The sequence below is a fragment of the Triticum urartu genome, chromosome 7A (assembly GCF_056163025.1).
Source record: "Triticum urartu cultivar PI428250 chromosome 7A, HENAU_Tu73, whole genome shotgun sequence".
In the NCBI taxonomy this organism is placed as follows: Eukaryota; Viridiplantae; Streptophyta; class Magnoliopsida; order Poales; family Poaceae; genus Triticum; species Triticum urartu.
The window spans coordinates 611,891,987-611,964,075 of NC_141879.1; the positions used below are offsets into that span (position 1 = coordinate 611,891,987).

The following is a 72,089-nucleotide window of genomic DNA, read 5'->3' on the forward strand; positions in this document are numbered from 1 at the left end:
CTATACGACTCATGTTCGACCTTTCGGTCTCCCGTGTTCCAAGGCCATGTCTGTACATGCTAGGCTCGTCAAGTTAACCTAAGTGTATTGCGTGTGTAAATCTGGCTTACACCCGTTGTATGCGAACGTTAGAACCTATCACACCCGATCATCCCGTGGTGCTTCGAAACAACGGACCTTAGCAACGGTGCATAGTTAGGGGGAACACTTTCTTGAAATTATTGCGAGGGATCATCTTATTTATGCTACCGTCTTTCTAAGAAAATAAGATGTAAACATGACAAACATCACATGCAAATCATAAAGTGACATGATATGGCCAATATCATCTTGCGCCTTTGATCTCCATCTTCGAGGGGCGGCATGAACACCATCGTCACCGGCATGGCACCATGATCTCCATCATCGTGTCTTCATGAAGTTGCCTCGCCAACTATTACTTCTACTACTATGGCTAACGGTTAGCAATAAAGTAAAGTAATTACATGGCGTTTTCATTGACACGCAGGTCATAAATAAATTAAGACAACTCCTATGGCTCCTGCCGGTTGTCATACTCATCGACATGCAAGTCGTGATTCCTATTACAAGAACATGATCAATCTCATACATCACATATATCATTCATCACATCCTTTTGGCCATATCACATCACATAGCATACCCTGAAAAAACAAGTTAGACGTCCTCTAATTGTTGTTGCATGTTTTACATGGCTGCTATGGGTTTCTAGAAAGAACGTTTCTTACCTACGCAAAACCACAACGGTGATATGCCAATTGCTATTTACCCTTCATAAGGACCCTTTTCATCAAATCTGATCTGACTAAAGTGGGAGAGACAGACACCCGCCAGCCACCTTATGCATCAAGTGCATGTCAGTCGGTGGAACCTGTCTCACCTAAGTGTACGTGTAAGGTCGGTCCGGGCCGCTTCATCCTACAATGCCGCCGAATCAAGATAAGACTAGTAACAGCAAGCAAATTGAACAAATCATCGCCCACAACTACTTTCTGTTCTACTCGTGCATAGAATCTACGCATAGACCTAGCTCATGATGCCACTGTTGGGGATCATAGCAGAAATTTAATATTTTCTACACATCACCAAGATCAATCTATGGAGTAATTTAGCAATGAGGGGAAGGGGAGTGCATCTACGTACCCTTGTAGATCACTAAGAGGAAGCATTACTAGAATGCAGATGAGGTAGTCGTACTCGTAGCGATTCAGATCGCGGTCGATTCCGATCTAAGCGTAGAACAATGGCGCCTCCGCGTTCAACACACGTGCAGCCCGGTGACATCTCCCATGCCATGATCCAGCAAGGAGAGAGGGAGAGGTTGGGGAAGACTCCGTCCAGCAGCAGCACGATGGCGTGGTGGTGGTGGAGGAGCGCGGTACTCCAGCAGGGCTTCGCCAAGCACTACGAGAGACTAGGAGGGAGAGAGGTAGGGCTGTGCCTTGGGAGAGAGAGACTCGTGTCATCTGCAGCCCCAAAACCTCCACTATATATAGGCGCAAGGGCAGGGGGAGGCGCCCTAGGGTTTCCCCTAGGGGGGCGGCGGCCAGGGCAGATGGGATCTCCCCTTTGGGTGACTTGGCCCCCAAGCCAGGAGGTGGGAACCCTAGATGGGGCGCCCCAAACCCCCTGGTCACGTCGGAATAGGTGAGGGGGGTGCACAGCCCCTTAGCGGGCTGGTTTGCCCCCTTCCCTTGGCCCATGAAGCCCCCAACACTTGTTGGGGCTCCCGAAACACCTTTCATTCTTGCTGGTCATCACCCGGTACCTCCGGAACACTTCCGGACTCCAAAACCCTTCGTCCAATATATCAATCTTCACCTCCAGACCATTCCGAAACTCCCCGTGACATCCGGGATCTCATGCGAGACTCCGAACAACATTGGGTAACCGCGTACATACTTTCCCTATAACCCTAGCGTCATCGAACCTTAAGTGTGTAGACCCTACGGGCTCGGGAATAATGCAGACATGACCGAGACATCTCTCTGGTCAATAACCAACAGCGGGATCTGGATACCCATGTTGGCTCCCACATGTTCCAGGATGATCTCATCGGATGAACCACGATGTCAAGGATTCAGTCAATCCCATATACAATTCCCTTTGTCTATCGGTATGTTACTTGCCCGAGATTCGATCGTCGGTATCCCAATACCTCGTTCAATCTCATTCCCAGCAAGTCTCTTTACTCGTTCCGTAATGCATGATCCCGTGGCTAACTAATTAGTCACATTGAGCTCATTATGATGATCCATTACCGAGTGGGCCCAGAGATACCTCTCTGTCACATGGAGTGACGAATCCCATTCTCGATTCATGCCAACCCAACAGACACTTTTGGAGATACCTATAGTGCACCTTTATAGCCACCTAGTTACATTGTGACATTTGGTACACCCAAAGCATTCCTACGGTATCCGGGAGTTGCACAATCTCATGGTCTAAGGAAATGATGCTTCACATTAGAAAAGCTTTAGCAGACGAACTATACGATCTTGTGCTAGGCTTAGGATTGGGTCTTGTCCATCACATCATTCTCCTAATGATGTGATCCCGTTATCAATGACATCCAACGTACATGGTCAGGAAACCATGACCATCTATTGATCAACGAGCTAGTCAACTAGAGGCTTACTAGGGACATGTTGTGGTCTATGTATTCACACAGGTATTACGGTTTCCGGTTAATACAATTATAGCATGAACAATAGACAATTATCATGAACAAGGAAATACAATAATAACCATTTTATTATTGCCTCTAGGGCATATTTCCAACAAGCACCACAAGGCCTGCCGCAGGAGTTACATTTCCCTCTCGGGGCCCATGGGACCAAACTTCAGTCGCTTAGTGCCCGGCCTATGAGTCAATGACATGCGGACCTTAAATGTGGCTGGCCCACATGTCATTCTCATGGTGGTGGCGTGGTTCGTGACTCACTCGTTCGAGATGAACCGGCCGGTGGTGGCGTGGTCGTGGCGAGGGTGCCACAGCTGGGCGTCGGGGCGTTACGAGGCGTAGATGGCCACACCGGCGGGTACTACCTGTAGTACATAAGTACTCCAGCTGAGGATTGATGCCCGGGACGAAACGTGTCATAGCTGCTGGATGAAAATTCGATGGTGCGGGAGTACGGATCGGAGCACAGCAGTGGAGCAGGCAAACCGCGTCCAATCGGGTGTGTCTGTGGTAGAAAGTTGATGGTCGCCGCAGTTCAGCTGGTCCGCATGTCATGCACACAATGGCAGAGGAGCGGTGGGGCCGAGAGGGATGAGGGGCACGTCGGGGGGATGAGGAACCCCTGACGCGAACAATCCTACCATTCGGTCACTGACATGTGGGACCCATAAGCGTGGGTCCTACCTGTCGGCGAAGGAAAGGCAGTGCAAGGCAGTGATAGGATTAGATGGCTAGTCTAACTGAAGTAGTAGATGATTATTTAAACAGGTTTGGAGAATTAGGATTAGATGGCTAGTCTAACAGAAGTAGTAGATGATTATTTAAAGAGGTTAAAACAATCTGAACGCAGTGGGGTTTGGATGCAAATGAAGACGAAGGGGAGGTGAAGAAGCCAAGGAGAATAGGTTCCCGATGGAGAAGTAAATGGGAGAAGTGGCGTGCAGGCAGTTGATTAGACGGCTAGGTAGACTAAACGAAAAGGCTATGCAGGTAGACTGATGAGTCATACCTGTTCGTGTACGTGCCCATCCTTCCGATAGCTGGGACCTATGCAAACAGATAAAATATGTTTCGTAGTTTTTTTTGCGCGTGAGTGGGAGACACAACATTCTCTGGTTAAGGAATACTCCCTCCGTTTAGGTGAGTATAAGTCACCTTATGAAAATCAGGTTTTCCCAAAACCTTTAGGCTGTCAGGACCCCGATTCCAAGTCACATCGATCTAGCCGGTAACACCTCATATCACATTGCGGCCTCACGTACGGTATCCCCACGGGTGTCGCCTTACCATGGCTCGGGACCGTTTGCGCATTTTGGCTCACGTATATGATAGTGTCGCTAGCATCCATATGAAAGAGAACCCGGGCCGACACGGCTAGTCGTGAACCCAAAGCGGCACAGACCTATGGAGACAGGCATACATGAATCACATCGAGCATGTCGGTCATCAACGTGTGAATCCAGGCTGTAGCACTGGGCTAACAAGACTCTGGGGAACCCGGGCTGTAGCAGGCTAGACAGGACTCCGGAAGTCACCGCGTGACATTTCCCCGAAGGGACAGACATAGGAACAAAGTGAAACACATGCTGGCCAGTCAAGTGTCCTGAGCAGTAGTGCTGGGCTAGCAGGACTCCGGTGAACCGGGCTGTAGCGGACTACTATGACTCAAGGAGCACTAGACTACATTTCCCCATAAGAGAGGCTGCCGAGGATAAACAACTAGATTGTCGGATCCCACACATACCAAGCATTTCAATCATACACACAATATGCTCGATATGTGCAAATACAACATGGCATCACAACAAAACTCTACAACGAAAGTACTTTATTTAAAGGCTCCAGAGAGCCATACATAACATGTTCATACAGGTAGGGGTCACATGACCCGACACTCAAGTCATACAACCATACAAGCACATGCGGAAGCAAATAGTCTGAGTACAGACACTAGAAAGCAAGAAGGCTTCTCGAAGCCAGTCTATCTACATAGGGCCCTCCATGGCCAGGATCACCACCTGGCTGGCAAGTCACTCATCGACGTCGAGATCTACATAAAACCCATCGGAGGGGGCGGTGTTGTCGTCTGAAATCAGTAGTTAAGCAAACATGAGTACAAAGGTACTCAGCAAGTCTTACATCAGAAACTACTATTCATGCTCATTCTCAAGAAGGTGGTGGAGTTATTGCAGCAAGCCAGCTTTGGCTCTTGGCTAAGCTATCCTACGAGACTCCACTAGTAAAATAGTTTTCGCACACGAGTCCACTACTCACCAACACAATACTCCACCGGGGATCCTCCCTCGTCATCCTACGAGAGGGCCATCCTCGGTACTCACACTTATCTTGAGTCTTTTAGTAGTATCCATTAACTTGACTATGAACTGTATAGGCAACCAAGTAGTCCTTTACCGCGGACGTGGATATTCGAATAGTTTTATACCCTGCAGGGGTGTACTTCAGACTTGTTTCCACCACTTAGCGTCTGCACACGACATGTGCTCGGCAGACTTCAAGCGAAAGCCGACATAGGTGTAGACCACGACCTAACTAACTACACAAGTCTCTAGTCCAGGTTTATCGCCTATTCAGGTTCCATCCGCAAGGAAATTTGGCCGGGGTGTCCTCAACGGCCCCAAATGATGTGTACAGGGTCCCGAGACGCCAAACGGGTGCCCGGCATACCCGGCCACAGTGTATCTACCGCATCATAGCCCACCCCTAGGGTCAGCGCTACGCACGGCCGCCAACACATAACCTAGAAACACCAGAGACTAGTTGCAACTCCTGGACAGAGGGCGAGAGGGGTCAGTTAGTCGAGCGGGGTCATATTTCAGGGCCCAATGTGTGGTAGTAGCTGAATCTTAAATCACGCATACAGATCTCAGTTCTTATGGACGGCCTCAATGAAACAACCCACCATGTACTCCTACATGGCCTCTCATCGATACCTTTACCAGATCATGTTCAACACATCCCTCACATTACCGACATAATCATTTCACTCTAGCCCATCACCCAGATGAACCAGACCTGACACAACTCTAAGCATAGCAGGAATAGCAAGGTAGGAAACACATACATGGCTCAATCAACACCTACACATGCTAGTGGGTTTCATGTAATTACTGTGGCAATGACAGGTCATGCAGAGGATAAGGGTTCAACTACCGTAGGACACAGCGGTTTGAAACATTGTTGTCTTAATGCAGTAAATGAGAACAGAGGCGGGAACATGGGATTGTATCGGTATGATCAATGGGGCTGCTTGCCTGATGGAGTGGTAGTAGGGTACTGCCCTTCAGTTGGATACTCGGAGATATCCTCGGAGGCAGAACCTACCATGAAGGACACACAGCACATAATCAACACATGACAATATGCAACAATATGATGCATGCTATGACATGGCAAAATGATGTGTCCTGCCTAATGCAATGTGAAACAAGTTGAAATGGGTCCATTTGAATCAAAGATTCAAATGAAGATTAAAGTTCTTATGCATAAAAAGTGTATTAGCTTGTTTCACCTAAACAGCAAGGTTAAATGGTTTGTCATGCATGAAACACATACAGATGGATAGATTCAATTTTTCTAATCATTTTTCATATATAATTTGTTTGATTTGGAGCTATGGTTGATTTTCTATGATTTTTAGAAGTTTTGGCTATTTTCTTGAATTTCCTATATAAAAATAAATCCAGAAAATGAATAATTGCATCAGGACTGCGTCATTGTGAAGTCAGTGATTCAAAGGCGCCAGGTCCAGTCAAACCTGACTGGTGGGCCCTGTCTGTCATTGTCTCAGCTAACTGTAGGCAACTTCTCCTCGTTTGGCAAGAATGCGAAAGGGTCCAATGTAACGAGGAGCCAATTTGCCTTTGATACTGAAACGATGGGTTCCCTTTAGTGGAGTAACCCGAAGGTAAGCCTTCTCGCCGACTTCATAAGTCATGAGCTTATGTTTACGATCATATTGGCTCTTTTGACAAGATTGGGCTGTTTTCAATTTCTCACGAATAACGCGAACCTGCTCTTCTGCTTCCTGAATCATATCCGGGCCAAAGAGTTGTCTTTCCCCGTTTTCTGACCAGTTAAGAGGCGTTCGACATTTTCGTCCATAGAGAACATCGAAAGGAGCTTTGTCCAAGCTAGCTTGATAACTATTGTTATAAGCAAACTCCGTGAATGGAAGGCATTTCTCCCAACCCATTCCGAATGAGATGACAGAAGCTCGGAGCATATCTTCCAAAATTTGATTGACTCGCTCTACTTGACCACTTGATTGCGGATGGAAGGCGGTGCTAAAAGAGAGACGAGTTCCCATAGCATTTTGGAAACTTTCCCAAAATCGAGAGGTGAAGAGACTCCCATGGTCTGAGTTAATTTCCAATGGGACACCATGAAGAGACACTATTCGGGAGATGTATAAGTCAGCTAGCTGGCTAGCGGTGATACTCTCACGAACAGGTAGGAAATGGGCTACTTTGGAAAGACGGTCGATCACGACAAAGATGGCATTATTCCCTCTCTTGGTCCTGGGAAACCAAGTGATGAAATCCATACTAATTTTATCCCATTTCCACTCAGGAATAGCCAATGGTTGAAGGGTGCCAGCAGGCCGTTGGTGCTCTGCTTTAACACGACGACAGATGTCGCAACTAGCAATGTATTGAGCAATTTCTCTCTTCATCCTAGTCCACCAAAACCTCTGGCGTAGGTCTTGATACATTTTAGTACTACCGGGATGAATGGTGAGAGGGGATTCATGAGCTTCCTTAAGAATCAACTGGCGTAGATGTTGTTTCTTTGGAACCACCAAGCGGTTCTCGAAGAATACAACACCTCGCTCATCTATGGAAAAACATTTAGCAACTCCGCTAGCAATGTTTTCCTTAATCCGGGATATGCCCTTATCACGCTTCTGGGCAGCTATGATTTGATCCGTAAGGTTAGGCTTCGCCACCAGGGTGGATAGAAATCCTCGAGGAACAATGTGAAGATTAAGCTTACGAAATTCCTCATGGAGAAGTGGTTGACTTTGTTGTAACATCAGGTTGTTACAATAGGACTTACGACTTAGTGCATCAGCCATGACATTGGCTTTGCCCGGGGTGTAAGTTATTCCTAAGTCGTAATCCGAGATCAACTCGACCCAACGTCTTTGCCTGAGATTCAAATCCAGTTGGGTGAAGATATATTTCAAACTTTGGTGATCGGTGAAGATCTCGCAACGATTACCGAGGAGGTAATGTCGCCAAGTTTTGAGTGCATGGACTACAACTGCAAGCTCTAGATCATGTGTGGGATAGTTTTCCTCATGTGGGTGTAATTGCCGTGAGGCATAGGCAATTACCTGATGATCTTGCATGAGTATGCAACCTAGTCCTTGTCGTGAGGCGTCGCAATAGATAATAAAGTCCTTGGAGAAATCTGGTGGTACCAGTACGGGAGCAGATGTCAGGCATCTTTTCATTTCCTGAAAGCTGAACTCGCACTGTGGGGTCCACTCAAACTTTTTATCTTTCTTGAGGAGTTCAGTTAGAGGTTTAGCAACCTTGGAGAAATTCTCGACGAAGCGGCGGCAGTAGCTCGCTAAGCCAAGGAAGCTCCAAACTTGCTTGACCGTCTTAGGTGGAGTCCAATCAAGGACGGCTTGAGCTCGCTCGGGATTGACAGCAATACCCTTACCAGAGATTACATGGCCTAGATAGGTCACTTCTGGCAACCAAAATTCACACTTGGAGAATTTGGCATAAAGGCGATGCTCTCGAAGTTTCGTCAATACCAGCCTTTAATGTTCGGCATGTTCCTCTTCATTCTTGGAGTAGATGAGTATGTCATCGAGGTATACGACGAATTTATCAAAATACTCCATGAAGACCGAGTTCATTAACCGAGAGAAGGTGGCTGGGGCATTGGTTAAACCAAAGGACATAACGGTGTACTTGTATTGGCCATAACGAGTAACAAAGGCCGTTTTGGGAATGTCCCCGTTTCTGATTTTGATTTGATGGTAGCCCAACCTCAAATCCATCTTGGAAAAGACTGAGGATCCAGCGAGCTGGTCATACAGATCGTTGATCCTGGGAAGCAGATACTTGTTCTTGATGGTGACCAAGTTGACAGGTCGGTAATCTACAACCATCCGATCCATTCCATCCTTCTTCTTGACGAAGAGGATGGGGCAAGCCCAAGGAGAGGAACTAGGACAGATGAAACCCTTTTTCAAGGACTCATCGAGTTGGTTCTTAAGCTCGTCTAGTTCTAAGGGTGCCATCTTATAGGGTCTTCTAGAAATTGGAACGGTTCCTGGAACAAGGTCTATCACAAACTCGACATCCCTGTCAGGTGGAACACCTGGTAGTTCTTTTGGAAAGACATCCGGAAAGTCTCGGACTACCGGAATATCCTCAAGATCTGGAAGGGGGTTGGCATTTAGGGAGTAAAGCTGGCGCTTGGCCACTCGAGTTAAGACATTGACTGTCTTGCCCGATGGGTGAGTAAGTTGAACGGTTCTAGTTGCACAATCAATCTTAGCATAATGAGCTGACATCCAGTCCATACCCAAGATGATGTTTATGTCCGAGGACTTGAGAGCTATTAAGGATGCAAGGAAGACAAGTCTATCGACAAGAATTTCGTTCCCATGGCTTACTCTAGAAGTTTGCCATCTAGAGCCAGGGGTTTGAATTTCCATGGTAGTGGGCATGTCATAGAATGTTGTGTTATGCAATCGAGCATAGCTCTCAAATATGAATGAATGAGATGCTCCAATATCGAAAAGGACAGATGCCGGATGGCAATTAACAAGGAGCGTACCAAGGACGATGTTAGTATCCTCATGAGCCTCCTCGGCTAAGACATAGTTGACATGGCCACGTGCAGTGGTGACCGGCTTGGCGTAGAATGTCTTTCCCGCTGGCTTACCACGGCCAACGGACTTTCCAGACTGACTAGGGTTGTTGTTCTGGGGACACTCTCGACTATAGTGACCCGGCTCTCCACACTTGAAACATGTCACAACATTGGGGCGTGGAGCAGCATTAGCAGCGGGGCCACCATAGGGCTTGGGCGGTGCAAACTGCTGGTTGGGACGAGGCGCCTCAAAGGATGGCCTCGGAATGAACCTAGGTGGCAGTGCCGTGCTTGGAATCCACACCCGGCGCTTCTGAGATCCAGAGCCGGATGAAGAGCCAAAATCACGAGAGTGCTTGCGTGAAGCGTCATAGTCAGACTGGCCTATCTCAGCACTGATTGCTTTATTGACCAACTTCTGAAAGGAGGTGCACTCGTGCAGATGAAGATCGCGGCGAAGCTCAGGGCTAAGTCCCTTGCGGAACCTTGCCTGCTTCTTAGCATCGGTGGATACCTCTTCAGGAGCATATCATGCCAGATTCCCAAATTCACGACTATATGCATCCACAGTCAGTCTTCCTTGGGTGAAATTGCAGAACTCTTCCCTCTTGCGATCTATGAGACCTTCCGGGATGTGATGCCCACGGAAAGCCTCACTGAATTCAGCCCAAGTAGTGATTTGGCCGACCGGGCGCATAGCTTCAAAGTTTTCCCACCAAAGGCTAGCAGGGCCTTCGAGGTGATAGGCAGCATAAGTAACCTTGTCAGCTTCGGCTACGTTGGCAGAACGTAGCTTGTGGGTGATGCTGCGAAGCCAGTCATCCGCGTCGAGGGGCTCGACAGAATGGTTAAACTTTGGTGGCTACAGCTTGATAAAGTCATTGATTGACACCAAGTCATTTCGCTGATGGTGTGCAGTGTTCTGCTCAATCCGCTCCAGCAAGCGGTTAGTCTCACACTTGTTTCTTTCCGCCTCCAGCATCACTTCGGCCAGAGAAGGCGGGTGAGGCAGATTTTCACCCCTAGCTGCACTGGCTTCCCCCTGCTCTGGGGCAGCAGGGTTGCTGCGGGTGTTGACCATCCTAGGAGAAAACAAGATAATGGTTTAGATAAGGATGGCACAAACTTAGCAAGGAAGTGCAGAATGTAATGGATAACATGGAATGCTAAGATGTTCATTGCACAACATGGTAATATAGAAACTGCCATATATATACCATTGGTCATACACACCGTACATAGTTTAGTACAAGCCCAGGTTAGAGTACAACTACGATGGAAGACATTACACCTCATCGAAGGCATTCCAAGCTCCTATACATTATTTTTCTACACCTCCGGAGCATGATACACACCAAGTTGTATCCCACGGTTCACGCAGGACTGTGAAGAATACAACTATTACAATACTAGTGAAACTACTACTGGCTCAAATGGCTCCGTAGTAATCCTCATAGAAGTTGCCACCAAAGCCTGGAAGTGGAACATGATCATCTGGGAACAGACGGTCCTGCGGGGCCTGCAGACCATAGGGACTCGAATGTGGCCTTGGTCCCACAGGTGGTGGCAGACGGGGACCACGAGGAGGGGTGATGCCTCCTACATCGCGCCACTCCATACAATCTGGCAATCCAGACCGTACAGGGTACAGATCCCTCAGATCCATGTATCCTGCCTGTACCGCAGGTGCAAACCGAGTCAAAGTGGCCCAGTGATCAGCACGAGAGTTGAAAAGCTCCATACGCAAGGCTCGATTTTCGCGGTCCTTATCCTCGAGCATCTCGGCAGTGGTGCGGAGTAGTGACTCCTCATGTGTAGAGTCATAGTACAAGGCCTGATAGTACCCCTGTGCTCCGGGAAGTGAGGCTGGCATGAAACGGAAGTCGGTGTTTTGTAGCAAGGCAGTCCTGGCTCGAATGATAGTCATCATTGAATAGGCTGCATCCTGCACAGACATCTCAATAGTGACCCCAAGTCCATAGGAACAGTGAAGGGGCTCAGTGGCTCCAGGATAAGAGGGATATATCCTGACGGTACAGAGGTACTGGCTCTGGTTGAAGTCTCTGAACTACTCCTCGACGGTATATTCCGGATACCACCGATAGCCTGACTCAACCATCACTCGAACCAACATGGCCGTGTGGCCGGGCACATCAAGGCACCGGGTCAGACGAACCACTTGGTTCTGCGAATGGGTGGCCATCTGGAAGCACAGAATAATGCAAAGGCATTAGAATTTTCTAGGGGAAAACGGACAGCATAATGGTTGTAAATGCTCAGAAAAAGATTTGAGACATCCACAACAGTTTGCAATACCACTCAACAACATCATATCAAGGTTCTGATTCAACTAGCAACATACTAAAAGTAGTAGAAACTGTACTAAGGCTTGTAACAAAAATCCTATAAGCTACTACGAATTAGTAACACGTGGACCTGATAGAAGAAGAGAGCCTAGTCCTTAACCCACGTTGAATGAGAAGAGAATAACTCAGATTAGAGGGCATAAGGTAAAGGAGTAAAAGAGCCTTACGTTCCCGCCCATAATCAATTCCCCTACATATAACTAAAGCATTTCTAGACTCGACATCGACTAGTTTGTCTCAACGAACCTACAGGCAGTCCGGCTCTGATGCCAACGCTGTCAGGACCCCGATTCCAAGTCACATCGATCTAGCCGGTAACACCTCATATCACATTGCGGCCTCACGCATGGTATCCCCACGGGTGTCGCCTTACCATGGCCCGGGACCGTTTGTGCCTTTTGGCTCACGTATATGATAGTGTCGCTAGCATCCATATGACAGCGAACCCGGGCCGACATGGCTAGTCATGAACCCAAAGCGGCACAGACCTATGGAGACAGGCATACATGAATCACATCGAGCATGTCGGTCATCAGCGTGTGAATCCGGGCTGTAGCACTGGGCTAATAGGACTCCGGGGAACCCGGGCTGTAGCAGGCTAGACAGGACTCCGGAAGTCACCGCGTGACATTTCCCCGAAGGGACAGACATAGGAACAAAGTGAAACACATGCCGGCCAGTCAAGTGTCCTGAGCAGTAGTGCTGGGCTAGCAGGACTCCGGTGAACCGGGCTGTAGCGGACTACTATGACTCAAGGAGCACTAGACTACATTTCCCCATAAGAGAGGCTGCCGAGGATAAACAACTAGATTGTCGGATCCCACACATACCAAGCATTTCAATCATACACACAATATGCTCGATATGTGCAAATACAACATGGCATCACAACAAAACTCTACAACTAAAGTACATTATTTAAAGGCTCCAGAGAGCCATACATAACTTTTTCATACAGGTAGGGGTCACATGACCCGACACTCAAGTCATACAAGCATACAAGCACATGCGAAAGCAAATAGTCTGAGTACAAACACTAGAAAGCAAGAAGGCTTCTCGAAGCCTGTCTATCTACATAGGGCCTCCATGGCCAGGATCACCACCTGGGTGGCAAGTCACTCATCGACGTCGAGATCTACATAAAACCCATCGGAGGGGGCGGTGTTGTCGTCTGAAATGAGTAATTAAGCAAACATGAGTACAAAGGTACTCAGCAAGTCTTACATCAGAACCTACTACACATGCTCATTCTCAAGAAGGTGGTGGAGTTATTGTAGCAAGCCAGCTTTGACTCTTGGCTAAGCTATCCTACGAGACTCCACTAGTAAAATAGTTTTCGCACACGAGTCCACTACTCACAAACACAATACTCCACCGGGGATCCTCCCTCATCATCCTACGAGAGGGCCATCCTCGGTACTCACACTTATCTTAAGTCTTTTAGTAGTATCCATTAACTTGTCTATGAACTGTATAAGCAACCAAGTAGTCCTTTACCGCGGACGCGACTATTTGAATAGTTTTATACCCTGCAGGGGTGTACTTCGTCACACATGTTTCCACCACTTAGCGTCTGCACACGACATGTGCTCGGCAGACTTCAAGCGAAAGCCGACGTGGGTGTAGACCATGACCTGACTAACCGCACAAGTCTCTAGTCTAGGTTTATCGCCTATTCAGGTTCCATCCGCAAGGAAATCCGGCTGGGTGTGTCCTCAACGACCCCAAACAATGTGTATAGGGTCCCGCGACGCCAAACGGGCGCCCGGCATACCCGACCACAGTGTATCTACCGCATCATAGCCCACCCCTAGGGTCAGCGCTACGCACGGCCGCCAACACATAACCTACAAACACCAGAGACTAGTTGCAACTCCTGGAGAGAGGGCGAGAGGGGTCAGTAAGTCGAGCGGGGTCATATTTCAGGGCCCAATGTGTGGTAGCAGCTGAATCTTAAATCACGCATACAGATCTCAGTTCTTATGGACGGCCTTAATGAAACAACCCACCATGTAATCCTACATGGCCTCTCATTGATACCTTTACCAGATCATGTTCAACACATCCCTCACATTACCGACATACTCATTTCACTCGAGCCCATCACCCAGATGAACCAGACCTGACACAACTCTAAGCATAGCAGGCATAGAAAGGTAGGAAACACATACATGGCTCGATCAACTCCTACACATGCTAGTGGGTTTTATCTAATTACTGTGGCAATGACAGGTCATCTAGAGGATAAGGGTTCAACTACCGTAGCACACAGCAGTTTGAAACGTTGTTGTCTTAATGCAGTAAATGAGAGCAGAGGCGGGAACATGGGATTGTATCGGTATGATCAATGGGGCTGCTTGCCTGATGGAGTGGTAGTAGGGTACTGCCCTTCAGTTGGATACTCGGAGATATCCTCGGAGGCAGAACCTACCACGAAGGACACACAGCACATAATCAACACATGACAATATGCAACAATATGATGCATGCTATGACATGGAAAAATGATGTGTCCTGCCTAATGCAATGTGAAACAAGTTTAAATGGGTCCATTTGAATCAAAGATTCAAATGAAGATTAAAGTTCTTATGCATAAAAAGTGTATTAGCTTGTTTCACCTAAACAGCAAGGTTAAAGTGGGTGTCATTCATGAAACCATTACAGATGGATAGATTGAATTTTTCTGATCATTTTTCATATATAATTTGTTTGATTTGGAGCTATGGTTGATTTTCTATGATTTTTAGAAGTGTTGGCTATTTTCTGGAATTTCCTATATAAAAATAAATCCAGAAAATGAATAATTGCGTCAGCACTACGTCACTGTGACGTCAGCAAGTCAAAGGCGCCAGGGCCAGTCAAACCTGACTGGTGGGCCCTGTCTGTCAGTGTCTCAGCTAACTAACATGATTAAGTTAATACTAACTAACTGTCACTGGGGCCTGGGCCCACATGTCAGTGACCTAAACTAACTATAATTAGTTAGAACTAATCCTAAACTAATTAGCAGGCCGGCCCCACCTTTCATAGGCTCAGGGGGAGGTCAACCTGAGCCCACACGGGTCAGAATGTGGTCAACTCGCCGGCGGCTTGCCGCCGGCGACGACAGATGCGGTGGAGGGTCTCGGGTTTTGCCCATAGTCGACCAAATCAACTCCGGTTTGGTACTACGCATAGCTGGGAGCAAGCCGCGGCGTTTGGTGGTGGAAGTGGAGCTCGGGGAGGCCAGGAACGACACCGGTGACGACCTTGGCGGTCGCCGGAGTTCGGGCGAGGATAAACCCGAAGCTACGGGGCACGGTGAGGCACGGGGAGGGGTGCGTTAGGCTCCTGGGAACATGGTGAGTGTGGTGATGCGCTCGGAATCGAGCTTACGCGCCTTTGGCCACGGCAGCGACATGGCCGGCGGAGCCGAGCTCTCGGGCTCAACGAAGCCCGTGGTTAGAGGGAGAAAACGGCAAAGGAAAGAGAGGGGAATGTAGAAGGAGCTCACGGGGAGTGTAGCGGTGGCCTCAGCGAGCTCGGGGAAGCATCAGGGGCGGCGTACGGTCGCCGGCGATCTCGGCGGACCGAGGTGGAAGAAGATGGTGCTAGCAGCGTTGTAGTGCGTCCGAGGCGTCGTGGCTCACCCGTGAGGAAGAGGAAGACGTCGGTGGTGCTCGGGGACACGTCGAAGAGACAAGAGGGGGTCGATGGCCGCGGTGGACGGCGACGGTGGCGATGAGCTCCTCTCGGGAGGGGATGGGGAGAGAGCCAGTGGGGGAGAGGGGCACGGGGAGAGCGGGGAAAGTGAGAGGGGGACGAGGGAGAGTGCGTGGCACTCGTAGACGGCGTCCTGGGTGTTGGCAGAAGCAGGAGGTGGCCGGCGTGTGGCTGCGGGCGCCGGCCACGCGCCTCTCGTCCTCCTAGCGAGAGGCGGGGGATGACTAGCGGTAGCCAGTGGGCTGGGCCGAGCTGGGCCAGGCCAGGGCGATAGGTAAGCTCTAACTCTCTCTCTCTCTTTTCTGTTTTGTTCTTTTCTAATTTTCTGTAACTTTAGGGCTTTATTAAAAATACTTAGGCACTTACTAAAATCCTGAAAATGATTGTGGGCTCTGTTGGGATTATTCCTAACAGCCCTCACTTAAATCCAGAATTATTTGGGCATTTAAAATATTTTATAGCATTTAAATGCCCAAATTCAAATACTTATGATTTAATTCAAAGAATCCAGAATGTCCTAGAAAAGAGTGCACCATTTTTGCCAGGGGTTTTAGCCCAATCCAGAAATGATGAACATTTTGTGAAGGGCATTTTGGGTTCATTGAAAATAATTTTAGTAAACCCTAGTTGTTTCCAGGGGGTGTTGGGGGTTCTGTCATCCCCATTTCAAGTTTCTGTAAAAGTAGACATGATGCAACACTCTAATGCATGAACCAGCTAGGGTGTGACATAGGTGTGGAGCATTAACTTCCTGCTCGATCCCCTCCCAGCCTCGTTAGCCAGCGTTCTCTTCCTCTGCTGCCGCATTCTACCTTTCCATTTTTCCTATTCTCAAGTGTGGAACGATCTGCATGTCGTCCTTGATGCACCAGAACGACCACTGCATGCATCGCGGCATGGCGTTGATTGGGCATGCATGAGAATTTGGTTCTGCTCGCAATATGGATGATACCTGAACGATGAAGTGAATAGGCATGCTAGCATGGGAGACCTATTTCCGCTATACAATACTGAAGTACTCATGTTCCTACTACTACTACTACTACTACTACTACTACTACTACTAGTAGTAGTAGTAGTAGTAGTAGTAGTAGTAGTAGTAGTAGTAGTAGTAGTAGTACAATTGTGGTACACTTGATGGTCAAAATACTATTCATCCGGTCCTCACAGTGAAGTGACAACACCCTGTGCCTGACACTAGTCCAGGCGGCGTGTTCGGGTTACCAAAGTCAGCCTCACCCTATGCACTGTGCAGTCTGTCACCACCGCTGTACAGCACATTGGCGCCTCGCCTCGTCTTCCTCTCCGCTCCCATAGCACCACTCCATCTCCATCTCCTTCTCCGTCTCCGTCTCCATCTCCATCTCACTGTGACCCGTGTACCGTCGCCTCACTCGCCTCCCCCAGTACCACTATTCCCTCGCTAGCCGCTCCAGCACCGACATCCTTCTCCCCCGTAAATCAAGCCCCCTTACAAACTCCACCATGGCCGAACGCGAACCGCACAGCATCCATATGAGCCATGATTGGAGAAACCTCCCCAGTGACATCCTCGACCTCTGTTGTTCGTGTATGGATATGTTGAGAACCCTGCGGCTGGCTGCATGCTCGAGGGACATGCACACGGCCATCGTCGAAGCGAGGCCTAAGCTTTTCAAGACACCCTGCTTGCTGCTATCTGGTCTTGCGAGATTGGCCCACCATGATACGGAGGCGTGCATGATGCCCCTCGACTTCAATCCGATCTCTATTAGCCGAAACTTCTTTGCACATATGTAGTGGGTCGCCGTACATCATTTCCCTCGACATCGATCCGATCACCATCACCCGAAACTTCTTGGAAGGTATGTACTGGGTCGACATGAACTCCCACTGGATGGCTGCCTTCAGAGAAGACGGTAAAAAGTTGGTGCTCATGAACTTCCAGACCTCCCATGAGATTATCCTTCCTCCGTTGGATTATATAGAGTATTACCATCGTGGTCTAAGTCATCTAGATTACTACGTCAGTTGGACGGACCTTGTTTTGCAGAAGATTGTAGAAACATGCACCAGACTGTTGGTTTCATCTAACCATACATTAGGGAAGTAAATGTGCATATGGAGAACTCTATATTTGGAAGTAGTGAAATCCTGCAATGCTTACCATGTGTACATACCTATATTCACCCTTTAGCAATCAATGGCTAGAATAATATCCTCACAAAAAATTTGCCCACAGAACACGAGTATATAACAATGCATGGTCTGTTAGTTACCTTGAAGAATTTGTTTGTGAGGACAGAACATGATTACATAACATGCATGACATGGTAGTTTCCTGTGAAGAATCGATTGCGAGATAACATGAGTATAACCATGCATGGCACTTCTATATTTTCGAACCCAGTATACATTTCCCTATATTTTCCTCCCAGTTCCAACATCGACATATCAATGTTGTTTCTTGCAATATCCTACTCATACTCTGAACAATGTTGATCTTACATTAACAATGCCTGTCCTTTTTGATATGATGCAGTGTCCCTATAGTTACTGCCCTTTGTAATCACACCACCTTTGGCAAAAACAGGGAAGCACAACTGGTTCCTCGCTCGATCAGACGACGGCAAAAGACTGATGATCATTCAGACACATGAGCCGGAAAAGTTATATTGCAAAAACCCCACTGTATACAAGCACCGTGTAATACGTGAGTATCCGGACAGTGGTTGTTACGTCTATGAGCAGGATACCAGCTTGTTGGGGCCTTTAGGATTTTTTAGTTGGAGGCGGGTAAACAGCCTTGGTTCACACTCTCTGTTTCTCGGACTCAATTATCCGATTAACCAGGAGATCACCGTTGGTAAGGACCTTGATGGCAGAGAGGCTCTGTTTGCTATGGAAAACTGTGTCTACACGGTGAGCCCTAGGAGTTTGGGAGCAAATTCCCCTGATTGTCAATGATACAGCCTGCAGCAAAACGAAGGTGAGAATGACAAAGGCATCCGGATTAACTTTGGTCCTTGGATGTCTCAATTACGACAGGCAGTGATGTGGTTCAAGCCTTCAGGTTGATAGGTAATTGGGCTGTTGCATTGAAAGGGTGGAGTACTGGTGTCTTTGGATCACTGGTCGCTGAAGCGGGGCTGCAAATTATGATGGTGTTGGATCATCTCTTCGAATGACTTTGTTGTCTTTGCTGCTAGTTCTGGATGGGTAGTTCTTTCTTTTGTTATGCATATTCCTTGTCATTTGGTCATCCTCGTCTATGTCACTCTTACTATGTAATAGTTGCTTCTGTTTAGAATGTCATCCTCGTCTAGATCACGAGAGTCTGAGCGCTGCAGATGGGTGCGTTTTGGTGGTGTAGCAAGACTTCTTATGAACTATCATGTCTTGCTGTTTATGTCAGTAGTAGTCACTAGTCAGTGTTTGAATGTTGTATATATCGTTGTTTTGAACTGTTTATTGTCTCGAACTACTAGTGGGCTAAATGAGGGCACCACCATTCTCCAGTGTTTAGAGTATATCTCCTTTTTTTCAAGTTATATAATTTGAGCTTAGTGTCTTTTCGATGATGTACACTTGTTTGGGCCAGTGAGGTGTCGTTGAATATGGGCCGAGTAGTAACACAATGCCAAACAGGTCAATTATGACTCTCAGGCCAGGCTCTCAAAAGATCCTGGAAAAAAAAGGCCGGGCTCTCCAAAAAAAGAAAGAATAAGGACTCTTAGGCCGACAGGTTGGCACCACCGGTGTTTTCGTGCGCTTGCGCGCCGAGAGCATATTGGCGCGTGCTCGAAATTCATGCTACCTTTCCATCCCCAGTCTCCCGCCCCTCCCCCACCTCTAGAATCTCGATTCCTACTCCAGTTCCCCCAAATCCCCCTCATGTAGTCCCTATACTCAAGCGCACTATCATGTCGCCGGTCAAGGCGGATCTCCGAGCCAGAGATCCTGAGGTCCGTCTTGCCTTCGGTCGCTGCGTGTTGTCGCTCAACAGTGGCATGGCGGTGCTTGACAACCAGTTTGCCGGCAAAGTGCTGATGGTAACCATCAACGGCGACCGGCCTCCCATCTCGCCGGACGACCTTGTCAAAGCTCTTGGCATTGCGCACGGCATCCAAATAAGTGACTTGCTCGTCGAAGTCTGTCCGCCACCGGCTGATTTCTTCGTCAGGTTCCGGACAACTTTCGACTGCAGTCGTGTGTTCAAATCTTCCCGGCGTTTGTTCTGCGATGGCGCGCTAGTGAGCTTTAATCGGTGGCACCCAGGATGGGACTCGGTGCCCTCTGAGCTTGAGTTTTTAACAAAGCTTACCTTCCACGGCATGCCTCGGCGTGCTTGGAACAGCGAGTCCATGAACGAGCTTATCAACGACCTTGGAGGTGAGCTCGTAAGTATGTTTGTTCCTCCAGACAGCTGGGCTCTGACGTTTATGGCATGGATGAAGAAGTCGTCCACCATACCAAAGGTGATTGGTGTTGAGATACCGGTGCAGGAACCGGGGTTGTACTATTCGTCGCCACCAAGGCCGTCGTGGACCACGTTAGGGATGTACCTGTATCGAGTGTTCGTGCATGTCGAAGAAGTGGTCAATCCATCAATCGAAGTCCTGCCGCCGCCGCTGGTGCCAGGGTCCGTCGACGACGTCCATTACAGGAGTCAACAATAGACTTTCCCCGTGTTGCTCGTAACAATGGATGGCACAGGGCCTACTCCATCGCGCAGCGGAGGCCACTGCTTCTTTGGGAGAAGAGGTAGGGCTGGCTGCCTGGATGTGCTCTAATTTGAGGTAACAACTGAATCTTGTCAGATAGTAGTTAAATCCGAGCTATGGGTGTGAAGCACTGATATGCCAGTACATTTGATTGTGACATGTTCTAATTTTGTACCTGAACTTTTTTTAGAAAGGGTTGTACGTCAACTTAATGTGCTAGCAGAACTTATTGTGTTGTCTGTCTGTTTTATTTGCACAACATTCAAGATATTTCCCCGTCATTGATAAAGACGATGAACCTTTATGTACGACTTCGTTGGTTTCAACATAGCCCTTCCCATAGCGATCCACTACTTCAATCCTGATTGTGTCTCCTACGTGAAATTTTTGTATGCAAGTTCAGTGTGCTATGATGTTCTATATGATTGTGTCAACTATATAAGTTTTTACTAAGCATCAGCAATGCATATGGCTGAAAGATGTATTTACGAGCATCGACCGATGGGTCTCTCTCTCTATCTCTCTCTCTCCCTCACACACACACACACGCACACACACGCGCACACGCACAAGTGGGACCCGTTGAATTATTTATTTGCTTGTGACAGCTTTTAATTAGGTTCCACTTTAATCTAACTTTTTTCTTAAGTTATTAATTGAGCTCAGTGACTTCAAAAAGTTGTACAGAAGCCTTGTTTGGGCCTTTCCGGCGTCGCTGAATGTGGGCTGAGTAACCATGTTAGGTTGTATTGTACTCCACAGGCCTTTTTTTCAACATCAGCAATGCAACTGGGCCGACAGTTGTACACAATATCCGGGTCAACTTGTTATTCTCCGCCTCGCTGGGCTGCAAATTTCCTAGGAGGTATGCATTATGCTTAACAAGAAAATGGACTTTAAGAAATAATAAATGTGATGTAATTATAATAACTGGATAGTTACTATGCACCAAACACGTAATTAGTTTGAAAAATATATTATTTTTGGAATTTGGAAATTTTAATTTCATTACTTGTTGCGCGCGCAATATTTTGTTGGATTTTAACGTAATGCAACTTTTTTTGAAATTATATTTAACCTGACTAGAAATTTTGGATAAAAATATTTCGGATCCCATCAAAATGTGGGAATTTTTTTTGAATTCTGTTTTGAGCAGTTGTTTGAAATTATTAATCGTTGTCCTAGCTAGAAGTTGGGCTGTACTTTTAACAAACTGTAAATGGGATGTAGTAAATTCCATTAGAATTAAAAAATGGGATGTACATTCTTACAAATCGCAAATGGGCTATATGTTCTCTGCCAAATCCGAGATGTGGGCCTATTAAGTTGACGCGTACCAAGGCCTTTGTCAACTTAGTCAATATAAACGATTCTAGCTGTAGTGATCGTACGATGTCCATCCAATGGCCGTAGTGCTTCTTCAACCTCTGGTCTTCTTGCTCCAGCCGCCCAAAGCAGCGCCGGTCGTGTCGCGTGCTCCTGCCTCCCGTGGCCGGCTGTGATGCCGTGGAGGCCTCACCGCCCCGTACTACTCCCACCACTGGCCAGGCCATCCCTCTACTCACCCACACCCCCTGTTATTCTGCGGTGACGGCAGCCTCACACCGCAGCCGAACCAGTGAACCCTCGTACTCCTCTCCGCGCGGGCTTCCACTGCTATGTCTTCCCCGGCTCCGTGTCGTCACCTTCCTAGGCCTCGCTGTCGTCCAGACCACCGCCCTGGTGCTCTCGGTGCGGCGTCGTCAACATGGTCAACGACCGACTCCCATCGGAAGAGTATTGTACGTGGAGAGGCTGACAGCTGGGTCCATGCGGCCGCAAGGAAGTGCATCCTTATTACGCGCAAAATAATTATTCCTCCACCTAATAGCAGGGACCCACTGGACGGGCCACCTTATTTCACGAAAAAAACGTTTCCCCCCTGACTACTGAGACCCACCGGACGGGCCATCGTATTTCGTGAAAAAAACGTTCCCCCCGCTATCAGCTCAGACCCACCGGAAGTGCCTCCTTATTACGCACAAAAAATGAATACTCCCCCTGCTAGCTGGGACCCACCATGGTGGGAGGCTGATTTGTGGGCCTACTAAGTTGACTGGGACGGGGGCCTTTGTCAACTTTAGTCAATATGAATGATTCTAGCTCCAGTGACCGTACGATGTCCATCCAACGGCTGTAGTGCTTCTTCAACCTCTAGTCTTCTTGCTCCAGCCACCCAAAGCAGCGCCGGTCATGCCGCATGCTCCTGCCTCCCATGGCCGGCTGTGCTGCCGCGGAGGCCTCACCGCCCCCTACTACTCCCACCGCTGCCCAGGCCCTGCGGCGACGGCAGCCTCACACCGCAGCCGAACCAGTGAACCCTCGTACTCCTCTCCGCGCGGGCTTCCACTACCGCGTCTTCCCTGGCTCCCCGTCGTCCCCTTCCTAGGCCTCGCCGTCGTCCACCGCCCTGGTGCTCTCGGCGCGGCGCGGTCAACGTGGTCAAGGAACGACTTCCATCGGACGTGGACTGTATGTGGAGAGACTGACAGTTGGGTCCACGGTCGCAGCAAGGAAGTGCCTCCTTATTACGCGGAAAATAATGATTCATCCACCTGACAACTGGGACCCACCGGACAGGCCACTATATTCCGCGAAAAAACATTTCCCCCTAACTGCTGGGACCCACCAGCTACACCTTCGCACGCAAGGAAGTGCGTCCGGGCAAAAAAACGATTCGCCCCTGAGGGAGTCCTGGATTAGGGGTTCTTCGGACAGCCGGACTATATCCTTTAGCCGGACTGTTGGACTATGAAGATACAAGATTGAAGACTTCGTCTCGTGTCCGGATGGGACTCTACTTGGCGTGGAAGGCAAGCTAGGCAATACGTATATGGATATTTCCTCCTTTGTAACCGACCTTGTGTAACCCTAACCCTCTCCGGTGTCTATATAAATAGAAGGGTTTTAGTCCGTAGGACAACAACCATAACGTACAATCATACCATAGGCTAGCTTCTAGGGTTTAGCCTCTCTGATCTCGTGGTAGATCTACTCTTGTACTACCCATATCATCAATATTAATCAAGCAGGACGTAGGGTTTTACCTCCATCAAGAGGGCCCGAACCTGGGTAAAACATCGTGTCCCCTGCCTCCTGTTACCATCGGGCCTAGACGCATAGTTCGGGACCCCCTACCCGAGATCCGTCGGTTTTGACACCGACATTGGTGCTTTCATTGAGAGTTCCTCTGTGTCATCGCCGTTAGGCTTGATGGCTCCTACTATCATCGATAGCGATGTGGTCCAGGGTGAGACTTTTCTCCCCGGACAGATCTTCGTATTCAGCGGCTTTGCAATGCGGGCTAATTCGCTTGGCCATCTGGAGCAGATAGAAAGCTACGCCCCTGGCCATCAGGTCAAATTTGGAAGTTTGAACTACACGGCCGACATCTTCGGAGACTTGATCTTCGACGAATTCGAGCCACAGTCGGGCGCGCCGCAGTGTCGCGATGGGTATGACCTAGCTCTACCGCCGAACAGTACCCCAGAGGCCGTGCCCGCATCAGCTTCGACCCTTAGTTCGGAGCCAACTGCGCCAATCGAGGACGGGTGGTTAGACACCGCCTCAGGGGCTGTAGTCTCAACGGCGATCGAGCCAAACACCAGCCTAAACCTCTACGCAGCCCGTGACTCCAAGGTGACGGACTCTTTTCCGGACTACGAACCATCCGCGCCCCTGCCAATCGAATCCGCTTGGGCGCCGATCGTGGAATTCACCACTGCGGATATCTTTCAGCACTCGCCCTTCGGCGACATTTTGAACTCACTAAGGTCTCTCTCTTTGTCAGGAGAGCCCTGGCCGGATTATGGCCAACAGGATTGGGATGTGGATGATGAAGAAATTCGACGCCCACCCACCACCCACTTAATAGCCACTGTCGATGACTCAACCGACATGCTCGACTTCGACTCCGAAGACATTGACGGTATGGACGACGATGCGGGGGGTGAAGAGGAACCACCGCCCACAGGGCGCTGGGGGTCCACCTCATCATATGACGTATACATGGTGGACACAACAAAAGAAGACGACGACGAGGAACGGAAAGACGCATCGAAGGCTTGTTCCCTCGAGAAGCAGTCAAAACGGCGGCGCAAGCGCCGCCCCAAATCCCGCCTCAGCAGAAATAGCGATCATACAGACCCAGCGTTGGAGCAGGGCGAACCACTACTGGACTACGGCAATACTGAGAATCAAACCGAACAAACTAATTCTGTCAAAGATAATAGTCCGGACGATATAACGCCGGACAGGCACCCGGAGCAGCATAATGCCCGTCAAAGGCTTATTGCCACCGCGAGGAGTCTGAAAAAGCAGAAGCAAAGGCTCAAGGCTGCGCAGGACACACTCCAAATCAGATGGAGTAAAGTACTCAACACAGTAGCGAAGTACGGCGACAATCGCCCCACCAAGAGCTACCCAAAGCGGAAGTTGCTACCTGAATTCGATGAGGAGGCTTCAGACCCCCCACAACCAAAAATAAACAGCCACCTGGCCGGATAGACGACCTCACGACCAACATCGAGCGGCAAACAACGCCACGCACAAGCCAATACGCGATACACGCAAGGGCTCGCACCAAAAGGACGGCGCAACCAGATCCATCTATGAACCACGCAAGCGCGCCCCAGCATACGATGTAACACAACAAACATCCGAGCAACGCGTTACACCCAGATACAGGGGTGCCGCACACACCCTATATTTCACCAACGAGGTGCTGGACCATGAATTTCTAGATGGATTCAAACCCGTAAACATAGAGGCATATGACGGAACAACAGACCCTGGGGTCTGGATTGAGGACTATATCCTCCATATCCATATCTCTCGAGGAGATGATCTCCACGCCATCAAGTACTTACCCCTCAAGCTCAAAGGGCCAGCTCGCCACTGGCTTAAAACCCTCCCCGAAAACTCCATTGGAAGCTGGGAAGAGCTCGAAGACGCTTTTCGGGCAAATTTTCAAGGGACTTATGTCCGACCTCAGGACGCGGACGATTTGAGTCAGATAACTCAACAGCCCGGAGAGTCAGTCCGAAAACTTTGGAACAGGTTTCTTACTAAAAAGAACCAAATTGTCGACTGCCCGGATGCCGAAGCCTTGGCAGCTTTTAAGCATAGCGTCCGTGACGAATGGCTTGCTAGACACCTCGGCCAAGAAAAGCCGAGAACAATGGCAGCATTAACAAGCCTCATGACCCGCTTTTGCACAGGTGAGGACAGCTGGCTAGCCAGATGCAGCACCAGCGACCCCAGTACATCTGAAGTTAGAGATGGAAACGGGAAATCACGGCGCAACAGCAATAAAAAATGCCGGAATAAAGAAGACAGCACGAAGAGCACGGCAGTAAATGCCGGATTCAAAAGCTCTCGGCCAGGTCAGCAAAAGCCGCCCTCTAAAGGCGCCAGAGACGAACTGTCCAGCCTAAACAAAATTCTGGACCAAATATGTCAGATCCAAAGCACCCCTGGTAAACCCGCTAATCATACCCACAGAGAATGTTGGGTCTTCAAGCAGTCCGGCAAGCTCAACGCCGTACACAAGGGGGAGGATACACCAAGCAAAGACGAGGATGAGCCTCTCAAGCAAGACACTGGGGAACAAAAGAAATTTTCACCAGAAGTCAAAATAGTAAACGTGTTACACGTGATCAAAGGAAGAAACAAAACGGCACTCCCAGAAAAATATGCCCAAGGGCCTATCACCGTGGAATCCTGCCACTGGTCGTCTCAACCGATCACTTTCGACCATCGAGATTACTCAGCAAGTATCCGACGTGCAGGATGGGCTGCCCTGGTATTAGACCCAATAATTGACGGATACCACTTCACATGAGTCCTGATGGACGGTGGCAGCAGTCTAAACCTGATATACAAGGACACAATCCGTGAAATGGGGATAGACCCAACAAAAAATTTCCAAAGCAATACTACCTTTAAAGGAGTAACGCCAGGCCCAGGGGCTAACTGCACGGGCTCCCTGCTACTAAAGGTTATATTCGGCTTCCCCGATAACTTCCATAGCGAACATTTAACCTTCCACATCGCTCCGTTCCAAAGTGGCTATCAAGCACTACTCGGATGCGAAGCTTTCGTTCGCTTTAATGCAATACCGCACTACGCTTCCCTCACACTCAAGATGCCCGGCCCACGTGGCATCATTACAGTGAACGGAAGTATTAAGCGATCTTTACGCGCCGAAGAGAGTGCGACTGCCTTGGCAGCCGCACACTAAAAACGACCTGACCAACTAAAGCATTTATCAGGCCGTCAAGACCTCGGACACGGTTCGACGAGTCCGGCACAGCTATATGTCATTCATACCGGATCAATGGTCACACCCCTATTACAAATACAAGGGGCTCAACGTGCGCAGACAAGTGGCAGTTTTTACTCATCTTGAATTATACATAGTTTCTTTAAAAACTATCCTTTTGCATGATAACTTTTTCACCTAAGTTCCTCTCTTTTACAGATGATCATCGTGCTACACTCGTCCAGGATACGGCACAACGGAGATACAGGCGCAGACGTGCAGCAGGGACCTGCTCCAAGGATTCTTTTTAGATTAAGACCCTGCGTAAACCTTTTTTACTGTCTCTTGTTGATACATATCCATCGAATTCTCAACACAGTTGAGAAGGATTCTGACGTCTTGGCATGTGGCCACGCCAGAATAATGCACGTACCGGGACACAAGGGGCTTCTTACAAAGGGCACTATCTAGGCCCGGTTTATACCATAAAGACCGAATACCTTAGGGAGTGTTCGGCATCGCGAGTTTGGCCTTATATGCATCAGCTCCGAATCATTGTCTTTGGTCAAATGTTGGGTTTGCCCGGCTCCTGTGTTTTGGTGCCTTACGTTCCGCTTTATCGGCTAAGGTAGCACCAGGAGAACTACTGCAATTATGCCCTGGTTCATCCGGACGAGCACCTCAGTAGAGAAAGCCGAAAACTGACTGGCATGATATAGCGCGAGACTGGTCAACCACTCGATGACCTATCGGAATGTTAGAATTCCTCCGCCTTAACGAAGGGCCGTTTTCCGGCCAGGCATGTATGCACCCCGCGATCGGGAGAGTGCGGAGCCACCAGGGGCTATCTAGTAGCCCCACTGTCAAACTCCTATGGCTAAGTGAAAGTGTTAAAGCATTATAGGTCGGTTGCCTCGTTCGCTACGCTATCACCTCTTTAATAGGACCAAGACGTTGGGTTAAGTGTGAACACACGTTTTTTGCGAGCACCTCTGCATTATATGCGTGGGGGTTGAAGCCAACGGCTGCAATCTTTCAGGTTATACACATGTATACATAAACGGCCGCACAGGAGGCATCATACTACTTTCAGGCAAAAGTATAAACATAGCCTTATAAAAACTTCATGAAAGCATTGTGTTTATAATGAGAATACATATCACTCAAACATAATATTTTTCGAGCACTAGGCCTCTATCAAACGAGCACCCTCGAGAACCTCCTCGAAATAATGCTCGGCAGCCACTCGACCTATGGCCGAACCCTGCGCCGCAACAGTGGTAGCGTCCATCTCTGCCCAGTATGCTTTAAAACGGGCAAGGGCCATCCGCGAGCCTTCGATGCACGCCGACCTCTTCATCGCATTAATTCGCGGCACCGCACCAAGGAACTGCTGCACTAAGCTAAAATAGTTGTTCAGCTTTGGCTTTTCCGGCCATAGCTGATCCACAACAGACCTCATGGCGAGTCCAGACAACCTATTCAGTTCGGCCCATTCGACTAGCTGGTCAGTCAAGGAAAGCGGACGCTCTGGAACGTGGAATTGCGACCAGAATAGCTTGTCCACTTCACGATCTGTCTGACCTTGGAAGTACTTGGCCGCATCGGCAGCGCTCGCCACCAAATCCATATACGCATCTGCCGAACTCCACAGCTGATCCAGAGGGGCATACCGTGGATCTCCGAACTTCCTCCGTAACATGAAGGGTTTCCCAGCCGCAATATCCCCGGCTTCCCGCAGCTCCTCCTTCTTCGCTCTCATAGCAAAATAGGTGTCTTTGTCCGCCGCCGTGGCCTTCTCAAGGTCCGTTGCCTTCGCTCGGTTTTCTTTTTCAAGGACCCGGCAACGGTCGGCAGTGTCTTTTAATTCTACGGCCATCTTGGCCATCTTCTCTTGGGTCTCGCAATGTGCGGCCTTCTCGGCTTTCAACTCTTCGGCCACCTTCAAAGCAGCCGCATTACTAATCCTCACTTGTTCCTTGGCTGGGGCAAGTTCTGCCCACAAGGCTTCCAAAGTGGCAGCTCCATCTGCAGTCACAACATATGAAAGATACTGGCATCATGATGCTCTTACTATGTGGTGTTCACCAGATAATAACACTTACCCTGTGCCTCGTCAAGCCTCTTGTTAACAAGCTCGATGTCGGCGTCTGCCGCATCCAGTTGCCATTTTAATTTGGCAAACTCACTAGTCCGGCTAGCCATCGGAGCTTCCACCACCTACACATAGGAGCAGTCTGGTTATTGCCTGGGAATATGATCCTCTGTTCGCTGCCGTTCTCGGCGATAACCAGAGTCTCAGGGGCTACTATCTACACAGGGCACACCTAACATGTGCAGTACTATCACATATTATCTCACGCACCTCAAAGCCTGTCAGTAGACTCATAAAAGATTCATGTAATCCACTTTCAGCGGACGAGATTCTCTCCATCACCGTACTCATCAGCATACGGTGTTCTTCTGAGATGGCCGCTCGCCCCACCAACTCCCTCGGAACGTCCGACCGCACACCAGACGGTGCCGGACTCTTTTGTCTGCTCTCTTCGGGAGCCAGAAACTGGGGACTTCGGGGGTCTATGGGATTATCTTCTGGCCTCACCGGATCCGAAGAGGCCCTCCGTGATGACACTTCGGGGTCGCCCGCTTCTTGAGCGGAGGAGTCCGGGGGAGGCGTTTCGCTCTCCATCATCTCTGAAGAAGATCCGCCGAAGACGAGCTTAGCTGAGAGGGGCTAAGGCCCGAACTGCAAGATATATGCGGTGGTTATTCTCTCAGGAAAAAAAGATAGCATACCTTTACTATTAAAGTATTTTGGATCACTTACAACTCATTGGGGGGCTGATCCCCCCGCGGACTTTGTGCGGCAAAAGCACCCCCCGAGGCAGGACCCTCTGTGGGAGACTTCTTCTCCCGTTTGGAGGCTTCGGCTTCCGGATCCTCAGAAGCAGTCCTTTTCCTCCCCCGGTTGTCCTCCTTCGTGGAGACGCTCGTTCCCTCGGTTGGAATGGGCAGCGATGGGGGCCCGCGTCCGCCCATATTATCCCCCCGGTATCTTCCTTCAAGGGCTCCGGGCAAGGTGCGACCTCGAGCATCTTTTCCAATACCGGATTTTCCAAACCCTCAGGGAGGGGGGCCAAACACCGAATCATCTTCGCCTTTGTTAGCCAGTCCTGGTCAAAAAGTGAACTCTCAGAAATGACTTCGAATAAAAGACAGTGTGTTCGGCTAGAGGATTTCTTGTTCGGCGGCGCGGTTACTGCTCAGGCCCACGTCCTCGGTAATATCCAGACATTCTACTTGAGGTCCGAAGAATGACTTGTACATCTCCTCGTGCGTCAGGCCGAGGAAACTTTGAATGGCACGTGGTCCCTCTAGGTTGAACTGTTGGGGAACGTAGTAATTTCAAAAAAATTCCTACGCACACGCAAGATCATGGTGATGCATAGCAACGAGAGGGGAGAGTGTGATCTACATACCCTTGTAGATCGACAGCGGAAGCGTTAGCATAACGCAGTTGATGTAGTCATACGTCTTCACGGCCCGACCGATCAAGCACCGAAACTACGGCACCTCCGAGTTCTAGCACACGTTCAGCTCGATGACGATCCCCGGACTCCGATCCAGCAAAGTGTCAGGGAAGAGTTCCGTCAGCACGACGGCGTGGTGACGATCTTGATGTACTACCGTCGCAGGGCTTCGCCTAAGCACCGCTACAATGTTATCGAGGATTATGGTGGAAGGGGGCACCGCACACGGCTGAGAATATGATCACGTGGATCAACTTGTGTCTATGGGGTGCCCCCTACCCCCGTATATAAAGGAGCAAGGGGGAGGCCGGCCGCCCCTTGTGGGCGCGCCAAGGAGGAGTAGGATTCCTACTCCTAGTTGGAGTAGGTTTCCACCTTTCCTAGTCCAACTAGGAGAGGGGGGGAAAGGGGGGAAGAGGGGAAGGAAGGGAGAGAGGGGCCGCGCCCCAAATCCCTTGTCCAATTTGGACTGGGCTTGGGAGGGGCGCGCGCCACCTCCTGGTCCTTCCCACTAAGGCCCATTAAGGCCCATTGCTTCTTCCTTGTATTCCCGTAACTCCCCGGTACCTCCGAAAATACCCGAATCACTCGGAACCTTTCCGATGTCCGAATATAGTCGTCCAATATATCGATCTTTACGTCTCGACCATTTCAAGACTCCTCGTCATGTCCCCGATCTCATCCGGGACTCCGAACTCCTTTCGGTACATCAAAACTCATAAACTCATAATATAAATGTCATCGAAACCTTAAGCGTGTGGACCCTACAGGTTCGAGAACAATGTAGACATGACCGAGACACGTCTCCGGTCAATAACCAATAGCGGAACCTGGATGCTCATATTGGCTCCTACATATTCTACGAAGATCTTTATCGGTCAGACCGCATAACAACATACGTTGTTCCCTTTGTCATCAGTATGTTACTTGCCCGAGATTCGATCGTCGGTATCTCAATACCTAGTTCAATCTCGTTACCGGCAAGTCTCTTTACTCGTTCTGTAATACATCATCTCGCAACTAACTCATTAGTTGCAATGCTTGCAAGGCTTAGGTGATGTGCATTACCGAGAGGGCCCAGAGATACCTCTCCGACAATCGGAGTGACAAATCCTAATCTCAAAATACGCCAACCCAACATGTACCTTTGGAGACACCTGTAGAGCTCCTTTATAATCACCCAGTTACGTTGTGACGTTTGGTAGCACACAAAGTGTTCCTCCGGTAAACGGGAGTTGCATAATCTCATAGTTATAGGAACATGTATAAGTCATGAAGAAAGCAATAGCAACATACTAAACGATCGAGTGCTAAGCTAACGGAATGGGTCAAGTCAATCACATCATTCTCCTATTGATGTGATCCCATTAATCAAATAACAACTCTTTGTCTATGGTTAGGAAACGTAACCATCTTTGATTAACGAGCTAGTCAAGTAGAGGCATACTAGTGACACTCTGTTTGTCTATGTATTCACACATGTATTATGTTTCTGGTTAATACAATTCTAGCATGAATAATAAACATTTATCATGAAATAAGGAAATAAATAATAACTTTATTATTGCCTCTAGGGCATATTTCCTTCATGAACTCCCACAAGCGAAGGGGCCAGCGTTTGCAAGGCTGGACTTGACGAACCAGCATAACTTGTATTACCGCAACCAAATTAAAATCTCCCTCGAAGAGATCTCGGATGCGGCTTTGCAGTATAGGCACGTCCTTGGCTGGACCCCAACTCAGACCTCTGCTAATCCATGACATCAGTTGTGGTGGGGGCCCCAAGCGGAAAGCGGGGGCAGCCGCCCACTTGGCACTTCTGGGAGCTGTGATGTAAAACCACTCCCGCTGTCATAATTCGGGCACCTTTGGGAAGGAACCTTTCGGCCATGGAGCTCCTGCCATCTTGCCTATTGATGCACCTCCGCATGCTGCATGTTGCCCCTCGATCATCTTCGGCTTCACTTCAAAGGTCTTGAGCCACAAGCCGAAGTGGGGGGTAATGCGGAGGAAGGCCTCGCACACGACAATAAATGTCGAGATGTGGAGAAAGGAGTCCGAAGCTAGATCATGGAAATCTAGCCCGTAATAGAACATCAAACCCCTAACGAAGGGATCCAAAGTGAGGCCTAGACCTAGGAGGAAGTGGGAGACGAACACGACGTTCTCGTTGGGTTCGGGAGTAGGGACGATTTGCCCTCGAACAGGCAGCCGATGCGAAACCTCGGCGGTCAGGTATCTGGCCTCCCTCAACTTCTTAATGTACACGGTGAATATCAAGCGTCCTCTTCGTAGCCGTTTAGGACTTGCCTATAATCTAGGAGTCCTAGACACGGTTGGGTTACCCGCGACCGCATTAATGAGAATCCCGTAATTGGGGGAACACAATCTCTGCTTTGACAAGACGTGTCAAAAAACTGCCTCGCGTTATGTGCGGGACTGGTTAAAAGGAACGGTTCGAATATTCACCGGGCCATGACATAACGTCATGCTACCAAAACAAGCCAGCAAATTAGATCTGCGAAAATATTATTCTCTCTGCGGTGGAATGTGGAACTTAATTTGCAGGGTCGGACACTATCTTCGTTTTCAAGTTCTTCTGTGATGTATTCGGAGAAGGAACCCGCCTTGCAATGCCGAAGACAATGCTGCACGCTGGACTCATCATCATTGAAGCCTGGTTCAGGGGCTACTGAGGGAGTCCTGGATTAGGGGGTCTCCGGACAGCCGGACTATTGGACTATGAAGATACAAGATTGAAGACTTCGTCTCATGTACGGATGGGACTCTACTTGGCGTGGAAGGCAAGCTAGGCAATACGTATATGGATATTTCCTCCTTTGTAACCGACCTTGTGTAACCCTAACCCTCTCCGGTGTCTATATAAACCGAAGGGTTTTAGTCCGTAGGACAACAACCATAACATACAATCATACCATAGGCTAGCTTCTAGGGTTTAGCCTCTCTGATCTCGTGGTAGATCTACTCTTGTACTACCCATATCATCAATATTAATCAAGCAGGACATAGGGTTTTACCTCCATCAAGAGGGCCCGAACCTGGGTAAAACATCGTGTCCCCTACCTCCTGTTACCATCCGGCCTAGACGCATAGTTCGGGACCCCCTACCCGAGATCCACCGGTTTTGACACCGACAGCCCCCCTGACTGCTGGAACCCACCAGCTACATCTTCGCAGGCAAGGAAGTGCCTGACAGTCGGGACCCACCTGGTCGAAGCGTACGTAGCGTTGTCATTCTGGTCGCGAACGTGTACGTACATATATACTGGTGGATGTAGAGGCGTTCACGTGTCGTAGTAGAGGCGCATACGTGTCATAGTAGAGGCGCGCATGTAGCATGTACACGTACGTACATCGGCCAGGGTGCAAGAAAGAAAATACGGCCATGTATGTGTACATACGGGCGGGGTCTCGAACGCCTACTCGCGCATACGTACGGCTAGGGCTCGTGTACATGGCTCGGTCGGAACGGAGAAACAGCGTCGTCGTCGTGTTCATGGGGACGCAACGAAATGCGTCGTGTTCATGGGGAGGCAACGGAATGCGTCGTGTTCATCGGGAGGCAACGAAACGCGTGGGAGCCAACCGGCTGGGTCGGAATGGAATGCGTGGTCGTGTTCATCGGGAGGGCTTGGATGGAACAGCCGATGGAAATGAGGCCTGGCGTACCGCACAACGGAGGAAATGGACCTCCTACGTTCGGAACGGGGTCCTGTTGATCGGGAGGGGTCTGGCGTATCGCAAAACGGAGGAAACGGACCTCCTACGGTCGAAACGGGGGTCCTGTTCATCGGGAGGGGTGTCGCGTACTGCAAAAGGAGGAAACGGACCTCCTACGGTCGAAACGGGGGTCCTGTTGATCGGGAGGGGTGTGGCGTACCGCAAAACGGATGAAACGGACTTGTGTTGGAGCGCTACGGTCGAAACGGGGGTCCTGTTCATTGGGAAGGGTGTGGCCTTCTGCAAAACGGGACTCACGGGATACTGTTCATCTCCACCGTCGACCTCCTCCAGCCTCCACGGGCTACCGGCGACCTCCTCCAGCCTCCACGGGCTCCTATTCATCTAGCCTCCACCGCGTGCTACTCCACCGGCTACTGTTCAACCACCCCTCCATCGTCTACTGTTCATCCAGCCCTCCACACCACGGGGTCCTGTTCAACCACCCCTCCACGGGCACCCCTCCACCGTCTACTGTTCATCCAGCCCTCCACCACTCCATGGGGTCCTGTTCATCCAGAGGCAACGCCACCGCTCACTGTTCATCCACCCCCTCCTGCAACGCTCACTGTTCATCCAATCGATCGGCTTCAGTTAGCAGCAGTAGCGAAGGAATCGCTCGATCGGGTTCACTTAACAGCCATCGATCGATCGCTCGAGTTCAGTAACGCGTAGCCTGCAGTGCAATCGCTCGGGTTCAGTTAGAGCTCAACGCCTCGCTCGGGTTCAGTTAGAGCCAACGCCTCGCACACACGCGCATATGTGTACGAGAGAAACGCGCATCGCTCGGCCCCCGACCACCCACCGTAACCGGGAACTCCTCGAAATTTTCCTCCCCCTTGCTTCAACCACGGTTTTTTCCATCATGGACGGCCCAAAGAATGTCATGCAGCTGCGTCTACGGCCCGCCCAGGACGAAAAGCCCATTTTCTGTCATGATTTTTTGTCATAGAAGTAGGAGCCCACCACATCTATGATGATACCGGGTTTTGTCACAATTATCGTCATAGAAGTGTCATATATATGACAGAAAAAAAATTCGTTCGGCCCAAAATGTCCCGGATGTGTCTTTTTTTAGTGAATATATCAATCTTTATGTCTCGACCATTTCAAGACTCCTCGTCATGTCCGTGATCACATCCGGGACTCCAAACAACCTTCGGTACATTAAATCACATAACTCACAATACATATCGTCATTGAACGTTAAGCGTGCGGAACCTACGGGTTCGAGAACTATGTAGACATGGCCGAGACTCATCTCCAGTCAATAACCAATAGCGGAACCTGGATGCTCATATTGGTTCCTACATATTCTACGAAGATCTTTATCGGTCAAACCGCATAACAACATACGTTGTTCCCTTTGTCATCGGTATGTTACTTGCCCGAGATTCGATCGTCGGTATCATCATACCTAGTTCAATCTCGTTACTGGCATGTCTCTTGACTCGTTCCATAATGCATCATCCCGCAACTAACTCATTAGTCACATTGCTTGCAAGGCTTATAGTGATGAGCATTACCAAGAGGGCCCAGAGATACCTCTCTGATACTCAGAGTGACAAATACTAATCTTGATCTATGCCAACCCAATAAACACCTTCGGAGACACCTGTAGAGCATCTTTATAATCACCCAGTTACGTTGTGACGTTTGATAGCACACAAGGTGTTTCTCCGGTAATCGGGAGTTGCATAATCTCATAGTTAGAGGAACATGTATAAGTCATGAAGAAAGCAATAACAATAAAAATTAACGATCATTATGCTAAGCTAACAGATGGGTCTTATCCATCACATCATTCTCCTAATGATATGATCCCGTTCATCAAATGACAACACATTCTATGGTCACGAAACTTAACCATCTTTGATTAACGAGCTAGTCAAGTAGAGGCATACTAGGGACACTTTGTTTTGTCTATGTATTAACACATGTACTAAGTTTCCAGTTAATACAATTCTAGCATGAATAATACACATTTATCATGATATAAGGAAATATAAATAACAACTTTATTATTGACTCTAGGGCATATTTACTTCATTATCCATGTTAGATTCACTTTCTTGCTTTCTTCTTGTGTGTTTGAAAAACTTTGAGAAAATCCCAAAAATGTATCTTGCTTCTTTTCGGTTTTTCTTTCCAGTTTAGTTGGTTGTAGTATTAACAAGAAAAACCCAAAAGATTTCCTTGTCTTGTTTTTCTTGTGGGAGCTCTCGCGTGTAAATAATTTTTTATTGTTTTTTTCTTTCTCTTTAATTTTCTTTCTTCAAGAAAAACTAAAAACTCCAAAAATATTTTAGTGTGTTTCTCTTAATTTCTTTTCTTCTTATTGAGTCATACCAAGGAGAAGATCACGATGAATATGTTGAGTGGCTCTCATATGCATTGATATTGATCTAATAAAGAGCCCATATTACCTTGTCTTCTCCTTTTGAATAAAATGTTTGCAAATTCCAGCTTAGTCCACGGCACTCTTGCACTACAAAGGCAATAATGATGATATTTGATGAACTGGCTGTGGCAGAGAGAAACAGGTATGAACTCAGCTTGTTCTATTTTTGTAAATATGTTTAACCTAGTATCCATGATTCAGCATACTATGATCAAACATGTTTGCAATGACAATTAGAGATTATAGTTTCTCATGCCATGCTTAAGTAGCTAGGAGTGGATAATGATTTATCTTGGGTGTCAACATGCATTAAAATGATTTTGATGTAGTATGATGATATGGTATCCTCCTCTAAATTTTTCGAGTGGCTTGACTTGGCACATGTTCATGCATGTAGTTGAATCGAAACCAACATAGCCTCTATGATATTTATGTTCAGGGTGTTCATATCCTACTCATGCTAGTATCCAATGTTTATTATGCATAATGCATGTCCATGACCATTTTCGCTCTCTAGCTGGCCGCTTCTTAACCTATTTGCTAGCCTTCACCTGTACTAAGTGGAAATAAGCTTGTGCATCAAAATCCTAAAACCCAAGTAATTTCAGATGAGTCCACCATATCTACCTATATGTGGTATTACCCTGTCGTTCCAAGTAAATTTGCATGTGGCACCTCTAAAAACTTCAAATAAATATCCGTTTCGCCTGGATTGTTCATAGAGCGACAGGGGGTAGTCAGTATCTTCCATGCTAAGTGGGTTATTCTCATGATGAGTGTTTATTCACTGGTCCTTGCACGAGAGGGGCAGTAATAGGTATTCCCAGTCCCAAAATCAAAAATTGCAAATAATTAAACAAAACTCCCCTAGGAATGATGTTGGTATGGACGACACCCGTGGATTCGGCTAGACGTGGAGTGTGTTTGTTGGTGGAGGGGGAGTAAACCTTTACTTTTATCGCTTGGAAACCGCCACTAATGTGTTTAGCATGGAAGATACTGATAACTTTTGGTCGTGAAGTAAACAGGAAGAGTGCATTTCTCAAAATTACATTTGTCTCTGTTTTAAAAATGTGAGCTCTGGCACCGCTGCAAATCCCTGCTTCCCCTCTGTGAAAGGACTATCTACTTAATTTTATGTCCAGTCATCACCTTCTCAAATAAGCGCTAGATCTGAGAGCACTATTGTCATCCTCATGCATTGTATATAGCTAATGTTGGGTGCATCATGATTCGATCTTTTCTACCATGAATTACAATGTTTAGTCGCTGCTTGAACTTTGGAAGTGATGTGCATTTATGTTTTGTGGTCTTAGAAAGGGCTAGCGAGATACCACTATTCTCATATTATATCATGGTTATTCTGACAAAGTGTTGTTATTCGAAATATTTTATTATTGCTCGCTAGTTGCTTATGCCATTGACAAGAGTTAATATAATTTCTAAGAATTATTGTTGACATGGTTAGTCATGAGCTGAAAACCTGGGTGCTACTTAAGCTTATTTATGTAAACAAGAACAAAAGAATTCGTACAATTTTTTCTTTTTCACTTTCAGTTTATCAACTGAATTGCTTGAGGACAAGCAAAGGTTTAAGTTTGGGGGAGTTGATACGTCTCCGTCGTATCTACTTTTCCTAACTCTTTTGCTCTTGTTTTGGACTCTAATTTACATGATTTGAATGAAACTAACCCAGACTAACGTTGTTTTCAGCAGAACTACCATGGTGTTGTTTTTATGTAGAAATAAAAGTTCTCAAAATGGAACAAACTTTTTGGAGAATTTATATACAATAAAATAAAAATACTGGAGCCAAGAACCACCGGAGGGGGGGCTCGGTGAGCACAACCCACCAGGGTGCACCACCCTCCAGGCGCGCCCAGGTGGGTTGTGCCCACCTGGTGGCCCCGCAGACCCTATCTCCGAAGCTATAAAATCCTATTTTCGGAGAAAAATCAGGAAGAAAGAATTATCACATTTCACGAGACGGAGCCGTCGTCGCCTCCTGTTCTTCATCGGGAGGCTAGATCTGGAGCCCATTTGGGGCTCCGGAGAGGGGAATCTTCGATCTTCGTCATCACCAAGCCTTCTCCATCGCCAATTCCATGATGCTCCCCACCGGGAGTGAGTAATTCCTTCGTAGGCTCGTTGGTGGGTGAGGAGTTGGATGAGATTCATCATGTAATGAAGTTAGTTTTGTTAGGGCTTGATCCCTAGTATCCATTATGTTATGAGATTGATGTTGTTATGACCTTGCCATGCTTAATGCTTGTCACTTTGGGCCGGGGTGCCATGATTTCAGATATGAACTGTTTATGTTATATCCATGTTCTATATCCGATCTTGCAAGTCATATTCACCTATTACGTGTTATGATCCTTAAACCCCAATGTGAGAGTAATTGAGATACTTTCCGATGATGACTGTAGTTTGAGGAGTTCATGTATTCACTATGTGGTAATGCTTTGTTCCGGTTCTCTGCTAAAAGAAGGCCCTGATATCCCTTAGTTTTCTTATGGACACTGCTGTCACGGGAGGGTAGGACAAAGATGTCATACAAGTTCTTTCCATAAGCATGTATGACTATTTACGGAATACATGCCTACATTATATTTATGAACCGAGGCTAGTTTTGTATCGCCCTAGGTTATGACTATTATATGATGAATATCATCCAACGAATTCACCGATCCAATGCCTACGAATTTTTCACATATTGTTCTTGCTAAGTTACTACTCATGTTGCTACTGTTGCACTTGCTACAAAATCATTGCTATCGCTATTATCGTTACTACTACTGTTACTATTTCTATCAAAACTATCATATTACTGTGCTACTGATCACCTTGCTGCACATAATTAATCTCCAGGTGTGACTGAATAGACAACTCAGCTGCTAATACCTACAAATATTCTTTGGCTCCCCTTATGTCGAATTTATAAATTTGGATTGAATACTCTACCCTCGAAAACTGTTGCGATCCCCTATACCTGTGGGTTATCATAGCGCCAGCCCAACATGGGTGTTGCTCGCCCTGCGCTAGCGCCCTGTCTGGCCTCCGCGTGGCCTGCCACGCTACGCATGCCAGCCGGCTGTCCTGGGGTTTCCGTCGGAATTCCCTATTGGACGCAAGTTGCGTCAGAGAGTCGACCTTTCGCATAGAGACCTGGTGTTCGAGCGATGACTTGGGCCCGCCCATTAAAGCATTGCAGCGATTCCGGTTTTGGGAACCTTCTAGAGTTCCCCCGTCGGTTTTTCTGGTTTTGGGAACCTTCTAGAAGGTTCTCCGAACCAGTTTTTCTATTTCTATTTATTTTTCATTTTTCTTTTTTGTTTCTAGTTTTTTTGTTTATTTTCTTCTTTCTTCTTTCTTCTTTCCTTTTTCTTTTCTTTTCCTTTTGCTGTTTCTTTTTTCTTTTTGTTTATTTTTTTCATTTCTTCCAAAAAAAATTCAAGTTGATATTTATTTTTTAATTCAATTTTTTTAGATTTTGAAAAATGTTCCACCTTTTAAAATATGTTCACAAATTCAAAAAATGTACAAGACTTTCAAAAAAAGTTCATGTATTTCAGAATTTGTTCACAAATAAAGAAATTGTTCATATTCCAAAAAAAACTTCTGGAATTGCAAAAAATGTTTGCAGTTGCAAAATTTGGTCTGAAATTTCAAATATGTTTGTGTTTGAAAACCTGTTCAGGAATTTTAAAAAATGTTCGTGGTTTCAATTTTTTGTTGGATATTTCATGAAGTTCCATTTTCAAGTTTTTGTTCACAAATTCAAAAAATGTTCAGGACTTTCGAAAAATGTTCATGTATTCCAAAATTTGTTCATAAATTTAGAAAATGTTCATATTTAAAAAAACTTTTGGAATTGCAAAAAAATGTTCGCGGTTGCAAAATTTGGTCTAAATTTTTTAAAATGTGCGTGTTTGAAACTTGTTCGTGAATTTTAAAAAATGTTCGCGGTTTCAATTTTTTGTTAGATATTTCATGAAGTTCCATTTTCAACTTTTTCTTCAAAAATTAAAAAAAATGTTCAAGATTTCCATTTTTATAATTTCATGAAATGTTCCATTTTTCAAATATTTGTTTAAACATCGAACAAAAAATGTGGTTTAAAATTTTGTTTGGAATTTCATAATTTGTTCATTACTTCAAAGAATGGTTCATGTTTTTCAAAAAAAAAATCTGCGGTTTTCAAATTTTTTGTTCACATATGCAAAATAATGTTCCTGTCTACGAAAAATTGTTCAGAAATTCAAAAAATGTTCGTACTTTTTCAAAATATACACCTTCAGAAAAAATGTGCAATTTTTTAAGATGTCCCCCTCTACAGTAACTAATTCTGGTTCAATACAGTAGACAGGTCCGATTGTATAGGTGTGCTAAGTTATTCCAGACGCGTGTTGTTCTACTACAAGCAATGCTTGTCAGTTGGAGTGGTTGGGAGCCTGACTACGGGCTACCATACACCAGCCACCCGGGCGCCGGCTCCCCCTTTTTGGTTCGGTTCGGTTTGGTTCTCTCCGCGCGTGTCGTGCATGCTTTCTCCCTTAATTTTCTGACGATGATCGGCTCCGTGAGTGTGCGTGTCGACATGCAGGGGTGGAGGGCGTGGCCATGGAGGTCGACAAGGGATCCATGACTATCGTCGGCCGCTTCGACGCCAAGAAGCTTAGGACCGCGTTGCCTCGAAGACCAGGAACAAGGTCTAGCTCGTCGGCGGCAAAGATAACAAGGGTGGCGGTGGCGGTGGTGGGACAAGAACAAGTGCGCCGACGGCGAGGGCAAGCAGGTGCCGGACAAGAAGGAGGAGGAGAAAGAGCAGGACGACAAGTGCGGCGGCAATGTCGGGAAGGGGAAGGGCGGCAAGGACAACAAGAAGCCAGCCATGGTTTGTCCTTGAATACTATCTATTCTCTTCAGTCGACTCGCATCATGTCCCGCTCTCATCTGTTGCAGTATTTTGCTGATGAGATTGCTCTACTCGACCGATCGTTCGATTTGGTTCATGGCAGCCCGTGATCGTCACGGTGGTGCTCACCGCCGGTCTCCACTACGCCGGCTGCATGCACCGCATCCGCTGCAAGCTCTTCAAGATCAAAGGTATCCGCAGCTCCTCCTCCACTTGCCTCGTCCTGCATGCACGCTAGGTTCTCGACTGAATTCCCCGTCCGCGCGCATTCACATCGCCGAGCACGCAAACGCCACGGAGCGGGTCCGACCTGGTCCAGGGCGCGTTCGGCTCCCTCGTCTCGGCCACGGCTTCACCTGCGCGCTCAAGACCGGCTCCTCCTCCATGGCCGTTGCTGAGGCCGTGTGGTAGCGCCGTGCAGGCGGCCTTCGCCAATGCCTATGTCTCGTCACTCGCCGCGGGGGGCTCCCGAGCGTGCGGCATGGTGTCTGCTTGTGCTCTGCTCCAGCTCGGGCGCGGGCGTGCTCCCATAGAGCGACCTCGACCCCCACAGGCTCGCCGTCGGCGACTCACACGCGTGCGGGCTCCGCGGCGCGACCACACCGCAGTGTGCTAGAGCCGAGGACACCCTTTTATTTCTCCCACTCCAGCAGCCAGCTGACAGGTGGGCCTTTGTGTGCAGGGATTTTTTGCAAAATGCGATGCCACGTCATCCACATTACGCTGAAGAAAAAGGCTAATCCACTATGCACTGCCTGAAAATAAAACTAATTTACAGTAGAATATATTACTCACCTTGGCGACATATTTTTATAGAAGAAACAACTTAAGTCCGAGACTTGAACCTAGGTGGGCTCACTGCAGACTCGCACAGCTTACCAACAGAGCGACACTATGTTTTCCAAACATAGTTATAATAACTTGGAAATTCATCAGGGTTTCTCCGCACATACAAATAATGATTTGGAAATTCAGTAGGGTTTCAACAACATAACTAACTTGGCAATCCAGCAGGAGTTCAAGAAATAAAAACCCGGGAGATTCAGCAGACCACGACAGTACCAAAGGGAATGCCACTAGTGAACATCCGACAGATTATTACTGCTGCACAGGATTACAGCAGCATACACACACATACAAATACTAACGGAGGAGAGGCGAAAGCATCGCTCCAGGCACAACTGAAGGCCGTCACTCAGTCAGTGGCGACCCAGCGGCCGGTTTCTGTGGCCTGATCCAGTCGTGCAGCACCAAGGTGACCCTGTCGTGCTGCTTCACGGAGGAGCCATGCAGGAGCGGGGCGGCGCGGGCGAGGACGCGGTTGTAGTGGACGTACTCCTTCTGCCGGAACCTCTCCTGCTCGGGCAGCATCATCTCGTCCCACTCGGCGTGCAGCTTCTCCGACAGGCTCCAGTCGATGTTGTACCTGGTGGCGCCGAAGCACGTCTGGCTCAGGACACGCCTCGCCAGGGTCTGCAGGTCGGGCACGCGAGCCCCGTGCGTCAACCACCATTCAACTGCGATTTCAGGTCATAAACGTGGTAAGAAGATAGCAATTCATGTAGTATGATAGAACGGGTGAATGAAATGGCGATGATCTCAGTAGGTGTTTGGGTTTGAAAGTTGAAGTGCAAAACAGAAGAAGAGAAAGGCTCCTATACACCACATACTCCAGTTTGCAACATACTAACTAAATAACTATGTTGACAAGCTAGGCTAATTCAGTGAAGTTGATCATTCTACACATTCATCTGTAAACCTTTTATATTTTCTGCTATTTATTTAAACAGCCAGGATGACAAGTTAGGCTAATGCAGAGAAGTTGATCATTATAACATTCTGACTTTGAATACAAGTGCATTATGACATGATATGCTTGACATGCTAACTAAATATGCTGGCGCACTGTATGTTACGGTGCACAAATGCACATATGAGATTTTGTGGAGGACCTCAGAGATTATTCCAGCTCGATCTAAATATTGCAAAAAAGCAAGTACATATGACACATAAAGGCACTACCGTCAGTGGCTTGTTAAGGAGTGGGCATTTTGCAAGAGGTTAGGGTGTAGCTTACCTTGTGGTAATTCCATGATTTGCTGCATTGCTGGATCTGTGTCGAAATAGCCCAACTTCTTCTCATACACTTTCAATTGTGCAGACGCTTTTCTGGCATTGTAATGAGCCTTGCCCAGTTGGATTATACAGGCCGCGATGCCACTGCTGATCTCAGTATCAGGCTGGAATCCAGCTGTGTAAAAGATCCTTGGGTTTAGCATCTGACCAGCAGCATGGAGAGGAGTATGCAAGTAATCATCCCATATCCTATCAATCATACACCAATAAAAGTCACTTTCATCTCCGATATTGAGAGATATCTCTTCTTTTGCTCTATCCATGGCTTCATACAAGATACCCATCGGACAGATATCATATTCCAGTTTATACAACACACTGACAAGTGGGTCTGTAACCTTGACGACTTCTGCAGCAGCATTCCAAAATTCATCATCTGTCTTTACTATGCTCTGGATACGCTTGAACAAGTCAAGACAAGCCCAACCAGAGGAAACCCATACAGGCGAGTTTAACATCTGCACCAGATCTACTCTTGCAGAAACTAACCTCTCTAATGTGATGAACATTGCCACAAATTTTAAATAAGAACTGCTCAAAATCTCCTCCTGAACATACCTTCCTTTCAGTTTCATTGGCAGTGCATGGTCATATAAAAACCATGTAATTTCCCTTGCCTTCATTAGGACTTCACTCACATGCTCGAGCGCTGCTATTTTCTCAAGCAGAAGGTTGATGCAATGGTCAGCACATAGTGTGAAGAAAAAACTATCATATTTATCTAGCACATACTGCCGTGCCATCTGCATATGGGGTGACACGTCATTCATGACAATCTGAACAATGTTATGAGCACCAACATCTTCAACCACGCGAGAAAGCATTGATTCTAGCTCATCAAAGTCCTCAGTGATTTCAGAGACGTCAATGGATCTGAGGAACAGCGTACCTTTGCTGCAGTGCACCAGGACACTTACGAAGCTTTTGGTACACTTGCTCTTCCAACTATGCACAATTACAGTGCAGCCACTTGTTTGCCACTCTTGCTTGAGTTCCTTTGTGCGGTTCTCAGTTTCTCTTAGTTGCTCCTGCAGAACAGCTTCGTACGTAGGCATTACAGCCCCGGGCCCATGGGAAAACACAACCATCTCCTTCAAAGATGATAAATGGAGAACACCAGGCTCAGGTGCAGCTTCGGAGAAGAACTTGCCTATTGACTTTGCTGACTGAGAATCGAAATAATCACTTGTCTCAACCTTGGGTTTCGGTTGACAAGAACTATACGTGATATCCTTGGCCTGCGTCAGATCCGGTTGATAATGAACAAAGCAGCAGTTGTTATTGGACACAATTGGTTGTAGCTGTGGTTGCTGGACTTGAGGAGATGGAAGGGCTGGGTTTGTGTGAGGAACCTCATCATGTTTTTGCTTCAGTCTCTTCGTTTTTCCGAGCATCTGATCTTTCTTGCAATCCACAAGTGAACTCCTTAAGCTTGTCCTGACACTGTCCGGTACTAGGTTGCATGGACGAACATTGCCCTTGATGCCTGCTACATGTTGCTCTAGACGGTTGTAACTACAAACCACCTCACCGCAGTAATTGCAGCTGACTCTGCTGCCTTCTTCATCAATGGTTTTGCCATGCCTTTCTTTTCCATGATTACTTGTCTGAGGACCTTGTGCGGAAAAAACCTGAAGAAAAGCAATGAGAGATACTTCAGTAGTGCAAAAATTAAAATGTCAAATTCCCAAAACATGAGTGCAACATTTCACCAATGATGAGATTTCATCTGCTTCCTGTTAATGACAGCACATAATGTACTACTATTGATGAATTTACCACATGTGAACAGAGAAGACTGTGATCCGACTAAACACTGTATCTTAGAATTTTAAACATAGGGTCACTGGGTGAAACAGTTTGTTCTGTATTTTTTCTGATAAAGAACAGTTTGTCTGTATAACTCTTCAAGAAGAGCACAGAGAGGCATGGTCAACGGCTCATAGTATATTTACCAACAGACTGAAGGCAAGAGCTTCACAAATTACAAGTTCAGGGCAACAAATCTCTGGGCACCGATGCAATGAATTAACAGCAGCTTCAACAGGGCAGTCAACAATTGGCCATTTTCACCATGGTACACTCCAGAAACATGTAACTGTAACTAGATTAGACAGTTGTTCCTCACAAACAGACTAAAATTCGATGCTTACAATCCTGAAGTATTCAAATGAACCATACGAAATAGTTCGGTGCAAGTAAAAGGTTAACTATTTCGGTACTATCCCACAGGACAATTGGAGTAATATTTACCCTTTCAAAGATCAGTGATATGGTATAAACATAAGACTGCATGATGATCTTACAAAGCTAGTAACAATACCCCCTCTGGGACCAATGGCGGGCAGCGACTCTTTTTTCCCGATACTAAAATCCGACAAAATCATAGCGCCTCCCCTCAAAGTTTTAGCAATTCCTTCGAATCGGCTTAAACGCCTTTCGAAATCCAACATGACGCTACCCAACTCCCAAAATCAGACAAAACCTAAAGCGGAGAGAGGGGGATTCTTCCCGGCAGGAAGCCCTGGACAGCATCGCGGGTCACAGCCCACTGCCTATTTCCCTCTCGCCGGCTTCATTCCAGAACAGAAGATCGTGAGGGATTTCAATTACTTACCATTTTTGTCCCCTCCGGCGCGAGAACAAGGAGGGGTTCGCAGCAGGCCGCCGCCGCGCTGCGCAGCACCTCGACCTGCCTCCGAGGCGCTGGGGGCGCCGTCGACGGAGTAGCCGGGGTTTGACGGCGATGAGCCCGATCTCGCGCCCCGCCTCCTCTCCTTTGCTGCGCTGCGCGTCGTGGTCTCTGCTGCGCTCTGGCTTTTGCTTTTATAATCAGCGGGGCGCTCACGGGTGGCAGAGAGGAGGGAGGAGGCGGCGAGGGCGAGGAGGGAACTCGGGTTTTTGGGAAGAGATGAAAAGGACTTTGACTGTTTGCCGTTTCTGAAACTGACGAGACGACGGGTTTCAATCGCTGGACATTCACTGGTGGGTGAGTGGGTGGGTTGGCAACAAATTTTGTTTTTCTACATACCTATATACAAAACAAAATGAATGAATCTATACTCTAAAATATGTCTATATATATCCGTATACACATGCGCATCTTACTCGTATGAGCACCTAATTATTAGGTAAGTCACCTCCCACCGAACGCAAATCACCGGAAGGTTTGGAATAATTCCATGAAAATGCAAGCACCATTATCAAGTCTAAGACTTAAACTCTGTTGGACGGAGGATATTATTGTTCTCCTAATCATCCAACCACACGTTGGTTCGTGGAACAAATTTTGTTGGACAACGACATATCATTATTCGCGAACCAACCTGTGGTTGGATGGCTAGGTGGACAGTGGTATCCCCAGCCCACCATGGTTCAAATCCTAATGCTCGCTTCAGGATTTTCGACGATACGCGTTCAATGGAAGGAGACATTCCCGTCGACTACGAGGTGTCTATGATGACGTCGTAAAATCTCAAGATGATATGCCGGCTCAGTCTCTCAAAGGTGCTCATATGGATAGGGTGTGCATGTGTGCATTCATAGAGGTGAGTGTATGCGCGTATATATGAGGGCTTGTGTTGATGTTAAAAAACATTTTATTCTTTGCGAACCAACATGTGATTGGATGATTAGAGGTACAGTGGTATCTCCAGCGCATCAGGGTTCATGTCTTGGTGCTTGCATTATTTTTTAATTTATTTTAGTATTTCCGGCGATGCGCTTTCAGTGGGAGGAGACTACGATGACTTCGTAAATCTCAAGATGATATGCCGCCTCAGTCTCTCGGAGGTGCTCATAGGGGTAGGATGTGCGTGTGTGCATTCATAAGGGTGAGTGTATACGCATGTATATGAGCGCTTGTGTCTGTACTGATATTCAAAAAAATATTTCATTCTTCTTTACCATAATAATAATAATAATACGCTTTTAATACTTACATCAGCGAATATTCATGAAATCACGATTGCATTGAAATTAGGCAGGATATTAATTGCGCACATATATTAGGTAGGATATTATATACGCATTAATTGTATGACTAGCACTCATGTTGATACTTAGTATAATATTAATTAGGCGTTGAACACGTCAAACGCTCATTATTGGGGCAATCTAGGTCGTTGATTGAACTGGTTTGATGGTCAAGATTGATTTGATACGTCCTTTTGGGTCTTTTATATTAGTATATCTCAAGTACTTCAAAAGAACGTAAGATTTCCATTTCACCTATTTTTCATTCAACTTTTTTATATACATCTCACTCTTTTCTTCTCCTCTTTGATTTTTTTCCTCCGATTTGTGATTTTTCTCCTATCAATTCTCTCTAAAAATAGAATCAATTGTCTCATGTTTTGTTAACTTACCATAAGAAAAACATATTCTGTTTGGTAAGCCATTAAATTCTTAGCAAATAAGTACTTAACAATAAAATCTTTATCTTCTCTACTTACTTAAACAGAACGTAAGGTTCTCATTTGACCTCTTTTGGTCCAACTTTCCTTATATACGTCCCACTCTTTCCTTCTCTTTGATTTTTTCCTCCCATCTCTGTTTTTTCTCCCATCCATCATTCATAAAATAGAATCAATTGTCTCATGTTTTATTAACTTACCATAATAAAAACATATTTTGTTTGGTAAGTATTAAATTCTTAGCAAATAAGTGTTTAACAATAAAATAGCAGGTAAATCATGACGATTGAATAAAAACAATTGCTAGTAACTAGGCCAAAGATGATTGATTTCATGCCATTGGTGGATTGCATCGAAAGAAGAATGACAACAGGTTCCTCCTTCCTCAATCAGTGTGAAAGATTGCAGTTTCTAAACTCTGCTTTGTCCTCTATGCCCATATTCTATCTTCGCAGTTTGCTAGCCCCCCTAGAATTTTAACAACTCGAGAGAATCCAGAGACAATGTCTATGGAGAAAGCATAGAGATGAACCCTCTCCATCTTTAGCAGCATGGGACCTGATTTGTAGGCCTAAAAGCAAGGGGGGGGGGTTAGGGATTTTGAACTTGGGGGTCCAGAATATTGCTCTGTTGCTCAAGCATATGCATAAGTTTTTGAACAAGATGGATCTGCCATGGGTATCTCTTGTTTGGAATACATATTATCATGGGAGGGTACCACAGGGTACTGCCAGCTGTGGATCTTTTTGGTGGAAAGATATATTTTGTTCTGACAGATGGAAGCTTGGTGATTATGTGACAACCTTGCAATCAAGGTTTCCAAGGCTATTTTCTTATGTGAAAGATCCATGGATAACTATAGCTGAAGCCTTTCAAGCACATGATATCTCAGATATGTTTCATTTACCTTTGTCTGAACAGGCATATCATGAATATATGGCAATTCAGGCAATGATGACCACTCACAGCAGAGATTTGGATGCAAATGATATCTGGTACTGGCAGGGGACATGCAATGCTTTTAAACCTAAGATATTCTATTCCTTCATGCATTATACCTTGTCATTTAATCCTCTGCTGCTATGGATCTAGAAATCATCATGCACAATGAAAATAAAAGTGTTTTCTTGGATGTTGATCATGGACGGGCTTAACACTAAAGATATGGTTGATAGGAGGCATTGGCATATGGATGATGGGGTTAATTGTGTTCTTTGTCCTTTGTTGACAAGGGAAACCAGATACCATCTTTTCTTCCACTGTAATTTCAGTGTGGGAGTCTGGAATTATCTTCAAATCTATTGGCCACAGGGAGATGATATGAGCAACATTGTGCTGCAAGCTAAACGAGATTTTGCAAAACCTTTCTTCACTAAGGTGGTTTTTGTTGCCTGCTGGAACATCTGGATAGGCAAAAATGCTAAGGTGTTCAGTCATGAAAGGCCTAGCTTTAATAAATGAAGAAGTGCTTTCATCCATGATATTACTCTCATGCGGCATAGAATCAAACATGTCTTTAGAGATGAGTTATTGAGATGGATTTCTTTTTTTGCTTCCTTGAGGTATTGTCTTGTAGTTCACTAGTTTTTTTAGTTCTCTAGTTTTTTACTTTACCACTTGATTACCTCTAGTAATCCATGTAATTTGTAACTCTTTTTGGCAATAAAGTTAAAGTGTTGGGGGGGGGTTCCCTAAAGTTTACAGTCAAAAAATAATAATAGGCTGAATTAGAAGCTAGTAATAATAGGCTGAATTTTTCAGTGAATCCCAAGTGAGGTGGTTGTTGTGTTGGATAGATGTGCCCTTGATTGGTTACTTCATTCAACTTCATCAGCATAGACACATAATTCAAAATATCACCTTGGTATAATTCTAGTCACACATAATTCAAAAGATCATCTTGGTATAATTCTAGTCGAATATCTTAACGCACTTATTGCACTTGAACAATAAGATTTTCACATAAGCCTGGAAAATAGGCATTTAGTTCTAATACGATCCTTATAAAAAATATGGTATCAACAGAAACCTTTTATGCTCCTACTAAATAAATTTCTTTCCCTTACCTTTGACTTTAGATATCGTATTCTCCATTCCAAAAGTGGCATCTTAAAGCACATACTACACTTGAACAATGTGATTTTCACGGAAGCCTGTAAAATAGGAATTTAGTTCTTATATGCTCCCTAGAAATAGCAAAAATGGTATCAATAAAAAACATTTATGCTCCTATTGAATAAATTACTTTTCCTTACCTTTGAATTTAGACCTCATCTTCTCCGTTCCAAAAGTGGTATCTTAACGCACTTACTGCACTTGAACAATGAGATTTTTGCAGAAGCCTGGAAAATAGGCATTTAGTTCTAATATTCTCCCTAGGAAAAACAAAAATAATATCAACAGAAACCTTTTATGCTCCTAATGAACAAACTATTTTTCGTTACCTTTGATTCTAGATTTCTTCTTGTCCACTCCAAAAGTGGCATCATAATGGACTTACTACACTTGAACAATGAGATTTTCACGGAAACCTGTAAAATAGGGATTTAGTTCTAATACGCTCCCTAGAGAAGACGAAAATGGTATCAACAGAAACCTTTTATACTCGTACTGAATAAATTACTTTTCCTAACCATTGATTTTGGATCTCGTCTTCTCCGTTCCAAAAGTGGAGTCTTAACGCACTTACTGCACTTGAACAATGAGATTTTCATAGAAGCCTGGAAAATAGGCATTTAGTTCTAATATGCTCCCTAGGAAAAACAAAAATGATATCAACAGAAATCTTTATGCTCCTAGTGAATAAATTACTTTTCCTACGTTTGATTTTAGACCTCGCGTTCTCCGTTCCAAAAGTGGCATCTTACCGCACTTGCTACACTTGAACAATGAGATTTTCACAGAAGCCTAGAAAATAGGCATTTAGTTCTAATATGCTCCCTAGAAAAAACAAAGATGGTATCAACACAAACCTTTTACGCTCCTAATGAGTAAATTACTTTTCCTTACCTTGGATTTTAGACCTCGTCTTCTCCGTTTCAAAAGTGGCATCTTAACACACTTACTGCACTTGAATAATGAGATTTTCGCAGAATCCTGGGTAACATGCATTTAGTTCTAATTTGCTCCCTATAAAAATGGTATGAGTAGAAACCTTTTTTGCTCCTAGTTAATAAATTAATTTTCCTTACCTTTGACTTTGGATCTCGTCGTATTAGTTCGAGATGTAAATGGAGCATGGCCTAATAGTTGGGAAGCGACTGTGGTTCATCGAGAATACGCGAATGGTGCAGCGTGTAGGTGCCTTGGAATACCACAGATCCGACCTAAGAGGAAAACATAGACGATGGCTCACAATTATGAGGGCAAAAATATCAAGAGAGTGGCGGGCAACAGTGGGTGGAGGAGAAGATAGTTAGATCTAGAGAATGTTCGTGGTTGTGGTGGAGGAGAAGATTGTTATGTCTAAAGAGTGGTGGTGGCGGCGAAGGGTGGAGTAGAAGATGGTTAGATCTAGAGAATATTGGTGGTTGAGGTTGGAGGAGAAGATATTTAGGTCTTGAGAGTGGTGGCGGCGGCGGGTGGGGGAGAAAATAGTTAGGTCTAATGTTGATGGTTGTGTCATGTGGGGCGAGGTGGCTTTATAGCTGCGCGGTTTGGGACTAGGAGCGCGGCTGTGATCCGTGTGATGCAGGGTGCGGGGCGTCGAGTGAGAGATGGGTGGCTGGGAATGGGAAAAAGGGTTGCGCCGATACATGACATGGCAGGGGAGGTCTGTTTAATTTTTTAGGGTGAGGTGGGGTGCGGCGATGCGAGGAGGATGTGCATCTCGGGTAGGTGGATGGCAGGTAGGATCAAATGGTTTTTGGATGGATTGTGTTTCCGCACGGCGTTGCTCAGTGCCACAAATTTTCTGATGGATTTCTGGTTGGTGGGCTTGTGAGGTGTGTGCCTGTGACGAGACTAGTGCGAAGGTGTAAACTTGGGTTATTGCTAGAACAATTTGGAAAGCATATTTCTATATCTTTCACGATCAATTGATATCACTGTGTTTCTTTCAAGTATTGTATAACACACCTAAAAAAAGCTACTCCATCTGTTTAATTGATATTGGGTGTTTCGCAACTAGCGGCTGATAGACCTCAAACGGATCTATAATTTTTGTTGTTCTATGATGTTATATTAGCACTTTTGTATATTCTTTGTACCATTTTATATTGTTAATCTGGACTAACCCATTAATTTAGTGCCTAGTGTTAGTTCCTTGTTTCTGCATGATTTTGGTTCTACAGGAAATCAATATCTATGGAGGTCAAAATAACTTGTTGATTTAATTCGATTTTTGGGTAACAGAGGACCCAAGAAGCTTTGGGTAGATCGCTAGGAGCCACAGGGGGGCACACAACCACCTGGCGCGCCCTAACCCTAGGGTGTGCCCTAGGTCGTGTGGGGCCCACCTTCATCGCCCTTTGTCCATTCCACCGCTATAAATTTCCACGAAACCCTCTGCCATATTTATAGAAGAATTTTTCCGCCACCGCAAGTTCCCGTTTCATGAAAATCCAATCTGGAGGCTTGTTCCGGAGATCTGCCGAAAGAGGAATCCATTGCCGGAGGCTCCTTCATCAACCTTGCGGCCTCCATGACTATGTGTGAGTAGTTCCATTAGGACCATAGGGTCCATATAGTAGCTAGATGAATCTATCTCTTTTGTATCTTCAATACCACCAAATGACCCATTGCGCCAATTGGCCTAGAGACCAACTCCAACGTACAAGTTAAGCGAACTATATGAAACCTAGAATGGAAGTCAAGTGAACTATTTGAAGAGACCAAGAAGACAAGCAACTAATACAACAAAAAATAGGTGAATTGTTTGATGGTGCAAAGTGAAGGAAATATGCCCTAGAGGCAATAATAAAGTTGTTATTTATATTTCCTTATATCATGATAAATGTTTATTATTCATGCTAGAATTGTATTAACCGGAAACTTAGTACATGTGTGAATACATAGACAAATAGAGTGTCCCTAGTATGCCTCTCCTTGACTAGCTCGTTGATCAAAGATGGTTAAGTTTCCTAGCCATGGACATGTGTTGTCATTTGATGAACGGGATCACATCATTAGAGAATGATGTGATGGACTAGACCCATCCGTTAGCTTAGCACTATGATCGTTTAGCTTATTTCTATTTCTTTCTTCATGAATTATACATGTTCCTATGACTATGAGATTATGCAACTCCCGAATACCGGAGGAACACTTAGTGTGCTATCAAACATCACAATGTAACTGGGTGATTATAAAGATGCTCTACAGGTGTCTCCGATGGTGTTTGTTGAGTTGGCATAGATCGAGATTAGGATTTCTCACTCGGATTGTCGGAGAGGTATCTCTCGGCCCTCTCGGTAATGCACATCACTATAAAGCCTTGCAAGCAATGTGACTAATGAGTTAGTTGTGGGATGATGCATTATGGAATGAGTAAGGAGACTTGCCGGTAATGAGATTGAACGACGTATTGAGATACCGATGATCGAATCTCAGGCAAGTAACACACTGATGACAAAGGGAACAATGTATATCGTTATGCGGTTTGACCGATAAAGATCTTCTAGAATATGTGGGAGCCAATATGAACATCCAGGTTTCGCTATTGGTTATTGACCAGAGATGTGTCTCGGTTATGTCTACATAGTTCTCGAACCCGTAGGGTCGGCATGCTTAACGTTCAGTGATGATCGATATTATGAGTTTATGTGTTTTGATGTACCAAAGATAGTTCAGAGTTCCGGATGTGATCACGGACATGACGAGGAGTCTCGAAATGGTCGAGACATAAAGATTGATATATTGGACAGCTATATTCGGACACCAGAAGTGTTCCGGGTGATTTCGGAGAAAACCAGAGTGCTGGAGGGTTACCGGAACCCCCTGGGGAACTAATGGGCCACATGGGCCTTAGTGGAGAGAGAGAGGGCCGGCCAAGACAGGGCCGCGTGCCCCTCCCCCTCTAATCCGAATTGGAGTAGGGAAGGGGGGCGGTGCCCCCCTTTCCTTCTCCCTTCTCCTCTCCTTCCTTCCCCCTTCCTCCTCCTAGTTGGACTAGGAAAGGGGAGTCCTACTCCTACTAGGAGGAGGACTCTCCCCTCCTTGGCGCGCCCCAAGGGCCGGCCGGTCTCCCCCTTGCTCCTTTATATACGGGGGCAGAGGGCACCCCTAGGACACACAAGTTGAATATTGATCCTTTAGCCGTGTGTGGTGCCCGCCTCCACCATAATCCACCTCGGTCATATCGTCATAGTGCTTAGGCGAAGCTCTGCGCTGGTAGCTTCATCATCACCGTCATCACGCCGTGGTGCCGATGAAGCTCTCCCTCGACACTCAGCTGGATTGAGAGTTCGTGGGACGTCACCGAGCCGAACGTGTGCAGATCATGGAGGTGCCGTACTTTCGGTACTAGAATCGGTCGGATCGTGAAGACATACGACTACATCAACCGCGTTGTCATAATGCTTCCGCTTAAGGTCTACGAGGGTATGTGGACAACACTCTTCCCCTCTCGTTGCTATGCATCACCATGATAGATCTTGCATGTGCGTAGGGAAATTTTTGAAATTACTGCGTTCCCCAATAGTGGTATCAGAGCCAGGTCTATGTGTAGATGTTATATGCATGAGTAGAACACAAAGGAGTTGTGGCGTGGGTATATACATATTGCTTGCCATCACTTGTTGATTCTTGATTCAGCGGTATTGTTGGATGAAGCGGCCCAGACCCACATTATGCTTACGCTTACGCGAGACTGGTTCTACCGACATGCTTCGCACACAGGTGGCTGGTGGGTGTTGGTTTCTCCAACTTTAGTTGAATCGGATTCAATGAACAGGGTTCCTTCTGAAGATCAAAAAGCAATCACTATACCGTGTTGTGCTTTTTGATGCGTAGGTAAGAACGGTTCTTGCTCAGCCCGTAGCAGCCACGTAAAACTTGCAACAACAAAGTAGAGGACGTCTAACTTGTTTTTACAGGGCATGTTGTGATGTGATATGGTCAAGAGATGATGCTAAATTTTATTGTATGAGATGATCATGTTTTGTAACACAGTTATCGGCAACTGGCAGGAGCCATATGGTTGTCGCTTTATTGTATGAAATGCAATCGCCATGTAATTGCTTTACTTTATCACTAAGCGATAGTGATAGTTGTAGAAGCAATAGTTGGCAAGACGACAACAATGCTTTGATGGAGATCAAGGTGTCAAGCCGGTGACAATGGTGATCATGACAGTTGTCGGTGTCAAAACCGTCGGATCTCGGGTAGGGGGTCCCGAACTGTGCGTCTAGGATCGATGGTAACAGGAGACATGGGACACAATGTTTACCCAGGTTCGGGCCCTCTCTATGGAGGTAATACCCTACGTCCTGCTGGATTGATATTGATGAATATGGGTGTTACAAGAGTTGATCTACCATGAGATCGTGATGGCTAAACCCTAGAAGCCTAGCCTATATGACTATGGTAATGAATGGTGTCCTTTCCGGACTATCCCCTCCAGTTTATATAGACACCGGGGGGATCTAGGGTTTACATAGAGTCGGTTACATAAGAAGGAATCTTCATAGTCGGTCGCCAAGCTTGCCTTCCACGCCAAGGAGAGTCCAATCCGGACTCAGGTATAGTCTTCGGCCTTCATGTCTTCACAGCCCATCAGTCCGGCCCACGGATAATAGGCCGGACGCCTGAGTGAAAGATCGTGGATGTCGCCTAGAGGGGGGGGTGAATATGCGTTTTAAAATAATTACGGTTTAGGCTTGAAAAAATGCGGAATAAACCTAGCGGTTAATTTGTCAAGCACAAAACCTACAACAACTAGGCTCACCTATGTGCACTAACAACTTATGCTAGGCAAGATAAGCAACTATGTGATAGCAAGATATATGACAAGAACCAATATGGCTATCACAAAGTAAAGTGCATAAGTAAAGGGGCTCGGGTAAGAGATAACCGAGGCACACGGAGACGACGATGTATCCCGAAGTTCACACCCTTGCGGATGCTAATCTCCGTTTGGAGCGGTGTGGAGGCACAATGCTCCCCAAGAAGCCACTAGGGCCATCGTAATCTCCTCACGCCCTCGCACAATGCAAGATGCCGTGATTCCACTAAGGGACCCTTGAGGGAGGTCACCGAACCCGTACAAATGGCAACCCTTGGGGGCGGTTACCGAGCCCGTACACTTTGGCAACCCTTGGGGGTGGTCACAGGTACCCGTCAAATTGCTCGGGGCGATCTCCACAACCTAATTGGAGATCCCGACGCTTGCCCAGAGCTTTACACCACAATGACTGAGCTCCAAACACCACCAACCATCTAGGGCGCCCAAGCACCCAAGAGGAACAAGCTCAAGGGTACCAAGCACCCAAGAGTAATAAGCTTCTCAACTTGTAACTTCCACGTATCACCGTGGAGAACTCAAACCGATGCACCAAATGCAATGGCAAGGGCACACGGAGTGCCCAAGTCCTTCTCTCCCAAATCCCACCGAAGCAACAAATGCTAGGGAGGAAAATGAGAGGAAGAACGAAGAAGAGAACAAGAAGAACTCCAAGATCTAGATCCAAGGGGTTCCCCTCACATAGAGGAGAAAGTGATTGGTGGAAATGTGGATCTAGATCTCCTCTCTCTTTTCCCTCAAAAACTAGCAAGAATCCATGGAGGGATTGAGAGTTAGCAAGCTCGAAGAAGGTCAACAATGGGGGAAGAACACGAGCTCAAGAGATAAGGTTCGTTGGGGAAGAAGACCCCCTTTTATAGGAGCTCCCGAATCCAACCGTTATGTGCTCAGCCCGAACACGAGCGGTACTACCGCTCCACTGGCGGTACTACCGCTGGAGGACCGGTACTACCGCTGACCGGTACTACCGCTTAGCATGGTCAAAACACCCCAACAAGAGAGAAAAACATGAGCTGAAAAACTGCCAGAGAGGTAGGGCAGTATGAGCGGCACTACCGCTGTAGCCAGCGGTACTATCGTTGGCCGTAGCGGTACTGCCGCTTGGCCCAGCAGTACTACCGCACAAGAGCGGTACTACCGCTCCTACTGCCGCTGAACCCGACATGAGAAGAGCAGGACCCAAAATCGAGGCGGTAGAAGAGTGGCACTGCAGCGGTACTACGGCTGAGAGCTCCAAGCGGTACTACCGCTTGGGCTCGCGGTACTACCGCTGGGACCAGACAAAAGCCACTCTCAAGAAACAAGAACTGCCATAACTTGTTCATACGAGCTCCGAATTGAGCAAACTCAAGCTTGTTGGATACAAGACGACGAGTAGCATCAAAACAATGATCGAGGCAGGGGAGGAATGCCTAACAAAAAGATGAGTGAAACATCCAACCGAGAAGAACCGGCAAAACCTCCAACATCGAAAACATCATAGAAGATGCATGCGAACTCCGTTTTTGATGAACTCAAGCTTGTCATCAAGATGACCATAAGCTCTAAGACTCACAAAGAGAACCAAACAAGAACCAAGAAAGATGATGCAAGGATGCAATGGTTTGAGCTCTCTACGAACGATACGATCAAGCTACTCATCGAGAGCCCCCCTTGATAGTATGGCAATCGTTCCTATAACCCGGTCTCCCAACTACCATCATGAGACCGGTAAAATAGAAAACCTATCAAGGGAAAACCTTTGCCTTACACATGGTCCACTTGAGCTAGATGATGACGATCTTGACTCCCTCAAGTTGGACCACCTTTCTTGATTGGGTTGACTCGATGAAGACTAGTTGATTGCTCCCCCATACTCCACTATGGGTGAGCCACTCTTCCGCACATCTTCACAAGTCCATTGTCACCACAAAGGACGGCAAGCTTCAAGCATTTGATCTCTTCATGATGCTCCACTTTAACTTGCACACCGCAACCTAACCCCACAAAGAACTCTCACGAAGACCATGGGTTAGTACACAAAGCATAATTGACAATGCTTACTATACCAAGGATCACTTGATCCCTCTCGGTACATCTTCTACGCTTTCTGGGTTGATCCCTCTCGGTACATCTTCTACGCTTTGTGGGTTGATAAACTTGATTCACTCTTTGACTTAGTCTTGATCAACCTCTCACAAGACCAATCTTTAGGTAATTCCTTGAATAGCACCTTGGTCGACACAAACTCTCCTTGAAACCAACACATGTACTCCAAGAAAAGCATATGGACAAAACCTTCAAATATAACTCAGGGCAACCATTAGTCCATAGAGATTGTCATCAATTACCAAAACCAAACATGGGAGCACCGCATGTTCTTTCACCGAGGACCCTTTAGTCCAGGACTCCCTCAGTAGCCCCTGAACCTGGCTTAAATGACGAGGAGTTCGGCGTGCAGATTGTCTTCGGCATTGCAAGGCGGGTTCCCTTTTATCCGAACTTCAAAATAGTCTTTTTTTGAAGGTCACCAGGGGAGGGCAAAGCCCTCCACCTGAATTTCCTTTTTCTATTAGATTCACACCTCCGGGGGGGGGGGAGACAGGAAGTTTTACATGGGAGGGAGAGAGAGGGGGGGGAGGATTACCCAATCAACAGAACTATAGTACGGGCTACCTCCCAGGATACGAGAACACCTGCAGCCATCTATCGACGCATGACCATTCAGCTACTTTCAGGCGTCCTCGCCACAGGGCCGAGTCTTCCCTACAGCATGCGAGGAGACGGGCGAGGGAGGGCACCGCCCCATGGAAGACCACGTCATTCCTGTGCTTCCATAGCTACCAGCAGCACAAAAGAGTGAAGGTAGCGCAAGCAGTATCTCCTACCACCCCCGGACGTCAAGATCCTGGATGCGATGATAGTATCCGGACCTGTCACACACACCATACAAAACCGTAGAGAGAATATATATTTTTGCACGAGTCTAATCCGCCGACAGATTTTACAATATGACATCACGCCTATCTGGTCATAATTTTGGACCATTTTTCGTCTGCCGCTCCATGTTTCGAGACGCGGTTGCCATAGGCACTTCTTGTCAAATCATAGATCATGCCCCCTTATTACGGGGTTCTCATCAATACGGGCATGGGTGACCCAACCGTGCCGTTTTGCACGGCCCTTGGGAATAGGAGAGTTCAAGGCGAGTGGGGAGATGCTATACATTCGCGGCCTTTATAAGGGGATAAGGATTCCCTACCTTCACCCACACCTCAGCCCCTCCTCAGCCTTTCCGTCCGTGAGCTCCAGCGCCCAAGTTTCTAGCTTTTCCCTCAACCGAGAAAACACTCCAAAAATGTCCGGATCCAGAGCTGGGGGTAAATGGATGGCCTCCTCCGTCAAGAAGAAGGATATCAAGGCGCTCTGGGAGGCCGGATATTTGGCCAAGGAGATCGCTCACCAACTCCCGGATAAGGGACAAATCGTCCCTACTCCAGAGCCCCACGAGAGGGTTGTTTTCCTCACTCATTTCATCCGTGGGCTGGGTTTCCCTCTCTATCCCTTCGTTCGGGGACTGATGTTTTACTACGAGCTAGACTTTCATGACGTAGCCCCCAACTTCATCCTCAACATCACAGCATTCATTGTCGTGTGCGAGGCCTTTCTCCGCATCCCGCCTCATTTCGTCCTATGGTTGAAGACCTTCAACGTGAAGCCAAAGGTGGTGAGCGGCCAACAAGAAGAATGCGGAGGTGCCATGGTGGGCAAGATGCCTAACGTTACCTGGCCCGAAGGCTCGTTCGCAGAGACGGTGAAAGGGTGGCTGTCGGTGTCAAAACCGGCAGATCTCGGGTAGGGGGTCCCGAACTATGCGTCTAAGGCGGATGGTAACAGGAGGCGGGGGACACGATGTTTACCCAGGTTCGGGCCCTCTCGATGGAGGTAATACCCTACGTCCTGCTTGATTGATCTTGATGATATGAGTATTACAAGAGTTGATCTACCACGAGATCGTAGAGGTTAAACCCTAGAAGCTAGCCTATGGTATGATTGTTGTTGTCCTACGGACTAAACCCTCCGGTTTATATAGACACGGAGGGGGCTAGGGTTACACAGAGTCGGTTACAAGGGGGAGATCTACATATCTGTATTGCCAAGCTTGCCTTCCACGCCAAGGAGAGTCCCATCCGGACATGGGACGAAGTCTTCAATCTTGTATCTCCATAGTCCAACAGTCCGACCAAAGGATATAGTCCGGCTGTCCGAAGACCCCCTAATCCGGGACTCCCTCAGTAGCCCCCGAACCAGGCTTTCACTGACGATGAGTCCGGCGCGCAGATTTTCTTCGACATTGCAAGGCGGGTGCTTTTCCAAATTCTGAATATCTGCTGAGTAGTGTCCGGCTCCCCATAAATGTTGCACTTCTTGGCTTCCACGCCCAATAAGGGCTATCTTCCACGTGTCGAGCGAATGCAAGGAGCCAGGGCATTTTTACATTTGCCACCCTAAACATGTAAGTAAACTTTCTATTAAAGAGACGAGGATTCTTAGATCCAGACCACACCATGCTCCCACGGCGTGTATCAATCGGAGCGCGCTCGGAAAATCCATTCCAACATGGCCAGCCATCGTAGCTCCTCCTCCCGCTCCCGTAGCCCTAAGCCTGGTGATTGGGAGAAGTGTTCCATCCTGCACAACCAAATAGTAGAGTTACAGACCCGGGGATTTCTCCCTCCAGCATATATGGTCCCCGTTCGAGCCGGGCTTGCCACCTATAATGGCGGGGAGCAAGCGGAGAGCCTCCCCAATCCCTCCAAGCGGGAGCGGGTATGCCTTGTCCCTTACTTACTAAGGGGACTTGGATTGCCAATCCATCCGTTCCTCCGCGGGCTCCTGGAGTTTTATGGCCTCCAGTTGCATAATTTCACCCCCGCTTCCATATTACACAGCGCTGGTTATGTTGCCCTTTGCGAGCTGTTTTGGGGCTGCGAGGCTCATTTCGAGCTATGGAAGAGGCTATTCTGCCTTGTGCCCCGTACACAGGAGGGGTCAATATATCAAGTGGGCGGAGCCGAAATATGGTGCATCGCCGGGACCGGATACCTGTCCGATACCCCGAAGAAGACGTCTGAAGACTGGCCTTCGGAGTCATTTTACATGGAGGACGTCCCCCTTCCAGATCCTATTCGGAGGGGTCTTCCCGAGTTCAACAATGCTCCTCTGAATAAACGCCGAAGCTGGCGCCCGCGGAGCCCCCAGGAGGAAGATAACGGGGAAGTCCTTTACCTGATGGACCATATTAAAGTGCTGGCTCAATCAGGACTGACAATAATCGAGGTTATGTCAATATGTATAATGCGGGGGGTGCAGCCACTTCAATATCGAGGGCACCCCATGTGGCGTTTTAACGAGGAAGATGATGCCACCCGCTGCGGGCGTAAGGGACCGGACTCAGCTACTGCTCTAGCAAAAATTCTGTCCGATTTGTTCAAGGGAGAGGAAGAGGAGTTCATCCGTATTAAGCCACGAGATGGATTCTCCATGTACAACCCTCCAAGCTGGGTGAGCTGTCACTCTTTACTCCCAACCTTCCCGCATTCTTTGTCGTAAATACTCACCTTGCCGTTTCATGGCAGGAACTGCGAAAAGATGTAAGGGAGGTCAACAGCCCACTTCCACAACCGGAGGACCCTAACCGGGCCCTCGATCCCGGACTCGAAGAGGATCCAGATATATTTGTGGAGCTGATAGAAAGGACATTCTATCAACTGAGCTACGATGACGCCATGGTGGCCATCATGGCCGACTATCCTGGGCTACTCCCTGCATCGCATGTAAGAAAAACCGGAGTCCCAACTTCCGAGAAGGATCCCCTTTTATGCACTTCACCTACCGCACACATATGGTGTTTTACAGGGAAGGCCTTCGGGACGCCATGCCGAACCCGTAGTGACTCGCAACAAGGGACACCGAAGCCGGGTAGGCCAAAAAGGAAGGCGGTCAGGACCGAGATGCCGGCGAAGAGGTATGATACAGAACCTCGCTCCGTGGTTGTCGTCCTTCTTAAAATATAACGACATCCATGTTTCCTAGTAGGAAAAACGCTCGCCGGACTATATCCGGAGAGGTCGCCGATCACGCCTCCACCAGTCGGGCTCCAGGGCCGGACATAGAGGCGGAAGCTAACACCGGGCGGACGCCGAATGCTCCTCCTACAGAGGATGCGGACAGACTATCCGCTACAAATTTCGAAGTGGAGAGCGCCATGAATCACATGCGTCACCGGGCCGTACTCTGTGACGCTTGTTTCTCCCAAGAGGCGTTCGATGCCTTCAACTCAGCAGACGCGTACATCCATGCTGCTCAAAACGGTCTAGCCAGAGCGACAAACCGATATGTAAGGGATATACGGGTAAGAAAATCTGACGATTATATATATCAGTAGCCCCTGAGACTTGAAACAATTGACACAACTAATTTAAGGATCATTATTTGTGCAGGTTCTTACAGAGAAGAATACCCAATTGTCTCAAGAGCTGGAAGAGTGCAAAGCCCAGCTACGGGCCACGGTTGCCACGTTGAAGGAGTCCGAGAAGGCCCCCTCTGGTAACACTCGTTTCCATTGTAAAGAATGACAGGTACCAGATAGTATGCAGCATGCATGTAAATCTAACAATAGATGATGCAGATGACACCGGAGTGAATCCGGAGGCCGTGCCGGAGAATGCGGAACATGCTGATCGATAGCTAAATGCTGGCAAGCGCGTGCTTACGCGGGTCAGGCAGGAGAAAAATAATCTCCAGGACGCCATTGCCCAGCTAGGCCTGGAACTGAAAGATGTCAGAACCCAGCTTGCGGACTCCGTGAAGGGGAATAAGCGGCTTCGACGCGACATTTTCAGTAAGTGCTTGAACGCACTTTTGAAAGAGTTCGGCGAAGAAGACGGCTAATAGAGTTATGTCCGCAGATATGCTGACGGGTCGTCCCGCGGAGGAGATGCCCGGGTCTGCGGGTGATCTTCTACCAGAGCTCTCACAACTGCATGAACAAGTTCGGCAGGTGATGGAGGGTATTGCCCAAGCCTTGTGGCCGTCCGCGTCCCCGCTAGGAGGCATGGGGGAGCTTATAGAGAAGCTCAAGGGAGCGCAACGGCGCTTCCGATTATGGAAGATATCAGCCTGCCGACAAGGTGCAAGGGAAGCCAGGGCCATGGTGAAGATGCGATATACCAAAGCTGACCCAAACCACATGGCCGAGGTCGGACCTGTGGAGCCCGATGGGAAAGAGATCCCTATCAGTTTGGTGTATGACCAAGTAGAATTAGCCGCAAAGTATTCCCAACAGGATTGTAGGCTAGACAGCCTGTTGGATGGTATAGAAGAATAATTTAATTAGTCTTAGTGACTGTGTACTTCAAGTGACATATATAATGTCCCTAGCCGGATTTTAAATCATTTGTCATGGCGGACCTTTTCGCTTCGACCTCTGGACCCGATAGTCTGGAGTGTATCCGAATACCCGCGTGGTTATGTAAAAAACGGGGTATGCGTGGAAAGAAGGCGTAGGGGTCATCAGTGCTTGAACAAACAAGTACCCAACTAGCTATGTTATATTACATGGATAGTAAGAAACATCTTCCAGGGAGAATAGTTCCGTTAAGGGTTCCTTTCCCTGGGTACGCATGCCCTAATGTGCATGTCGGAACTGCGAAAAGAGACGCAGGCTATAAACATCTGGGGGCATGTATCAAAATAAATAAAAGTCATCTTTTGTTCACCGACCGAATATTCCCTTAAGAACGCTAGCTTTCGGCTTCACCCAGTCTGAGGTACACATCTGGCTGACCCGATAGTAACAATCGCAGAGGTGCTCCCCTTATGCCCTAGCCGAATTAACGGGAACGTAGGGCATAAATACAAGAGCCAGGCAACCCAGCTTGGCCAAAACTTTAGTGATATCGATGCATATAATGGCGAAAAAAGGTACATGTGGAAGAATAACACATGTGTGGGGCATAAAGCCTAGAAAATAGTTATATTAAGCTTCTGTATAAGAAGCCCCCAAGTATAATGAGCGCGGTTAGCGCGTCAAGATTGTGTAACCAAGACAAAAGTTTAGCCTTTTAAGGCCTTGAGGAGAAGAAAAAAGAATAGAGAAAGAGAGAAAAGACAGATAATTGATATGCAAAAAATTAACGGAGGTAAGGAGACGAACATAGGGTCTGGCAGTAGGTGTAGAATCTTCAGAGTCTGGCTGCATTCCATGGGTTTGGCTCGAGTCGATTGTCCGATGCATCCCGCAGACGGTACGCTCCACTGGTCAGAACCTGGTCAATAATGAAGGGACCTTCCCATTTGGAGTTGAGCTTGTTCTTTTCTTCTCCGGCAGGCGTAGAACTAGTTCGCCAATGTTATAGGTTTTGGCCCATACTTCTCTGCCTTGATACCTTCGAGCCTGTTGCTGATAGAATGCGGAATGGGCTTTTGCCACGCCGCGCTCCTCCTCTAGGGTGTCCAAACTGTCCTGCCGATCGAGCTCGGCCTCTTTTTCTTCATACATGCGCACTCGAGGTGAGTCATGAATTATGTCACAAGGCAGAACCGCCTCTGCATCGTACACCATAAAAAACGGTGTGTATCCGGTAGTGCGATTCGGCATGGTCCGCAGCCCCCATAGTACGGAGTCGAGCTCCTCTACGCAGTGCGTGTTTGATTCCTTTAAGGACCGCACTAATCTGGGTTTGATGCCGCTCATGACAAGACCATTTGCTCGCTCGACTTGACCGTTAGTTTGCGGGTGATAGAAAGAAGCATAATCGAGCTTGATGCCCATGTTGCTGCACCAAAATTTTACCTCGTCGGCTGTAAAGTTCGTGCCGTTGTCAGTGATGATGCTGTGGGGGATGCCATAACGGTGTACAACCCCAGATATGAAGTCTATCACCGGTCCGGATTCAGCTGTTTCACGGGTTTGGCTTCTATCCATTTGGTGAATTTATGCACCATGACTAGTAAGTATTTTTTCTTGTGGGTTCCCCCTTTAAGGGGTCCGACCATATCAAGCCCCCAAACCGCAAAGGGCCAAGTAATGGGGATTGTTTGGAGAGCGGTAGGCGGCATATGGCTTTGGTTTGCAAAAAGCTGCCAACCGACGCAATGTTGGACCAGATACTATGCATCTGCTCGGGCCATTGGCCAATAGAAACCTGTACGGAAGGCCTTGCTTACAAGGGCCCGGGCTGCGGCGTGATGGCCGCCGAGTCCAGCATGGATTTCTGCCAAAATCTTCCGCCCTTCCTCTTTGGAGATGCACCTTTGAAGGACTCCGGTAGTACTTTTCTTATAAAGCTCTCCCTCGTGGACCTTGTAGGATTTAGGTCGCCGCACTATGCAGCGTGCCTCATTTTGGTCCTCGGGTAGTTCCTGCCTGGTTAGGTAGGCTAGGAATGGTTCTGTCCACGGGGCGATGATGGCCATTATCACATGGGCTGAAGGTGTTATTTCAATGGTAGAGCCTTCGATTGTGTCAGAATGTTCGGTATCTGGTGTTGTGGTCGGGTCCGGACTATTGTTACCAGTGTCCCCCTCCCATACCACGGATGGCTTAAACAGCCTTTCCAAGATGTTAGGTGGGATAGGATTGCACTTAGCGCCGATACGGGCGAGGATATCCGCCGCCTGATTGCTTTCCCGAGCCACATGGTGGAATTCAAGCCCCTCGAACCGAGCTGACATTTTGAGGACGACGTTGTGATATGCCGCCATTTTCGGATCCTTGGCATCGAAGTCTCCATTTATTTGAGATATTGCGAGGTTTGAGTCCCCACGCACCTCCAGGCGTTGAATGCCTATGGAAATTGCCATCCGGAGACCATTTAATAGGGCCCCGTATTCGGCTGCGTTGTTGGAGTATGTATATAGTATTTGGAGTATGTATTGGACTGTATCTCCGGTGGGGGACGTCAGGACGATGCTAGCCCCCAGACCAGCCAGCATTTTAGAGCCGTCAAAGTGCATGATCCAATTGGAGTATGCACCATACTCTTTAGGGAGTTCGGCTTCTGTCCATTCGGCGATGAAATCGGCCAGTACTTGCAACTTAATGGCTCGCTGTGGTCTATATGTTATGTCGAACGGGAGGAGCTCGATAGCCCATTTGGCAATCCAGCCCGTGGAATCGCGGTTGTTTATTATGTTGTTGAGTGGTACTTCTGAGGCCACCCTGATTGAACAGTCTTGAAAGTAGTGTCGTAATTTCCGGGATGCCATGAATACCGCGTATGCTATCTTTTGATAATGTGGGTACCGTGATTTGCATGGAGTGAGGACAGTGGATACATAATATATCGGCTTTTGAAGTGGGAATTTATGTCCGTCTGTCTATCGTTCGACGACGAGCACTGCACTTGCAACTTGGTGAGTTGCCGCTAAATATAACATCATTGGTTCGCCGACATTTGGCGCGGCCAAGATTGGGTTGGTGGCCAGGATGGCTTTTATTTCTTCCAATCCGGCCGTGGCTGCGTCCGTCCACTCGAAGTGTTCGGTGCGCCAAAGAAGGCGATAAAGGGGGAGTGCCTTTTCTCCTAATCGGGAGGTAAAGCGGCTTAAGGCCGCCACACATCCAGTTAACTTCTGGATTTGCTTGAGGTCAGTTGGGATAGCCAATTGCAACAGAGCTCGTATTTTAGCCGGATTTGCTTCAATTCCTCTACTAGAGACTATGGAGCCCAGCAGCTTTCCGACGGGTATGCCGAAAACGCATTTTTCCGGATTGAGCTTAATGTCGTATGTTCGGAGATTGTCGAACATGAGCCTCAAGTCGTCTATTAAGGAGTCGACTTGTCTGGTTTTAACGACCACATCGTCTATGTATGCCTCCACTGTTTTGCTGATCTGCTTTTCTAGACATGTCTAAATCATGCGTTGATACGTTGCACCGGCGTTTTTGAGCCCGAAGGGCATTGTGTTAAAACAGAAGGGGCCGTATGGAGTCATAAATGTCGTTGCGGCTTGATCGGACTCCGCCATTTTAATTTGGTGGTAACCAGAGTATGCATCGAGGAAGCACAATGAGTTGTGTCCTGTGGTGGCGTCAATAATTTGATCGATGCGAGGGAGGGGAAGGGATCCTTTGGGCAGGCCTTATTAAGGTCCTTGAAGTCGACGCATAGGCGCCAGGATTTGTCCTTCTTTGGTACCATTACCAGGTTTGCTAGCCAGTCCGTATGTTTTATTTCTCTCATGAATCCGGCCTCTAGTAACTTGGTTAGCTCCTCTCCCATGGTTTGTCGCTTAGGTTCGAAGAAACGTCGAAGAGTCTGCTTGACCGGCTTGAATCCCTTTAGAATGTTAAGGCCATGCTCGGCCAGCCTGCGTGGGATTCCTGGCATGTCTGAAGGATGCCAGGCGAATATGTCCCAATTCTCGCGCAGGAACTCCCGTAGTGCGGCGTCTATAGCGGGGTTTAACTGTGCCCCGATGGATGCTGCTTTTGTGGGGTCCGCAGGATGGACTTGGAATTTGACTATTTCATCCGCTGGTTTAAAAAAGGTGGACTTGGATCTTTTGTCGAGTATCACGTCATCCCTGTCCACTGTGGAGCGCAGCGCGGTTAATTCCTCCGCCATAAGGGCTTCAGATAATGCCTCGAGGGCTAGTGCGGCTGTTTTGTTCTCGGCGCGGAGTGCTTTGTCCGGATCACTAGCTAGAGTGATGATTCCATTGGGCCCGGGCATTTTGAGCTTCATGTACCCGTAATGTGGTATGGCTTGGAAGATCATGAATGCCTCCCGCCCTAGAAGGGCATGGTATCCGCTGCTGAACTAGGTCACTTGGAATGTAATTTCTTCGGACCTGTAATTCTCCGGAGTGCTGAATACCACATCTAGTGTGATTTTCCCAGCACAACGTGCCTCCCGACTGGGGATGATTCCTCGGAAGGTCATGCTGCTTTGCTCATTGCGGTTTCTGTCTATTTCCATTTTTTGAAGAGTCTCCTCAAAAATGAGGTTTAATCCGCTGCCGCCGTCCATGAGCACTTTAGTAAGCCGAAAGCCGTCCACAATTGGACTGAGAACCAAGGTGGCTGGTGCTCGGGCTGTTCGGAATTTAGGTTCGTCACTGGCATTGAAGGTGATAGCCGTGTCGCTCCATGGATTTATTGCTGCCACGTGGCAGACTTCAGCAAGGCTGCGGAGTGCTCGCTTACGCCTATTATTTGAGGTGAAGGTCTCGAAGACTGTCAATACTGTATTGTTATCCACGGGATGGTGCTCTGCGGTGTTTTGAATGAGGAGATCCTCACCGCTCTTGGCCACCTGCTGGAGTACCCAACATGCTCTAAGGCTGTTTGTTGGTATGGTATCCGCTGTACTATGAATTTTGCAGGGCCCGTTAAGCCATCCCTCCAATACGGTTCCACGCCCTGTAGTGGGATTTTGCTTCTTTGTAATTGAGTCGGGTGACTTATGAGAGTGCACCCTTTTAGTTCGGACTGGGGGTTTTGTCAGAGCCGGAGTATCCCAAAATTTTGTTTGGGTTTTCCAGGCGCTTTCCATAGCACAGTACTTCCGTACTATGACCACCAAGTCAACGAAGTGTGCTATGTCACGGCGACTTATGGCGTTGAGGATTCCCTTGTACGTGCAATTGTTGCAAAAAAACGAAATTGCGTCTTCCTCGCGACAGTCCTTGACCTTGTTCATTACAAGGAGGAATCTGGCCCAATAGTGATGTACTATTTCTTGGGGCTCTTGCCTAATGTGGGAAAGATCATTTATATCTGGGTGGGTGGGTGGATTTAAGTCCAGACCTTGACCCAATCTGAGACCCAGGTGCGGGGGAGTTTCCGATCTTGGAAGTTCGGGCTCCGGGATATTGCCCCGCAGGTTCGACATGATGCCTGATTCTAGGTTCAGGGTTAGGGCGATGTCCTCCCGTGGACAGGTATCCGGCTCGGAGAGCTGGGGACCCGGACATAGTTCGTCCTCAGGATAGAGGAAGAATCGCCGCATTGCTCCTCCACCACCGCTATCTAATGGGTGACCGGCGAAGAGTTAATCAACCTTTGGTCGGGTTTAAGCCCAATCCGGTCGTAGTTCGTAGTGACTCCCAGAGCGGTGATGCGATCCAAGAGCTCGTTCAAGGAGGAGAGCTCCATCGGATCCATCTTCTCAGTGAACTTCGAGCCGATGTGGAAGCTATTTTCGATGACCCAAGAAGTCATCGTCGGCGCAGCGGCCGAGCGGGCGGTCATGACGAAGCCGCCTAGTCGGAGAGTTTGGCCTACAGCCATGGCTCCCCCAGAGGTGATGTTGTTCTTGACACGAGACGAGCCATCCCTCCTTATGATGATGATATAGTGGAACTCTGAATGAAAGCACCAATGGCGGTGTCAAAACCGGCGGATCTCGGGTAGGGGGTCCCGAACTATGCGTCTAAGGCGGATGGTAACAGGAGGCGGGGGACACGATGTTTACCCAGGTTCGGGCCCTCTCGATGGAGGTAATACCCTACGTCCTGCTTGATTGATCTTGATGATATGAGTATTACAAGAGTTGATCTACCACGAGATCGTAGAGGCTAAACCCTAGAAGCTATCCTATGGTATGATTGTTGTTGTCCTACGGACTAAATCCTCCGGTTTATATAGACACCGGAGGGGGCTAGGGTTACACAGAGTCAGTTACAAGGGAGGATATCTACATATCCATATTGCCAAGCTTGCCTTCCATGCCATGGAGAGTCCCATCTGGACACGGGACGAAGTCTTCAATGTTGTATCTCCATAGTCTAACAGTCCGGCCAAAGGATATAGTCCGGCTGTCCGGAGACCCCCTAATCCGGGACTCGCTCAGTGGCAATCTGGGTGGTTCTATATCACCGAGCCGCGCGACGCCAACTGGGTGGCGGCCCCCGAATTCAGATCTGGATTCCCGATGCGGCTCACCTCCTCGCAAGAGAGGGGCCTAACCAGGGGTCCCTTGGACGAACTGGCTGGGCTCCAGACGTGTGTCTAGAATATGATGGATAGGAAGATCAAACTTGTGAATGTGGTCCAGGTCATGCTCATTCGCCGGGTTCTTCCGTGCCAACACCGGACTTGCTATCTGTGGGAGTACGATCTATCCAAGCACCAGACGCTACAAGAGCTCTATGTCACAACGCACGAAGAAATCTGGAAAGTGCTCTTTAAGGCCGGCGAGACGCCACCGCCCACGACCGAAGATCGCGGGCTTAGCTTAAAACGCTAGGCTAACCCGGTAAGCTCTTCTAATGTTTTCAAGGCGTAACCTTTACTAGCATATTTTGAGAAAAAGCCTAAGCCTTCCTACCCGTGTTTTCAGGCCTGGATCAAGATAGCGAAGGGGATTAACAGTCCGGCTCCGCTACCTGAGGACCAAGAATTCCCATTGTTGACGAAAATGGTTTTTTCGGCACCTTATGAGGTGCCGGAGAAGACGGCCAAGAAAGCGGCCAAAGGGGACAAGAAGGGCCTGTGCCGAAAAGGCACTCCTGACATGATGTCCGAAGATGAGACTTCCTCTTTGTCCGCCGTCGATGATGATGAAGAGGAAGAAGAAAGCGATTCCCCACTTGAAGTGGGGAGGAAGAAGAGGGCGGCCTCCACAAATCCGAAGGCGGGAGCGCCTAAAAGGGTTAGAGGTTCCCATGCGGATAACTTCGTGTGGGATGTGGACAGCAGTCCAGAGCGACCTCGCCGGACCAAGCCTCAGGCCGCCTCATAAGTACCGGGATCCGAAAACATCTAGCTTTTCCGGTTTGTAAGATTGACGAACCTTGTTATTGCAGTCCAGCGCGTGATGGCTCCCCGCGATCTTCGTCCGAGGGATCGCTAGACTCAAAGGAGATGGCTAGCATGTCTTCGCCACCTGCTCATTCCATCTCTCCCAGGGGTGACGACGAGGTGGTGTTGCCGAAGGTCATCCCCGACTAGGGAGGCTTCCGGAGATCGTCGGGGCGGTGCCCCAGGACGATTCCTCAATTGCCGGATGCATGGGGGAAACGTCCCCTACAAGGAACGGTGACGGGGGCCGGGTTCCCTTTGGACCTGAGCCGGGTACCATTCCGGAGACCTATGCGGCTCCAGAGTCCATCGAACGGCATGCTCCGAGAGGAGGGAGTGTGCCTATTCCCTCGGTGACCTGTATCCAACTAGAGGCACCGGATAGCCTGCTGGAGACGCTACGAGGCGCCTTTATTGTGGATGCAGACCGTGCCCTTATTGGAATGGTAATAGAGAAGATCCAGTTCAGGAAAAGCGGACTGACCGAAGCCTGCACTAGCCTTCTATCAGGCTTTGAGGTAAGTAATGCGTTTGTAGGAAGAATATCACAGTATAGATGATACGTCTTCAACGTATCTATAATTTTTGATTGCTCCATGCTATATTATCTACAGTTTTGGACATTATTGGGCTTTATTATCCACTTTTATATTATTTTTGGGACTAACCTATTAACCGGAGGCCCAACCCAGAATTGCTGTTTTTTTTGCCTATTTTAGGGTTTCGAAGAAAAGGAATATCAAACGGAGTCCAAACGGAATGAAACCTTCGGGAACGTTATTTTCTCACCGAACATGATCCACGAGACTTGGACCATGCGTCAAGAAACAAAGGAGGAAGCCACGAGGTAGGGGGGCACGCCTACCCCCCCAGGCGCACCCTCCACCCTCGTGGAGCCTCTGTTGCTCCACCGACGTATTCCTTCGTCCTATATATACCTACGTACCCCCAAACGATCAGATACAGAGCCAAAAACCTAATTCCACCGCCGCAACCTTCTGTATCCACGAGATCCCATCTTGGGGCCTGTTCCGGAGCTCCGCCGGAGGGCTTCTACATCAACACTATAGCCTCTCCGATGAAGTGTGAGTAGTTTACCTCAGACCTTCGGGTCCATAGTTTTTAGCTAGATGCTTCTTCACTCTTTTTGGATCTCAATACAATGTTCTCCCCCTCTCTTGTGGAGATCTATTCGATGTAATCTTCTTTGTGCGGTGTGTTTGTTGAGACCGATGAATTGTGGGTTTATGATCAAGATTATCTATGAACAATATTTGAATCTTCTCTGAATTCTTTTATGTATGATTGGTTATCTTTGCAAGTCTCTTCGAATTATTAGTTTGGTTTGGCCTACTAGATTGATCTTTCTTGCAACAGGAGAAGTTCTTAGATTTGGGTTTAATCTTGCGGTGTCCTTTCCCAGTGACAGTAGGGGCAGCAAGGCACGTATTGTATTGTTGCCATCCAGGATAACAAGATGGTTTTTTTTATCATGTTGCATGAATCTATCCGTCTACATCATGTCATCTTGCTTAAGGCGTTACTCTGTTTTCATGAACTTAA

The 72,089-nt window shown here is 47.6% G+C and overlaps 1 protein-coding gene across 5 annotated transcripts; it reads right to left on the reverse strand.

Moving 5' to 3' along the window:
• Positions 1 to 42,141: 42,141 nt before the first annotated feature.
• LOC125524244 (uncharacterized) lies at positions 42,142 to 51,395 on the reverse strand. Of its 5 annotated transcripts, none has more exons than XM_087534812.1 (9): positions 50,967 to 51,395; positions 50,785 to 50,871; positions 50,596 to 50,682; positions 50,409 to 50,495; positions 50,220 to 50,306; positions 50,031 to 50,117; positions 49,842 to 49,928; positions 43,302 to 44,991; positions 42,142 to 42,741 (listed from the first exon to the last, which is right to left on the reverse strand). In XM_087534812.1, the coding sequence occupies exons 7-9, from the start codon at positions 49,893 to 49,895 to the stop codon at positions 42,416 to 42,418; spliced, it is 2,070 nt and encodes a 689-aa protein (XP_087390938.1). In that variant the 5' UTR covers positions 49,896 to 49,928; positions 50,031 to 50,117; positions 50,220 to 50,306; positions 50,409 to 50,495; positions 50,596 to 50,682; positions 50,785 to 50,871; positions 50,967 to 51,395; the 3' UTR covers positions 42,142 to 42,415. The 5 variants fall into 5 exon arrangements, with proteins under 5 accessions (XP_087390938.1, XP_087390937.1, XP_087390939.1 ...); XM_087534811.1 differs by having other exon boundaries at positions 50,596 to 50,715; XM_087534813.1 differs by lacking the exon at positions 50,596 to 50,682 and having other exon boundaries at positions 50,409 to 50,463.
• Positions 51,396 to 72,089: the final 20,694 nt, after the last annotated feature.

Coding starts and splice junctions, on each gene's coding strand:
- LOC125524244 (XM_087534813.1), bottom strand. CDS start 49,895: ATGTGCTTTAAGATGCCACTTTTGGAATGGAGAATACGATATCTAAAG. Junction 44,992..49,841: donor TACGATATCTAAAGTCAAAG/GTAAGGGAAAGA, acceptor GCTTTTCTTCAG/GTTTTTTCCGCACAAGGTCC. Junction 42,742..43,301: donor AATCATGGAATTACCACAAG/GTAAGCTACACC, acceptor CTGAAATCGCAG/TTGAATGGTGGTTGACGCAC.